This window comes from Panthera pardus, unplaced genomic scaffold (genome assembly GCF_024362965.1).
Source record: "Panthera pardus isolate Hobbes unplaced genomic scaffold, ASM2436296v1 HiC_scaffold_6, whole genome shotgun sequence".
NCBI lineage: Eukaryota > Metazoa > Chordata > Mammalia > Carnivora > Felidae > Panthera > Panthera pardus.
In genome coordinates, this window is record NW_026526991.1 from 119,363,518 (window position 1) to 119,435,606 (window position 72,089).

At 42.2% G+C, this 72,089-nt stretch overlaps 1 long non-coding RNA gene across 2 annotated transcripts; it reads right to left on the reverse strand.

Annotated features, from left to right (window-relative positions):
- Positions 1 to 13,866: 13,866 nt before the first annotated feature.
- Positions 13,867 to 50,165, reverse strand: LOC109256896 (uncharacterized). 2 transcript variants are annotated; one of them, XR_008419590.1, is made up of 3 exons: positions 50,059 to 50,165; positions 48,328 to 48,416; positions 13,867 to 14,826 (listed from the first exon to the last, which is right to left on the reverse strand). It is a non-coding gene; the product is annotated as an uncharacterized LOC109256896 (long non-coding RNA). The 2 variants fall into 2 exon arrangements; XR_008419591.1 differs by lacking the exon at positions 13,867 to 14,826 and adding an exon at positions 44,139 to 44,288.
- Positions 50,166 to 72,089: the final 21,924 nt, after the last annotated feature.

Here is a 72,089-nt window from a genome sequence, read left to right on the forward strand (position 1 = left end):
GCTCTTGATAGCAACCTGTCCTTACTTGTTATGGCATATGCCAGTCACCCCAGTTTTTGCCTTCTGTTGCCAAACGACCCCATAGAAAGCACTGGGCCACAGTCATCATCTCTTGTTATGAAGCATCTCCTGAGTATTTACTATATTCAAGCACGATCTTCAGTTTAGGGAGGTTTAGGACTCGAAGAAGGATACAGTAAATGCTGTGCCACGTGAGAAATCGTCAGTTCCTGTCCCCATAAATCTGCAAAGCATCATATCTTATCACATTGTAACAGTATAGGCTTTGCATTTAAATAGTCACCCTACAATGATACATTCCAAAGCCACGTCTTCATTAAACTGATGTGGACAGTCACTGGTGACATCTGTCACTTGGAATTTTTCCCTTAATAAAATTGATTGTGCACAAGTAACAAAGGGTTATTGCTTCAGGACATCTGGCATATGGAATGGCCCCTTGCGAAGCCCTGAATGTTAAACTGTTTTCATTAAAATGAGACCCTACCTGAGCTAAATACAAGTTTTGCTAGAGTGAAAGACTTTTTCCGCCAGCTAAACAAAGTCGGCTATACACAGCTCATGTGGCACAAATGTTTCATGGGAGAATGAACAAATTATGCCTCTGAAGAGTAGCTGAATATTTATTCTGACACAGCTTCCACGGGACAACCAGCAGCCCCATTTGAAGTAAATTCCTTAGTCTGTTCCAATAAGAAAAATTGTGTTGGAACTCTGTTCCCCGCTCTAAAGAGGGCAAATCCATTTACAGCTGGAGAAAAGTCTCTGGGATGGATCTAATCTATTCGCTTTGTGGGTTTTGATGCTGCTGTGTAAGCCAATGATATTTCAAGTTGGTGCTGGCTTGGACACAGTCGAGAGAGTTCTTTGGAGTGTTTTTTCTTCAACAGCTCAATCATGACTGCAGGAACACGATGAGTATCAGAGATGCAGAGTAGCAACTCATCTTGACAGCAGTGAACTAATGAACATCCATCATTAGATTGTTCGAACATCTTTCGCAATTGAATATCCGACTTTAAAAGAAATTGTCGGACAGTCTTCGGCATCTCCATAGCATTCATCTGGAGCGATCTGTAGTGTTTATCTGTAGTTTAAATGCAACAAGAAAAGAAAAACCACTCTAATGTTTCATGCAAGGCTGCTTCTGGAACAAAATTAATAATGGCTGCAATTTGCAGAATGGACCGCTCATGTTGTGGAGGCTAAATCCAACTAATTCAATTCCTTTGCAGTAACGGCTTAAAATATTGCAGGAGACACAGTCAAAACACTCAAAACGTTCTGAACAACCTACCAGTCTCCTTTAGAGAATGCCCACCAACCTTATTCTTGGCTCAATGGCTTGTTTGCTTTCCCCCATAAATCTAACCCTGTTTTTCCACATACATCCATTTTCATTGTTGGTGCGTTCTAATTGGTTCCCACTGAGGTCTGGCAGCCACGAAACTGATCATACGGCAGCTTAATGGACTCCAGGGATACCAACAAATTGTTCACTATTTCACTGGGCACTGAAGGGTAGCTGTCACTATTCTTTTTTCTTGTCATAACCGTTGCGGCCATTATGACAACCCTGCACACGATTTATTTTGTGGCATAATTTTCTGTGTGGGAAAAATAATAATGCTTCACCACCTCCATCTCCTGTGCCACTGAAAATATGATGAGATTAAAGACAGACTCCTGCTTTTACATGAAAAATAATGATTACTGGCCTGTCAATTTGTAGAGCAAATCATGATTCAATTCCATATAACACTGGACACCTACAAAGATGTATTGAAATGAAATCGTTGTGTGATCATTCATTCCATCCTTCCAAAATGAGCATTCAGTCAACTTTAAAAACACACAACAGACCTATTCATCAGATGTTTAATGAATAAGTTTTAAATAACATGGGATCATAGAAAACACCTTTGAAATATTTGAATCCACGCTTTGTGTCTTTAAAAACAAACCCATTAGAGTGGGAAAAAAATGCACTTCATCATATCGTTTATAGACTACAGAGATTTAACTTCCCAGTAATAATTTATAAGGCAGTGAAATGAAAATATGCAAATTTCCAAGAAGCATTCAACAGAGCAGGCTTTTCCTACTTAGAAAAGTTTACTTTCTTTCACCCTCCCAATTCAGGGCGTCAACGCTGAGCACCGCAGACATCCCGTGTTACGGAGCGCTCTGCGAGTTACAGCTCTGGATGCAGGCAAACGCACAAACTGGAAGGGACAGATGGGGGAGCAGCATGCAAAGACCAGGAGAGCCCCCTCCTAAATGAGACCAGGCTAGAATCAGAGACGGGAAGATCATTCTTCCGCTGACCTATGGTTACCAAGCGCATCGTGACCATTACGTTGTGAAGGAGCCCAAAGGCCAAGTGGCAGACGGCAGGGAGTTGCTATAAATTTTACAACCCGATCTGCTCCGCTTTCCACACATGAGAGTTTAGAGTTCTAAAGCTCCCTTTTCATGTGATGAGCACGAAAGTGCGCTTCCCCAGACCTCCAGAAACCACTCATTCATTTCTTCACTTTTTTTTCCCCTTCAGCTCTTCCTAGCACTGCGTTAGGCACTTACGATGGATTAGGGAACAGACAAGGGTCCTGACGAGTCCCACCCCGGGCCAAAACCCTACGTGTGATCTTTCAGGCCTGACGATAGCTAATTATAAGACAGTAGCCCGGCAGTCTTCCCAGGGGAAAAGCTGCCCTCCCCACACCAGCGTTGGTCCACAGCCCATGCGAGGCTCTCTGGAGGAAGCTGCACTCCAGGACTCACCTCCCCAGCTGGTCACGCTCTTACACATGCCTCTGTGTTCTGGGCCTCGTGCCTCCAGTTGGAGACGCTGTCCAGGCACCTCTGCCGAGACCCCCTTATGGCGGGGAGGGTACTGGAAGAGCTCTTCCTCCATTCTGACTCGTCCTCAGTACTTTTCGACTCCCGGAGCTTCTCCTTCTCCTACTCCCATTTCCCCTTCCACAAAATGGTGGGAGACCATGGCTCCATGCTGCCTCAACAGTGTGCTGATCCACCTGATCTAACCCAGCTCTATTTATGAATAAATGGAATAGTGGGGAGGCCAGCACCTGTTTGCTCTTTGTGGCGTTTTCCTGACGGTATTGCAGTAAGTGACTAAAGGCTTAAGCGTTTGGCTTATTGTCTTCATTGGCCATTTTGACACTGGGCAGCCTTCTACCTAGTCCTTGCACTCATAAAGCTTACATTCTAGATTACTCTCTGATTTGGGTTAAAAACTCAATGGCTTTTGGGATGCCTGGCTGGCTCAGTCAGAGGAGCAGGTGACCCTTGATCTCTGGGTTGTGGGTTCGAGCCCCACGGTGGGTGTAGAGATTATGCAAATAAATAAATAAACAAACAAACAAACAAACAAATAAACTTAAAAACTCAATGACTTTCAAAGGTAAATGTTGGAAGAAAGGCAGCACATTAATTCATTTTCAATAATTAGCAACTTAACTCAAATTTTTACTTTAAGACTAGTTGTTAGGGAAGGTACAAGACATAAAATGCTGCCCAAGGTTATAGGTTTGGGTAAGCATGACCTTGATAGCTGTCTTAGTTGCTTTGGTCCATTGTAACAAAATACCACGGGCTGGGTGGCTTAAACAACAGACATTTATTTCTCACAGCTCCGGAGGCTGGAAGTCCAAGGTCGAGGTGCCAACAGATTGAATTCCTGATAAGGACCTGCTTCCTGGATTGTAGATAGCCACCTTCTTTATGTGACTTCACATGACAGGGAGACAGAGCTCTGGTCTCTCTTTCTCTTCTTATAAGGACATTACTGCCTTCATGAGAGTCCCACCTTCATGCCCTTATCTAAACCAAATTGGCTCCCAAAAGCCAGCCTCAAAATACCATCACACTGAAGTTTAGGGCTTCAACATATGGATTTGGGGGTAATACAAGCATTCAGTCCATTCAGTAACCATGGGACATTGTTATAGGTACCATATTTTGTTGTTATTATTTTAGAGAGAGAAAGAGTGCATGTGCCAGTGGGAGGGAGAGAGAGAGAGAGAGAGAGAGAGAGAGAGAGAGAGAGACAGAGATGATATCTCAAACAGGCTCCACATTCATCACAGAGCAGACACGGGGCTCTGTCCCACAACTCTGGGATCATGACCTGAGCTGAAATCAAGAGTTGGACACTCAACCAACTAAGCCACCAAGGCTCCCCCGTACCATATTTTTGAGAGTGATGGGGCACATTAAAAATGGAGTTAGCTGGGCATTTGTTTTGTTTTGTTTTTTGTCTTATTCCCTTTGGTTTTATTTTGTTTACCCAACATTTTTCCTTTCATTTCTCCATTGTGGGTACCAGAGGTAGACAAATTCAAGGTTAAGGGCACAGGCATCTAGAATGCCAAGTCTACTCAAAACTTCTGACACCAACTGCAATGAGGATGCCAAACTTCAAAGTCTGAGGGAACAGTTCCCACAAAGAAGGGAAGACCACCCTCACTTCAGACCAGCTGGCTACAAATGTAGGGTCTCTCATGACCACCTTCAGTTTACTAGCAGTATGGTTTTATTATAGCAAAATGATACAAATTAGAACCAGAGATGCAGAAGGTGAAGTGTGGGAGGGTTCTAAATATGAAACTTCTATCATGTTCAGGGATGCATTACACTCCAGCATCAAAATGTTACAGCGGATAAAGAATATTGTCAACCGGGGAAACTCACCCTCGCTTTGGTCTCCAGGATTTACAATGGGATTTCATTACTTAGGCATGACTGATTGAATCATTGCTCACATGGTTGAATTCGATTTCCAACCCCCACACATCCCCTGATGTTAAGCTGATATCTCATGATTTAAAGCCACAACTTTCTCATCAAATGGTTGATCTTCCTGGCTTGGCCATGCCCTTGCCTTGAATCACCTCATTACTATAAACCATCGGATGTGGTCCAAGGAGCCCACCATGGGTAACAAAGACATTCCCATCACTTTGGAAATTCTAAGGGTTTAGAGATCACATCGCAAGGGCCACAACAAAGGCCAGATCTCTCTTTGGGTAAAATTAGCTCATTATTCTACAGTGGGATTGCCAACCACCCGACTCACATTGGTCAACTAGAACATCCCATCCTCTGACAACACTCAGTGATTGGTTCAGGGTGGAGCACAGCTCAGGCTGGATTTGTTAGAAATTGCGTATGTGTGTATGAGAGGTAGAGACAGACAGACAGAGACCTGACAATATCACTTGAGTCTCTGAATTTCGCCACATGGGAAATCTTCTAGACTTCAGTTACAAGAGCTGATAGATTTCTTCTTTTTATTTTATTTATTTATGTATGTATGTATTGGCTTAAGCTACTTCAAGTCAGGTTTCTGTCATTTACAGTCGAAAGAGTCTTGTCTAATTCCTGAAGGATTTTTGTGAGTGCTGAAATGGAGACAAAGAATGGATACAGACCACCTGTATCTCTTTTGTGAAGCAGCCCATGATCATTCTTACTGTCTAATTTTCTACAAGTACCACATGGCTTGTTTTCACTTGAAGTTAACCAAGGAATTCAAATTGATCTATACCCCACAAAAAAGTTATGACAATTGACTGATGGACAATTCAGTTATTTTTAAAATAATACAAAGTACTATCTCTAACCACAAAGGAATATTGTGATCAAGTTTAATCCCTCCCACTCCCTACAACCACTCACTATAATCAACAGGAATAATCCTATCACTAAGTTTTATTGATAAGAACATTTAAGAAGCTGAATGAAACGCTATTCTCATTCAGAACCAGCTTTTAGAATTGTAGTTCTAAATCTTAGTGAGGCACCACCCCGTGTTATAAATGAGGGTGATGCATGAGGATATATATGGATATTAAAAACTTTAATGGTGGGGCGCCTGGGTGGTTCAGTCGGTTAAGCATCCGACTTCGGCTCAGGTCACGATCTCGCGGTCCGTGAGTTCGAGCCCCGCGTCGGGCTCTGGGCTGATGGCTCGGAGCCTGGAGCCTGCTTCCGATTCTGTGTCTCCCTCTCTCTCTGCCCCTCCCCCGTTCATGCTCTGTCTCTCTCCGTCTCAAAAATAAATAAACTTAAAAAAAAAAAACAAAAAAAACTTTAGTGGTAAAGTACCCAAATTACAAAGTATTTAATTTTTAAATAAATTATTACCATTTCCTATTTTCTTTATCCTAACACACTCAGACTCACATGCATTCTGGTCAGATTTCTCAAGTGAGAGAGAAGTGCATGTTATCACAGGCGGGGAGCTGGGATTCAGTACAAGCCACAGTCGGTCTTAACCAATGCCTCAGCCCACGGGGTATTTTCTTTATATAAACATCTTCTGTCACAGGTAGTAACTCAGAACAAGAACCATCAGGAACCAGTTATGTAAGGAAAACAAATCTGAATATACTCATAGTCTTGACATGAAATCTTCTTTGTAAATGCCAGAATGGCAGAAACTATCTCCTATTTGTTCTTACTGTGTTTCTGCAAAGATGGGATTTGAGACAAGCACACGAAGCGTGGAAGCAGAGGGAAAGATTTAAAATGTGTTCTTTGATAATCTGATGATCCTCATATTTTTCATTACTTCTGAGCCACACATGCATCGTTATTGTCACTGAACCATACATGAAATTTCTCTACAGCTAAATCTTTCTATCTGGGACGGTTAGATTTCTTAAATAGAATGAATAAAATCTAACAAGTTTTATAATTGCCTAACATTCAATTATTCTTACCGAAAGCAGCACCGTGTATGCGCGAAACCCGCCGTGGTTTTGCATGAACATTATCATGCAAAAGGTTTCAGAGTTAATACATCAAAGCTCTAAGCTTCCGTTGACAGGCTTCTGAAACGTTATGCTTCTTTGCCCAACAAAAAGAAACTTTCAAAGTCTTCTGACTCCGTGTTAAAACATTTTCCATTCAGACTTAAAGGTCCTATTATGTGTAATTTTATCGAAATTTCCCAACAGATAGCTACAGTCTACGAGGCATCTCCCACTGCCCCGGATATACCACCTCCCAGCCCATTCTGCTACTGCGATGACCAACCAACCCTCATTCCACACATGCCAGGTCCGGGCAACGGCCGCTCCAAGTTTCTGGCTCCTCCTAGAACCTCTGCACTTGGACGAAGCTCCACACGCTGCAGAGGCCAGAGGATGCTCCCCAGAATTAATTTCCCACCACGTCCTGTGCTTTCAAGAACTGGCCCCAGAAAGAGGTTTGGAGGAGAAGTCAGTGACAGTCTGGTCTGAAAGCTATGGCCCATGATGGGCCACAGGGAGATTCTAGGGAGTTCCACCAAGTGAAAGAAAGGAAGATGTCATTTTGTAGGTGACACGTGTTGCTGGTTGGGTGACTTACCACAGCATCCGTGCCTGCGATTGTCCCTACTTTCTCAATTCGCCTTCAGTTTTTGTGAATCCTGGTCCGTGCGTATGTGTTGAGCTCGATGACAAAAAGCTTCACGAAGGTCAAAGGAAACAAGAACAGATGGAGGCTTCCGTCCATCCTCATGGGCTTTCAACCTGCTCACGATCGTTTCTTCCAGACCACCTGCCCCATGGACTTCAAGCTCCAGCATCAGATATGGAGATGGCTTTATGGGACTGTCGAACCAGCCCCTACAATGGCATAAGCCAATTCCTGTGACAAATCCATATGTAAAGTCTCCTATTGGTTGTGCCTTCTCTGGTTAACTGTAACTGATATACCCGGGGTAACCCTCAGTAATGGAAAACAGGTGATGGGGGGAAAGCAGGCAAATGATTTCCTCCACTTTCCTCCACTTTTCCCGCAGAAAACTCCAAGGCATAGTGCTTTGCTACAGCCCATCCAGGGAAGTCTGTGTGGACTTCCTAGGAAACGTAGCAAGCATGGATAGTGTCCAGTCTTCTCAGTAGGTCTAATAAGATCCTTCCTGATCTGGTCCCTGCTGAGCTCACCAGCCATTATCATCTTCATGTGATATTATGGCCCTAATGAAATTCTTTCAGTGACTTGAAGGTCTCTAGCATTCTCTACCCTGTGGGCCTTCACACAGGAAGTTTCCTTTACCAAGAGTACGTTCTCGTCTCTGCCCTTCCCAGCCCCATCCTTCAGTTCTCAAATTTGGCATCCCTTTCTCCCAGAAACCCTCTGGAGTCCCCTAGACTAGGGACGACGAGATCCATAACTCCCTGCTCTTTTCCTTCTGTAACACATGTCACACATGACTATAATTGCTTGTTTAGTTATTTCCCCCACCAGACTGTATAACTTGTTTGTCTTCGCTTACTGCCGTATGCCTAATGCAAAATACAAGGCCTGGCACATAGGAGACGCTCCATAAATAATTGAGAGATGAATGACCATCATTTAAAAAAGACAGCATGGCTCCCAGGCAGGGTTAATTTCACCATGATATGATTAAATGTATCGATATGTCTAAATAAAGAATGTATAAATCATTAAAGGAGCGGGTCAGTTAGGAAACATAGAATAAGGTGAGTCACTGAGGTAAGTGCTAGAATGCCTATCCAAGCATATCCAGAGATGGAGGGGAGTAAGCTAATGGACTTCAGATATTGTGGTCCCATTAGTAAGAACATCCCTTTTATGAAATGGATACATTCAACTCTTTTAGCCAGATGCTATTAACTCCCCATTTTCTAGCTTCATACTCATGTAGCAATTTTGTAATTATCATTTGACTTCCCACGTCAGTCTGTCCACTAGGAGAAGGACATGTCGTTTCCGAGAATTTCAGATCTCCGTGACAGTGATTTCTTATCGTGAATTCATGAATTGCCTTCAGGTCATGGTGTTATCTGATTGTGAACGGAGTTAGACGGGGCCCCATCCCCTCTTTTCTCAGTGGACATTTCAACCCCCCTTTCTTCGCTTCTCAGGATTTGGGGGCCAACACTTCTAGAAACGAGGTCCTGGAGGCCCGCAACACGAAGTGAAAGTAGTTACGATCGGGGCAGGGGTCATGCCCTGTAACTGTCAATTCTTTCCAGCCCTCAGGGGACTCCTGGCTAGTTCAAGATTTCTTTGTCAAGGAACCACGGCAAATCAACAGGCAGTTTTTGTAACATTTTGTTTTCTGGCACATGGAGAGAGCTGTCATAAAATTTACTCACCAACCTGCGTGATTTCTAAGTCGCACGGACCAAAAGAACACAAAAGTGAAAGATTTTTTAAAAACAATTTTTTTTAAAGTGACCATGTGAAGGTCACTGGAAATATAGGTTTTTGGATCTGATACTCCAGAACAATGTTTTAGATTCATTTGAAATCACAGAAAATGAGACTTCATATCAAAATAAAATAGATGGTCTTCCCTTGTTGCTGAAATAAAAAAAGGAAGCAGAAAATTCTACGAACCCTGATTCCCATAATCACTATGCATAATAAAAGATAGTTTGACAAGCAAAATACAGTTTATTAGGTTTCTGTATATTTGAGGGAAAGCCCAATGGTTTAAATTTCAATTTTTGTAAAATAAATGAAATTAGCAGCATCAGTTTAGTAAAAGGACGAATGCAAGTAACCCATGTAAAAAGTGTACAATTCACACAGAAACCTCATAGAAATGTATGCATTACACCTCACGTACACTCTTCAGCAGCATGTAAAAATGTCAGCAATTAATGCTCTGTTTCACCCAGAAAGGTACAACTCCTCATTTAGATCTTTGTCCTTTAAAACCAAAAAGGACATGAGATAATTGGAAACCGTCTTGGAACCATGCTACTTATGAATCTGTCTGTGAGTGGCTGTTGGTCTATGGCCTTGTTTCTGTTCTTATATCAGAGAAGGGGGTCCAGTTAAATTAATGCAAAGTACAAGCATGTTTAGCATCAGACTATACTTTTCATTTCTCCAATGACTTGAGCAAAAACATGAGTTTCCTTTAATTAAAGCGTGCACAGGGAATGCTAATGAAAATTCTGCTAAGGTTCCAACACCTTCTGAAAACAAACCTAATCACACACCGAAGAGAACACAGGAAAGAGAGAGAGAAGAAAGAAAAAAAGAAGAAAAAAAATTAAAACTCATCAAAAAGAAAAGCTAAACTAACTTTCATCAATCCCTTGACATTTGGCACCCTGAAAATTATAGCTTAGCATTTCAAGAGGAGGAGAAAATGGGATGAAGATATTTCACTTGCTAATGAAAACATATTCCTGCATTACAGGAATCTGAAAAGGCAAATAAAATGTATCAGCAGTTAATCATTATGTGACGTAGAAGCTCATTCTTTAATGTAAGAGGTGGAAAACACAAGATTGCCAACTCTTACCGTTCGTGTTCCACATTTATTAAGTTGTTGTTGTGTTTTTTTAACCTCCTGATTCTCGGGCTTCCTTAGGTGAAACCCGAGACCACAGCTCCTTTTGTTAGCGGGCTGGAACCGTTCTCTGACAAATACATCTGCACCCACCTGACAACTTTGTTGGCCTGAATGTAGAATGAGTGACCTGGCCCACGGAAGTCTTGGAGGATGTTAATGTTAGAAGGGGCTATATTATAAAAAAAATAGGAGACCAGAGAGAGCACTCAGAGGGTGCCCACTGGCCTCCAGCTGGGGTGAAATTTCAGATCCAGTGTTTCCTCCATTCCTCATGATGGATCACAGAAATGATACTGGGTCAAGGTCAAGATCCCTGGATTTTAGATCGGCCTTTGCTCTTCACCACATGTGTGATTTGAGGCAAATCTAGGTGGCTTTGGTGGGCCAATTTCCAAACCTTTAAAACAGGATAAACGTGAGGTCTCTAGGTTCACTTCCACGTCTATATTAATCTTACCCTGTAGTAATTCTCCAGCTGAAAACAATCATCTATTCCCTCTTTTGGTTATCTCTCTTTTAATGAAAGTAAAATAGGATATGTATAATAAAAGAAGCTTATGGTTTTATTATTCTTCATCAATGACTCATTCTCTTTGGATGGCCCTTGCCACACCTTGAAGAAGATTTCATTTTCAGACTATACATCTGAATCTGATTAGACCTTGGGATACCACCCTCGGGAAGTCCTCCCTAGGAGGTCTACTTAGAATGCTTAGTTCTGGGCTGAGGTAGGGACCCTGGACTCAAGCCTCAAGTTCATACTTGAAGTTCACTTAGACTTGAAATGCCAGGGAAACCCTTGAATGTCACCATTCTCTACAGGTGATTTAGGACTTCTTATCTAAGGTCACCTTTCCCTAAACTGAAATCTCCACACATGCCTGTGCTGTGGCCAGTGAACAAGCTTTCAAAGAAAGGTACATGGGGCCGCCTGGGTGGCTCAGTCAGTTAAGGATCCGACTTCAGCTCAGGTCATGATCTCACAGTTCATGGGTTTGAGGCCCACGTCGGGCTCTGTGCTGACAGCTCAGAGCTTGGAGCCTGCTTCGTATTCAGTGTCTCTCTCTCTCTCTGCCCTTCCCCCAATGCATGCTCTCTCTCTCTCAAAAATAAATAAACATTAAAAAAATTTTTCAAAGAGAAGTACATGTTCTTAGTCTTCCTGAATGGGGTCTCCAAAGGGACTAAAAATGCCCCATTGAAGTCATATGATTTTTGTCTTTCTCTGACTCACTAATTTCATTTAGCATAATACCCTCCAGTTCCATCCACATAGTTGCAAATGGCAATATTTCATTCTTTTTGATTGCCGAGTAATACTCCATTGTGTATGTATATACATGTGTATATATACATATATATATATATATATGTATATATACACACACCATGCCTGAGGACTTTAAGAGACAAAACAGACGAACAAAAAGGAAGGGAAACAAAAATAATATAAAAACAGGGAGGGGGACAAAGCATAAGAGACTCCTAAATATGGAGAACAAACAGAGGGTTACTGGAGGGGGTGTGGGAGGGGGGATGGGCTAAATGGGGAAGGGGCATTAAGGAATCTACTCCTGAAATCATTGTTGCACTATATGCTAACTAATTTGGATGTAAATTTAAAACAATAAAATTAAAAAAAAAAAAGAATTAAAGATCTGGGAAAAACTTTAAAAAAAATGCCCCATGTATATGAAGAGACACATGGTGTCTTTATCATATAGCTCAAAAGAGTAATTGTCAAACAAGAAATATTATCAAATGGTTTCTATTATGAGCTGAATTGTCTCCCCCAACCAGGTTCATATGTTGAAATGCTAACCACAAGTACCACAGAATATGACCGTCTTTGGAGATAAGATCTTTAAAGAGGTAATTAAGTTAAATGAGGTCACTAGAGCAGATCCTAATCCAATCTGACTGGTGTCCTTATAAGAAGAGGAAGTTTGGATCCAATTACAGAGGGAAGGACCAGGTGAAGACACAGGGAGAAGATGGCCACCTGCAAGCCCAGGAAAGAGATCTCAGGTTAAAACCCACCCTGCTAACACCTTGATCTCAGACTTTAAGACTGCAGGACTGCAAGAAAAGTAACTTCTGGGGCACCTGGGTGGCTTCGTCAGTTGAGTGTCTGACTTCAGCTCAGGTCATGATCTCAGGGTTCACAGGTTCAAGCCCCACGTCGGGCTCCGTGCTGACAACTCAGAGTCTGGAGCCTACTTCGGACTCTGTGTCTCCCTCTCCCTCTCTGCCCCTCCCCCACTCATGCTCATTCTATTTCTCTCAAAAATAAATAAACATTAAAAAACTTTTTAAATTAATTTCTGTGTCTAAGCCACCTAAGCTATGGCAACCCTAACAAACAAATATAGTTTCCCCTTTTGTCTTATCATTAGTCCTCTTTGTTATAAAAGTGACACATATCCAGTGGACCAGAAGTTCCGCGAGGGCGCACCGTGTCTGCTTTATTCACTGCCGAATCCATGGTGCCCACCATAGTGCCCAATATGCTGCAGATGCCCAAAAAGTATTTGTTGACTGATTACAGACAAATTTAAAATGGCAAGCAAGTATTAATAAAAAATACAAATAATAGGGAATCCATTAATTGGAAACCATTATTTTCACAGTGTATCATTTCTCTCCACCATCAAGTATTTGCTCTGTATCTCTTGGAGATACCGACTGAAACTTAATTTTTAACTACTTCTTAATTACTCCTTTCTAACTACTACTCATTGTTAACGACCGTTGGGTATTTAAATTGCTTCCATTTTTGTCATAAATACCATGAAGGATATCCTCGTAAACATAGGATTGTGTCCTGTTTCCTCAAAATAGATTTCTAGAAGTGAAGTGCTTAAGTCAGGCGTATACACCCCATTAAGGTTTTAACATAGATGTCAAGTTTTTATTACTTAGGGCTTTACCAGTTTATACTCCCCTATCAGTCTGTTGGGTTTCTAGCTTCCAATAATGATTATAATTTGAATATTAACTGAGCATTTACTATGTGTCAGATGATGCACTAAGCACTTTATAAGCGTGATTTTACATAAATCTCCCAAACCCCCTTGGAGGTGGTTACTAATATTATCTGCATCTTACAGATGAGGACAAGAGTCTTAGAGAACATAAATGACATGCCCAAGTTCCCTTTGCTAGTAAGAGGAAGAGCCTAGAAGCATAAACCAGTCTGTCTGATTCTAGTAACTCCCCGGTACCCTTTGCCAACACAGGGTATTGTTGTTTGTTTTCTCTTTGCAAACCTGATAGATAAACATAGAGGGCTGTCATTTGAATTTCAGGCTTATGAATTCGTTTGAGCCCATTTTTCCATGTTTCTTGGCCATTTTCTTAACATTGCCATGTTCTTCCCGAGTGAATTGTCGTCTCCGTTCCTCGCTTGCTCTGCTACTGAGAGCAACACCATGATTATTAAGCCTGGGAGCTGCCATGAACTCACTGGTACTCATGCAGATCCCCCGAAACCTCATCTGGCACAGATCTGGAACAGGTACTTCAGCTTATAGGCATTGCGGCCAAATTTTCGGGATGTTCTCCTCATCCCGGGAGCCACACGCGTTTGGAGACAACCCACCCGGCCGCTGCTTTTATGAAGCCCTTTTCCTTTGCAACGTTGTCAGGTATTGCAACGGAATGGTGTCCTGATTCTTTTCGTACTAAATCCACCTGCATCGCTCTTGAGCGCGGTCCCGACGCCTTTCCCTCCAATTGTGGAAAGAAAGAAAAAAGGAGGGAGAAAAGGCACAACCACCACTTCCTCGGGCTCACCTGTAGCTTCGTGTGATCGCCGCAGCAGGCAGCCCAGCCCTGAGCCCAGGGCACCCAGCAAGGACTCATCCGTGGGGCTGGCGGTGGTGACAGGGAGGAGACAGAGGAGGACTGTTTTTATCCTGTGAACCAGTGTTCCCCGAGCAGAAACATTTACCTTGGAGATAGGTTCAGTGTGTGGGATGGATAATTATATGTCGAGGAGCTTAATTTAGGACAAGAGAAGGCACTAACGCAGAGTAGTCGTGCAAAGCTCCCCTGGGGCCCTGGGCTGTTGGGTCCCAGCGCTCCTTGCCCATGGGGCCGAGTCAAGGTTCAATTCGTTAAACGGAGATCACGTCTGCAAACCCACTCCTCGATGACACGGCAGCTTGAGTCTGGAGAGGAAGAGGTGCCAGTATTCTCGGTTCCAAATTTAGAGTTAGGAGAGAGGGGCAACCCTTTAGCTCCCCCACCCCCACCCCGGACAACTGCTTCTTGTGTTTGTTTTTGCCAATTTAAAGAGGAGAAGACTTCTCTCCCGGAGCCCCCGGTTCTCTGGCCTCCCCGGTGGATGCGTGCATTAAGACGTGTTGATCCTTTAATAATTAAGAGCAGTCTCCGGATTGTTGACCTCCTGCCTTACGCAGCTTATCAGCAGTCGCAGTCAGCAGCGTCTGTGGGAAAACCAAGCCGAAGGGAGGGAAACTGTTTAGGCAGCAGCATTTTGCTGACGGTGACGAGTCCCCGGGCATGGCTCCTTCACCTGCTGAGGAGCTGCCATTCACGACAGCCAGGTGGCCGATAAAGCCCATGCCTGGGAGTTAGTCTGTGCCCACGTCCCCCCACCCCACCCCCACCCCCCCACCGCCCCAGGGGTGGCCGGAGGAGTTGTGTCCTGCTTAGGACCTCAGTTTAGATCATTCTGTTGCCACTATCAAATCATTCAAGTATCAGAGGTGACGCTGCTTTAAAGTCAGACTCCAAAGACGGTGTTATTAACATGCAGCTGGGAGCCAAAGAATGCGTCGTTAGTCTCTTTGAAAGGCCTTATAACACAGCCAATGGAGCCAATTAGGGTGACCTTAAAGTAGTCAGAGAAAGCGGTTCCCACTCATCATTAGTGCCTCCAAGAGCAAACTTGCAAAAGAACCCGGCTGGCAGAAAGGCAGCGACTTCTCTTCGTCCCTTCGGCCCCAGCAAGACGCCCTGATGCTTCTGCACCTCTCAGCCAGGGCTCCGGGAGCCACACAGCTGCCCACGCGCGCAAAGAAGGATCAGCTAAAGCCCTGCTCAGCCCCACTCTTCTGTTGACCTGGATAAAGCCAGATAACCATTTCATCTTCCCTGCCATCCCTAAGGGGATAAAGGGGGGCTGCTCAGTCACCAGCTGAAGGCCGTGGTCCCTACGCATCTTTTATTGGGGTCTGCGACACAGGTGGACGGGGACACTATCCTCTTTTTTTTCTCTCCAGACGCCAGATATGGCATAATTAGGATTCTAAAAAAAGATTAATCTAATAAATGGATCCCAAAGGCCGACTCACTCACATGCCTCCCCAAAGAAAGGGTTACTAGAGCCTAGACTGATACAAGTTTGATCCAGCAAACACTTTGTTGCAAAACATTACTTTTGATCTTTAAAAAAATGTCTGTTTCTTTTAAGTGAGAAAGAGAGAGCATGAGCGGGGGAGGGGCAGAGAGAGGAGAGAGAGAATTCTAAGCAGGCTCCTCACTGCCAGTGCAGGGCCTACGAAGAGGCCTGATTTCATGAAGCATGAGATCGTGACCTGAGCCCAAATCAAGCGTCAGACCCTCAACCCACTGAGCCACCCAGGCGCCCCAACATTACTTTTAAAACCACAGCCAGGGGCGCCTGGGTGGCTCAGTCGGTTAAGCGTCTGACTTCGGCTCAGGTCATGATCTCGCGGTCCGTGAGTTCGAGCCCCGCGTCGGGCTCTGTGCTGACAGCTCAGAGCCTGGAGCCTGTTTCAGATTCTGTGTCTCCCTCTCTCTCTGCCCCTCCCCTGTTCATGCTCTGTCTCTCTCTGTCTCAAAAATAAATAAACGTTAAAAAAAAAATTTTTTAAATAAATAAATAAAAATAAAAAAATAAAACCACAGCCAGTGTTGTAGGTCATTTCATAAGCAAAAAAAATACTTGATATTTTAAAACAAAATAAAACAGTTCTTCCATCAGAAGAGAGAGGTACTACGGGTTCGGATACATTGTTCTATAATGACCTGGAAATTATAAATCTAGTTGAGCTTAACGAGGATACTCTTTATCCAGAATTACATCAAGTATGAATACTGCGACTAAATTCTAATTACCAGGAAAAGGTAATGACACGCCAAACAAATAAAGCTCATTGAAATCATTAGTAAAACTTGCTAATCAATCACTCAAATCCTATTTGGCCATCCAGAAACCCAAGAGTGTGAAGAGGCAGGGGTGGGGGATGGGACATGAAACAAAAGGGTACTTCTGAGAATCCCAAAGAGTGACAGAAGGATGACAACGTCCATGGATATCTGCAAAAGTGAAATTAGAGATAATGCCATCGGCCGCTAACATGCTAGCTTCTAAAACACCATGAACAAGGCCGGCCACTTCCTGATGGTTCTTCAAGGTGTTTCTAGCAAAGTTTATCTATTTATAGCTTCTGATTGCCACTACCCCCATTCAAGTGGCTAAGACAGGGAAATATGACCTCAAATAGTTTTGCACTATTTCCTTTCCTCGGAGGAAATGGGTTTCAGTCTTCAAAATCAGCTCCTCGGCTAGTCTTTCCTATTGACCCTTCCACAGTCAACTTGAGATGCCCCCCTGCCCCCAGAGGGAGGTGTCTCCAGGCAGGATGCACTGACTTGCACTTCTCAGCACTTGAACTTAACCCCCTCTTTGGTGGTTGTTTATTTTAAAAGTGAAACGCTCCGAAAAGAGCACCTATGATACAGACATTCAAAAGGAGTAAACACTGAGAAGCAAGGCACAAAGGAGGAGCAAGAGAAGCAGAAAACGCTGGGATAAAGATAGGAGAAAACAGTAGCTATATATGAAAATTCACCGTGAGTGAAGAAAGCATCTGGACAGCTGCCAGACCCGAACAGGTAAAGAGACTTACTGAAAAAAAAAAAAAAAAAAAAAAAAAATTAATCAGCAGGGAGATGACAGAAATGGAAAGCTTAGAAGTTCATTAAGGAAACTTACTTTTATTTTTTTTCTAGAGATAACGAATATATATTTTTAAACATACGAATATACCCCACTGGGGTGGGCATCAGAGGCCTAGTGGACAGTCAGAAATATCACCGTGGCCCGAGGGTACTGAAGCCAGCCCCACTGCAGTATCCGTGCAGTCCACACGGGGGAGCCAGAGCTCCCATCCCTGTACAGGTATAACAAGGAGCCTCCCTGTTCTGGAGAGGCCCAACAGGAATCCGAGCTGTTACCTCCAGCTTAGTAGTAATATGGTAGTGCTCCCTTTCTCCTTCCAGAGAAAGGTCAGAACTGCCAATTAAAACCAGATTTAAGATCCAGAGACTCTTTACACAAATGAAAGTGTCCACATTTCAATAAAAAAAAAAATCACCCATAATACCAAGAACCAAGATGGCAAACCAAGTGCAAAGAGACAATCAAAGATAGCCACCACCAAGTGACAGAGACGTTGGAATTATTTAACACATATTTTGAAGCAACCATGATAAAAATGCTTCAAAAAGCAACAATGAAAACACCGAAATGAAAAAACAGAAAACTCCAATGAGAAAAATAGAAAGTCTCAGAAAAGAATTAGAAGATAATAAAGAAGAGCCAAATGGAAATTTTAGAACTGAAATTTATACAATAATTAAATAGCAAGCCCAGTGGATGGACTCAACAACAGAACAGAGAAGACAGAGGAAAGAATTAGTGAACTGAAAGATGGAACAGTAGAAATTATCCAATCTGAACAACAGAGAAAAAAAATGAAGAGAGACTCAGACCTGTAGGGCTATAAGAAATATCCAAGATTTGGGGCGCCTGGGTGGCTCAGTTGGTTAAGAATCTGACTTCGGCTCAGGTCATGATCTCATGGTCCGTGAGTTCAAGCCCCACATCGGGCTGTGTGTTGACAGCTCAGAGCCTGGAGCCTGCTTCGGATTCTGTGTTTCCCTCTCTCTCTGACCCTCCCCCATTCATGCTCTGTCTCTCTCTGCCTCAAAACTAAATAAACATTTAAAAAAATTTTAAAGAAATATCCAAGATTCATATCATTGAATCTCAGAAGGAAATGAGAAAGTTTGGGCTAAAAATGTCCTTGCAGAAATAATGGCTGAAAACTTCCCAAATCTGCCAGGAAACATAAAGCTACAAATTCAAGAAGCTGAGTCAACCTCAAAAGAGATAAACTTAAAGAAATTCATGCCAAGACATTTCATAATTACACTTCCAAAAACTAAGGCAAAGAAAAATCTTGCAAAGAGCCAAAGAAAAATAGCATATTCTTTGCCTATAAAGAAAAAAACCTATTTGAACGACAGCAAGTTTCTTATCAGACCCCATGGAACTCTGAAGGAAGTGACACAATTTTCAAGTAGTGGGAGAAGAGACTGACAACCTCAAATCTAACACCCAGCAAAAATATCCCTGAAGCATGAAGAGGAAATCAAGACATTCTCAGATTAAAGAAAACAAAAAGAATTTGTCACTAGCTGAACTACCCTCAAAGGATGGAGAGAAAAAAATTCTCTAAATAAGAAAGAAATGATAAAAGAAGGAAATCTGGAACATCAGTAAAGAAAAAAGGAACAAAGTAAGCAAACATATAACGTAATGCAATGTTTTTCTTATCTCCTTGAGTTTCCAAATTGTTTTATGATTTTAGCAAAAATCATAACACTGTCTGATATGGTTCTAAATGTTTGTAGAAAAACATTTAAGACATTTATAGTCTATCATCATTGTTTACAGATTCTATATTTGCCAATTCATCAGCTCATTAAAATGTATTTGTAACACTCAAATTAATACTCGTGCCATTTTTACAAGTGCAGACTGGCAAAAAATTTGAGTCACTGACATACATGTTCTAAGATGAGGTCAAATAAGGTGACATTCTGTCCTCTTAATTCTCATACTGTAAGCAAATGCTCTTTGTCTACCTAGTGTGACATATTTTTTTGTGCTTTTTATCAATTTGCTGTTTAAAATGGCCTCCAAGTGTAATGCTGAAGTTTTGTCTCATGTTCTAAAGTGCAAGAAGGTTGTGATGTGCTTTATGGAGAAAATACATGTGTTGGATAAGCTTCATTTAGGCATAAATTATAGTGCTGTCGGCCATGAGTTCAATGTTGCTGAATCAACAATATATATTAAATAAGGTATCTTTAAACAGAAACATGCATAAAACAGGTTATGTATTGATGAAAATGAAACCTGAGGCTCAAAGGAATTTAACTCTGTATTTCCCTTGCGAGCAGGGATTTAGTATTTGCTAATTCAGTGTTCACAGAGACCTTATAGAATGTAACTACCGTGAATAATGAAAATGAACCGTACATTTTAAGCAAGGGAAGGTGAAGGAATGTAAAGAGAGGTGAAGTTTCTGTACTTCACTTGGACTGGTGAGACAATGACACCTCATTATTAAATGCAATACTTAAAGAAACAAGCAAACAAATGACCAAAGAGGATATACTCAAAAACGCTAAACAGAAAAATCAAAATGAAAAAATTTTCAAGTAACCCACATAGGGAAAAATTGAGAAATCAAAATCAGAGAGCAAATGAAAAACAAAAAAAATAAAATAGTGGTAATAATCCCCAACATAGAAATAGTTATATTAAATGTAAATGATCTTTTAAAGGCAATTAAAAGACAGAGATTGGCAGAGTGAATTAACATTTGCTGGCTATATGAAACTCACTTCAAATATAACAGTATAGGTAAGTTGAAAGTAAAAGGATGGAAAAAATATGTCACATACACATTAATATCAAAGTAGATTTAACAACAAAAAAAATTACCAAAGACAGAGAGGAACATTATATGATGATAAAAGGGTCGTTCCACCAAAAGGACACAGTGATCCTAAATATGCATGCATCAAACAACAAAGCTGCAAAATGTGAAGCAAAAACGGACAAATCTGAAAAGAGAAAGATAAATTCAATTTATAGTCAGAAATGTCAACACCTCACTCTCAACAATCATTAGAACAACTACACAGAAAATCAGCAAGGATACTGGAGAACTTAACACCATCAACCAACAGGATCTAATAGACATTTATAGAACATTCCATTCAACACAGCCAAATGTACATTCTTTTCAAGCGCCTATGAAAGATATGAAAATAGACCAAATTCTGGGTCATAAAACAAGCCTCAAAAAAACTTAAAAGAATTGAAGTTTTGTAGTGTTTTCTCCAACCACAATGAAGTTAAACTGAAAATCAATAGCAGAAAGATAATAGGAAAATCTCTAACACTTCAAAACTGAGCAATGCATTTGTAAGTAATCTATGGGTCAAAAAGAAAGTTTCAAGGTACATTTAAAAATACATTGCACTATAAGAGACTGTTAAAAACTGAGAACAAACTGAGGGTTGATGGGGGGTGGGAGGGAGGGCAGGGTGGGAGGGAGGGCAGGGTGGGTGATGGGTATTGAGGAGGGCACCTTTTGGGATGAGCACTGGGTGTTGTATGGAAACCAATTTGACAGTAAATTTCATATATTAAAAAATAAAAAAAATAAATAAATAAATAAATAAAATAAAAAAATAAAAATACATTGCACTAAATAAAAATGAAAATGCAATGTATCAAAATTTGTAGGACATAGCTAAAGCAATGTGAAGGGGAAAACTTAGGGGTGCCTGGGTGGCTCAGTCAGTTAAGTGGACGGCTCTTGTTTTCGGCTCAGGTCAACATCTCATGGTTTGTGTGTTCGAGCCCCAGGTTGGGCTATGCACTGACAGTGCAGAGCCTGCTTGGGATTCTCTCTCTGCCCCTCCCTTGTTCTCTCTCTCTCTCTCTCTCTTTCTCTCTCTGAAAATATAAATAAACTTTAAAAATGTGAAGGAAGAAATCTATAGTACTAAACACAGACATCAGAAAAAAAGAAGTCTCAAATTAATGATCTAGGCTTCTAACTCAAAAACATAGACAAAGAAAAGCAAAAATAAATCCAAAACAAGCAGAAGGAAAAGAATATAAGGATAGCAGAAATCAATGAATTGAAAACGGAGAGAGAAAGAGAGAGGGGAGTAAAACAAAAACGCATTGAAAAAAATCGACAAACTTGTAGCAAAACTGAAAAAAAAACACAAAATACCAATATATGTAGGAATGGAACATGGAATATCACTAGAGAGCCTGCGGACAGCCAAGTAGCAGCAGGTGGATGCCATCAACTCTACACACATACATCTGACAGCTTAGATGACCTGAATCCCTTCCTTGAAAAACACAAACTATCAGAACCCATCCAACGAGATATAGATCATTTGGACAGCCCTCTAACAATGAAAGAAATTGAATTCGCAATTTTAAATCTCCAAAAAGGAAATTCCCAGGCCTAGGCACCTCCCTGAAGTATTCTACCAAACTTTTAAAGAAGAATTAACACCAATTATACACAATCTCTTTCAGATAATAGAAAAGGGGAGAACACTTCCCAATTTATTTATGAAGGTAGTAGTACCTTACTGCCATAATCAGACAAAGACAGTACGAATAAAGATACAGAATACAGTACATTAATATAGATGCAAAATATTAGTAAATAGTAATATATAAAAAGAATTAGACACCAGAAACAAGTGGGGCTTATTCTAGAAAGGTAGGGCTGGTTCAACATTTCTATTAGCAGGCTAAAGAAAAAGTTACATGATTATATCAACTGGTAAAAAAGACATTGATAAAATTTAAGACACGTTCATAGTAAAAGCCCTCAGAAAACTAAGAATAGAGAGAAACTTCTTCTACTTGATAAAGTGCACCTAAAAATAATCCAGAGCCAGCCTGTACTTCATGGTAAAAGACTGACTGTTTTCCTAAAATTGGGAAAAAAGGAAGGATATTCAGTCTCACGAGTCTTACTCAACATAGTGCTAGAAGTTCTAACCAGGGTATTCAGACAAGAAAAATGAAGAAAAAAAAAAAAAAGATTACAGACAAGAAAGGAAGAAACAAAACTGTCCATATTTGCAGACGACATGATTTTTACATATAAATGTCAAAAAAAATCTACAAGAGACTCTCAGAGCTAATCAGGATACAAGATAAACACATAGAAATTCATTTTAAAAAACCAACAAATCTAATTTATAGAAAAAGAGATCAGACTTACGGTTTAGCAGAGGCAGCAAGTGGCAAGAGGGGAAATCAGAGGAAGGTGATGAAAAGTACAAACTGCCAGTTATAAGATGAGTAAGCAGTAAGTATGTAATTACAACATGAAGACTACAGCTAACACTGCTGTATGATATATAAGAACGTTATTAAGAAGGTATATCATATGAGTTCTCATCCCAAGAAGAAATGTTTTCCTTTTTTCTTTCTTTCTTTTTTTTAATTGCACCTATAGGAGAAGATGGACATTAGCAGAGCCTATTATGCAGTCATTTCACAACGTATGTAAATTGAACCATCATGCCACACACCTTAACCTTAAAACAGTGATGTATCTCAATTATTTCTCAATAGAGGTGGGAAAACATCAGGTGTATTTGTACATACCAGCAATGAACACGTAGATACCCAATACAAAAATGCGATATCGTTTACCACCTCTCAAAAAATTCAACATTGAGTGTAAACCGAACGAAACATGTGTGGGACTGTATAACAACTGCATAACCCTGATGAAAGAAATCAGAGAAGATCTACATAAAGGAAGAGATATACAGTGTTCATGAATTGAAAGGCTCAACAGAGTAAAGGTGCCAGTTCTCCCCAAATTGATGTAATATAATTTCTATCCAAATCCCAGCAAGATTTTTTTGCAAACATTACACAAGATTATACAAAAAGCTATCTGTAAAGGCAAAGGAACTAGAATAGCTAACATCATTTTGAAAAAGAAGAAGAAAGTAAGAGGGATCCATCTACCTGATTTCAGGACATACTGTACAGATACTGTATTCAAAACAGGATGGTGCTGGTGAAGGAATATATACATAGATCAATGTAACGGAGTAGCGAACCCAGAAATAGACTCACACAAATATGCCCAACTGATTTCTGACAAAGGTGCAAAAGCGATTCAATGGAGAAAAGATAGCCTTTTAAACCAATGGTGCTGGGGCAATTGGACATCCACAGGCAAAAAAATAAACTTCAATCTGTCTCACACTTTACCGAAAAATTAACTAAAAGCGTACCACAAAATTAAAAGTAAAATGTAGTGCTGTAAAATTTTTAGAAAAAAAAGTAGGAAAAAAATCTTCAGGATCTAAGCAAAGATTTCTTAGATGTGACACCAAAAGCATAATCCATAAGGTAAAAATTGATAAATGAGCCTTCATAAAATTTAAAAACTTCTGCTCAATGAAAGACTCTGCTAAGAAAATAAAAAGACAAGCTACAGACCAGGAAAAAAAAATATTTGCGAATAACATGTGACAAGGGACTAATATCTAGACTATATTAAGTACTCTCAAAACTCAACAGTTAAAAAAAAAATTAAAAATCCAATTAAATCATGAGCGAAAGACATAAAGAGACACTTCACCAAAGAAGATATAAAAATGGCAAATAAGCATATGAAAAGATGTTCAACATCATTAGCCATTAGGGAAATGCAAATTAAAACCATAATGAGATAGCCCTACACACATATCAGAATGGCCAAAATAAAAAATAATGACAACACCAAATGCTGCCACAAAAGCTAAGAAATTGGATCATTCACACATTGTTAGTGGGAACGTAATATGGCCCAGCCATTTTGGACAATGGTTTGGTACTTTCTTTAAAACAAAACAAAACAAAACAAAACAAAACAATCCTAAACGTGTAACTACCATACCGGCCAGCAATCAATATTCCTGGTTATTTGTCCCAGAGAAATAAAGACGTAGGTTCACAGCAAAACCTACACAGAAATATTTACAGTTGATTTATGTCTAGTAGCCCGAAATTAGAAATGGATGGATGGTGAAACAAATCGCAATACGTCCACACCAGAGCACTAAAAAGGAATGAGCTACACAGCAACCTGGATGAATCTCTGGAGACTTATGTTGAGTGAAAAAAGCCAATCCCCAAAGGTGACAGACTATATGATTCCGTGTATATAACCATCTTGAAATGGACAAAATTACAGAACCGGAGAGCAGATTAGTTGTTGCCAGGGATTAAAAGGGGGGTGGGGCGCCTGGGTGGCTCAGTCAGTTTAGCGACCCATTTCGGCTCAGGTCGTGATCTCACAGCTTGTGAGTTCTAGCCTTTCTAGCCCTTCGTTCGGGCTCTGCCTGACAGCTCAGAGCCTGGAGCCTGCTTCCGATTCTGTGTCTCCCTCTCTCTCTCTGCCCCTCCACTGCTCATGCTCTGTCTCTGTCTCTCAAAAATAAATAAACATTAAAAAAAAAATTTTTTTAAGAGGGTGAACTGGGGAGAAACTGGGGGTGGCTATAAAAGAACAATATGAAGGACCTTGTTGGGGATGGAAATGTTCCGCATCTTGACTGTATCAATGTCAATACCCTGTTGTGATACTGTAGTGTAGTTTTAATTTTTTTAATGTTTTTATTTTTTTTTAAGAATGGGGAAGGGGCAGAGAGAGAGAGAGAGAGAGAGAGAGACAGACTCCGAAGCAGGCTTCAGGCTCTGAGCTGTCAGCCCAGAGCCTGACACGGGGCTCGAACCGTGAACGGTGGGATCATGACCTGAGCCGAAGTCAGATGCTCAATGGACTGAGCCACCCAGGTGCCCCTGCATTGTGGTTTTACAAAAATGTTACCACTGGGGGAAACTGCATAAAGAGTACACGGGTCTCTCTGTATCATTTGTTAAAAACTGCATGCGAGGGGCGCCTGGGTGGCGCAGTCGGTTAAGCGTCCGACTTCAGCCAGGTCACGATCTTGCGGTCCGTGAGTCCGTGAGTTCGAGCCCCGCGTCAGGCTCTGGGCTGATGGCTCGGAGCCTGGAGCCTGTTTCCGATTCTGTGTCTCCCTCTCTCTCTGCCCCTCCCCCGCTCATGCTGTGTCTCTCTCTGTCCCAAAAATAAATAAAAAACGTTGAAAAAAAAAAAAAATTAAAAAAAAAAAACTGCATGCGAATATACCATTACCTCAAGACAAAAGTTTCAATTACAAAAAATATCTGAATACAGCGTCCTCCATTGGAAGAAAAGGGGGAAAGAACCCACACAATGCATCTCAACAAAAGAAACACTGAAATGAATTTTTCTGTAATAGAAAACCATTCCAGTATTCCGGGACAAATTTTAGAAATTGTTCAGGGCAACAAAATTTTCATTCGCCCAAAAGCTTTCAGTGGGCCCCTGCAGCACATATCTTGTATAACTCCATTTCCAGTCTTGCCATATAGTGGGCGTGTTCAACATTTGTTTGCCTCTATTAGCGACGTGATTTTCCCGCTGTAATTTGAATTTAAGACTAGAGCACCTCGTAAGCATGAGGATCCCCGATTTCTTTCTTGCTCAGGTGATACTAGTCAGATGACAGATTTCTTCTTGGTCACTCTGAACACCGTCAGAGTGGATGCCAGGATTTCAATAAAAACAGAGAAGCAGAGACAGCCGTAGAGTTCACATGCGAGGTGAGCCTGCTCAGACATACTGGAGGTGGTGTGCAGGAAGATGGAAAGGAAGGGGTGGAGAGACCCAAATCTGGGCAGAAAACAGAAAAGACTTCACAGGAGGGTAGTTTACCTGAAGCAACAAATGAACACAGAATTACGAAATCCAGACCTAGGTTAAAAACAACAACAACAACAGCAAAACACCAGATACTGTTCAATGCCTCCTCGTTTCACTTTGAATATCCCCTTTACCTCCACTGACTTACTTATTCATTCAACAGGCATTTATTGAATGCCTCCTAGACACGAGGAAGGCACTCGGAGGGAAAGTGAGAGATATGAAAGGGAAGCTCCTCTCCCTTGAAGATTTTATAGCCTAGTGGGGATGACAGAAATATGAAAACAGTAATGTCAGAACGAGGCATAATTGACCCAAATACCAGCTGAAACTCAGTGTTCTGGAAGCTTGGGGTAATAAATAACCCCTCACCAGCACTTGCTGAGCCCCTGTACCCCACCCACTTTTTCCCAAGGGTTCTGCCTCTCCTACTCTGACTTGTTCTTCCCCCAAACTACTTACCCCAGGACTGTACTTTCTGCCAGGGTTAATCAGATGAATCACTGCCGATTAAGGTATTAATGCCTGAGTCTGGCTTCATCTGTGATTCTCGCAGATGACTTAAGTCATGGAAAATAGGTAGGTGAAAGCTTCAATCACCTCGTTGCATCCCAAGGGGAAAGAAACAGAGCAGGGTGTTTGAGAATTGGAGGGCTTCTCGCCAGCCCTGAAACTGCACCCTCGAGGGCTCTGTCCCCAAAGTGGCCAGTCAGATGATAAGAATGACCTCACCTCTGAGAGGAAAGCTCTGGGTAAAGGCCAATTTGCTAGAACAGACTTTGAATATAATGCTGTTATTGCACAAATATTATTAAATCAACTCTAGCTAAAAACCAGAACATTTTCATTTGTCATTAGCTTGAGCTGATTCTATAATGTGACTCATTAATCTTTTTCACTGAACTAATCTTAGGTTGCAAAATAATTCCATCTCCTGGAGTCCAATCTTCAGGCTGTAACTCGATTTCTAAAGACTTCCTTAATTGTAATGAACTCTTTCCTTGCTGACGTCACCTGCTACACAAGCAACAGAATCAATGCAAATTAATTACTTAGACATAGGGCATATCTGAAAATAACACACAGGTCGAGGGCATTTGTTGAACGCATAACGCACCCCAGTCACGGTCACATCTGTCCTTTCATCTAACTTACGTAACTACCCGCTGCGCTCGGCATTCGATCTCCACTTTGAGCTACGAAGAGCGGGATCCAGAGAGGTTAAATGACTTGCCCTAGGTCACACAGCTGGTAAGTGGTGAAGCCAGGATTCAAACTCAGGTCTATCTGACATCAGAGCTTATACCCTTTCCTTTACACATCATTCCACATGCAATTTGGGACTGGGAGGACTCAACGACTGTTTGTCATTTTTACTACAGACGGAACAGCAATAAATGACTTAGGTTTAAAACGTTGGAAAACTTCTTCTAAATAAGATGCCTGTGAGGCATGGGGATATGCGACCACAGGACCTCTTTGAGACATGCATGAGATTGGAATGAACAGCCAACTGGAAGACCTAGCTAAAGAGCAGAGGTTGAATTAGAGCAGCATGCTTCTCAAGCTTATGTCTGAGACTCATCTTTCCAGCTCCTTCTACTATTGCGTGACTTTAAAATTGTTGTTAATGTTTATTCATTTTTGAGAGAGAGACACACAGAGAGAACGGGGGAGGGGCAGAGAAAGAGGGAGACACAGAAACCAAAGCAGGCTCCAGGCTCTGAGCTGTCAGCCAGAGCCCGGTGTGGGGCTTGAACCCACAAACCGTGAGATCATGACCCGAGCGGAGGTCGATACTGTGCGACTCCCAATCATTAAGGTGGTACTCTCTAAAATTACATCTTACGTTCTCAGTGGCTCAGATCAATCCAAACCAGAGAAGTCATAATGAGTGTCATCTACCATAAGCCCTAAGGGGTTGGGCAACTGAAGGCAACAAACCTCTTCATCTTTTTGAAGTCAAGAGAAAGGCAAATACAGGGGAGGTTGGGGTGCTTGGGTGGCTCAGTTGATGAAGCGTCTGACTCTTGGTTTTGGCTCAGGTCATGATCTTGCGGATCGTGAGATCAAGCCCCATGCTGGGCTCTGCACTGACAGCACAGAGCCTGCCTGGGATTCTCTCTCTCTCTCTCTCTGCTCCTCCCTCCCCCAAAATAAATAAGTAAGCTTTTTTTTAAAAATACAGGGGAGGTAGTTACCAAAAGGCTCACTACTGGCTGAGAGGAGGAATGACCATCCAAGCATCCTCTCCAACAACTTCCTGCCACTCCTGAAAAAAAAAAAAAAAAAAAAAAAAAAAAGCCAAGAAATAATCTGGTCCGTGGCCACAATTTTCCCCCGTGCCTTCACACTTATTCCATTAGTTTGAACATCAAATTATCAATATACCTTCTATAACGTTTCATTGTACATTTAGTCACATGCGATAATGATTCCTTAGTTTTAAACAATGTGTCATTTCCACCATTAAGAGAAGACGATAAGGTTTAGTAGCAAAAGCCATATGCCAAAACCACAATTTGTCTCTTTCCTTGCAAGTATGAGCAGATGGCCACAGGCCGACTGGGATGATTCAAACTTAATGCATGATTCTGAATCATTTCCTTAGTTGAGCAGAAGGGCTTCCAGCTTGAACCTAAACCATAGTCATCCTAGGATTCAGACCTTCTGGTGGTATTTGGAAGGCCCCGGTGGTGGGACACCAGAGTTCTGTGTATGCATGGGACCAAGGCTGAAGACACTGATAGCAAGCTTGGCTCAAGGTCAAGGCCCCACGCACGGTTGGACAACTGGAGAGGAAGGAGATGTTGGACACAGTGCGGTCACTTGGGACATCCAGCTACCCAACCCCACGCGGACAGGTGTTTGCTGAGAGCCCCGGACGGCCCTCCTCTGACCAGGTGTCGACGTTACATGATGGTAGAGAAAGAGGAAGAGTCTCCCCACTTTGGTAGAGAATCCAGCAGGGCATTTGTGCTCCTGCTGCAGCATCTTTTTTTTTTTTTTTTTAATTTTTTCAATGTTTATTTTTGAGAGAAAGAGATAGACGGGGCCAGCAGGGGAAGGGCAGAGAGAGAGAGAGGGAGACACAGATCCGAAGCAGGCTCCAGGCTCTGAGCTGTCAGCACGGAGCCCCACGCAGGGCTCGAACCCATGAACCTGTGAGATCATGACCTGAGGTGCAGTCGACGCTCAACCGACTGAGCCACCCAGGTGCCCCATGCTGCAGCATCTTTGACTCAGCACGTTGAAAGTCAGTGTGGCTCAACTGAAAGGCAGCGTGACCCTGTCCTGCTCACAAAATGGGAAGTGGCCATGAGTCACCAAAGATCTCCAGTGGGCATCGGAGAACACCGCATCAGATCAGCATGGCAGAGACTCAGCAGGAGAGGGAGAGATGTCAGGCTCTGCGATGCCGTCCTTGGAAATACACCACGATGCCCCTGGGGGTTTCCTGAAGTATTGGGGGACCTCATACTGAGAACGTAGGTGTTTTATAAGAGTTCGTGTGTACAGAGAGAGTGGCCCCTGTTATCCTCCCTTCACTTTAACCACTTAGGCTGCCTAGGAAATTCAGGTTACCACGGGCCGTGCTGAAACCTGAGACAATGGGAGGATACAATTGCAATCAGACCTTGGAGAAAGGAAGGCTCTAGAGAGCATGGCCAGCCATGACTTCAAGAATTATTTATCCCGGGAGCCTCTCAACACGAGCAAAGACAGTTAATTGTGCTTTGTTTCCCCTTTATTAAAAAAGAAATTTGTGGGGCACCTGGGTGGCTCAGTCGGTTAAGCATCCGACTTTAGCTCAGGTCATGATCTCACGGTCCGTGAGTTCGAGCCCCGCGTCGGGCTCTGTGCGACAGCTGGGAGCCTGGGGCCTGCTTCAGATTCTGTGTCTCCCTCTCTCTCTGCCCCTCCCCTGTGCATGCTCTGTCTCTCTCTGTCTCAAAAATAAATAAAAACATTTAAAAATTTTTTGAAAACAAATTGCCACTATAGGTTAGAAGCTCTGCCCTTTTCAAGTCTAATCGTTTCAGACATTTTTGGTCCAAACACCATATTCTCCTTCAGAAGACATCATGTATCACCTGCCTTCCTATTGCCTTTCTTAAAAAGTCACCAAAACGAATGGCACAACATTCGGCATGTGCGTCATTTCTCACCAACATTTCCAGGCAGAATGCATCGAAGCCGATCTCATTACCTTTTCATCAAACCCTATGCCTCCCTCTGCAGCTCCTACCACAGCAAGTGACCTTCCTATACATCAGTTTAAAATGCTGATTCCAGGTGGAACATCTACAGTCCATCTAGCGAATAAAAAAAATATGGCTGTGAACTGGATAAAAATATGGGAAAACCCAGTCTTATAAAGATGAAATTTCTTCAAAAATTGGTCTACTATCTCAATGAAATTCTAATCACAGTTTCAGCAGTATTTTGATGAAATGCAACAGGCTGATACCAGAATTTCAAGGGAAGGGAAAGTGCGGAAGAATAGCCAAGAAAATTTTAGGAAAAGGAAAATGAGGGAAGACTTCCTTACAAGGTAGCAAAACTATACTGTAAAGCTACAGTCCTTAACGCCTTCAGGTCCTTAAAACAGAGTTCAGAAATTGGTCCATACTTATGGATGGGGAGACTTATTTTATTTTATTTTATTTTATTTGAGAAAGTGTGAGTGGGGGAGGAGCAGAGAGAGAAAGAGAATCTTAAGCCAGTTCTGTGCTCAGCACAGAGCCCCACACAAGGCTTGATCCAATGACCCTGGGATCATGACCTGAGCCAAAATCAAGGGTCAGACACTTGACCAGCTGAGCCACCCAGGCATCCCAAGGCATTTTAATTAGTAAGACGCTCTAATTGGTGAGAAAAGGATGGAAGGTGCCTGCGTGGCTCAGTCGGTTAAACATCCGACTTGAGCTCAGGTCGTGATCTCACGGTTCGTGGGTTCCAGCCCTGCATCGGGCTCTCTGCTGAAACCTCATGGCCTGGAGCCTGCTTCAGGTGCTCTGTGTTTCCCTCTTTCCCTGCTCCTCCCCTGCTTGCCCTCTGTCTCTTTCTGTCTCTCAAAAATAATAAATGAATATTTTAAAAAGTTTTTTAAAAAGAAGAAGAAAAGGATGGACCAAATCTTAAATAATATTATTACAACTGGCTATGATTTTTAAAAAGATTAATAACTTATATATGATTATTTACCCAATTTATACAAATCAATACATTCCAGATGGGTTTAAGATCTACTTCTAAAAACATAAAGTTACAACGTGGAGAGAACTTGAGAACATTATGTTAAATGAAAGAAGCAAGTCACGAAAGACCACATATAACATGACTGCATTTATATATGCTCAGAATAGGTAACGCTACAGAAACAAAAAACAAACTAGGGCTTACCTAGGGTGGGGGGGAAAATGGCGTGTTGAAGGAAAATGAAGAGTGACTACAAATGGCTACAGTGTTTCTTTTTGGGCTGATGAAAATGTTCTAAACCTGGTTATGGTAATGGACACACCATTCTGCGAGTATACTGAGAACCAGTGAATGGTATACTGTGTATAGGAGAATTGCATGATATGCGATTTACATCTCAATAAAGCTATTAAAAATACATCAAGCTAAAAAAATTCAAGGAAAATGTGCTTATTATCTTGCACTAGACAATGCATTCATACACACACACACACACACACGCACACTCACTCACACATTTTTAAATAAATTGTACTACATAAAACTTTTGAAACCACACAAGAGAAGACCACATAAACAAAGTTAAAAATCACACAATAAACTAGGAAAAAAAATTTGCAACATATAGAAAAGAATAGGAATTGCTTATATGGATGCACTCATCTTCATACCCATACAAAAATACGTATAAAATAAGCTACAGTCTATAAGGACCCCAATAGAAAATTAGTAATAGCTATGGATGGGATGTTGAAGTTAGAAAATCATTCAATTTCATTATTAATTTAAAATATGATTTAGGGGCACTTGGGTGGCTCAGTCTGTTAAGCATCTGACTTTAGCTCAGGTCATGATCTCACAGTTCATGGGTTTGAGCTCTGCGTTGGGCTCTGTGCCGTGCAAAGCCTGCTTGGGATTCTCTGTCTCCCTCTCTCTCTCTCTCTGCTCCTCCCTGACTCATGCTTTCTCTCTCAAAAATAAATAAACTTAAAAAAATGTTTTAAATATATATGATTTAAAATGGCATTTTTCACCCATCAAATTGGCAAAAATTATTTTAGGCTGATACCAATATTAGCAAAGGTGTGAGGAGATGACTATTTTCATATATTATTGTAGGAGTAGGGATTTGTAAAACTCCTTGGAAGGTTACTGTGCAGCATTTTATTATAGCTTTACTTGTGCATACGATTTGGCCCTGCAACTCCACTCTTTTTACCTGTTTTAGAGACATAGTCATACATGTACATAACAAACATGTGTAAGGATTTTAACTGGCATCTTACCTGCAAAGTGAAAAATTTTAAAGTGTTTTGTATGTCCATAATTTGAAAGATGGTTAAATTGTGGTAGGTCTATATCCGGTAGTTTCATTTACTGTTGTAAAAACCAGTGGAGCTTGTTTGTTTTTAAGGGGACTGGTGTTGTCAGTAGTTTTGCTGTATCTGTATAGATTTTTACAAAAAAACTATGTATTACTTATATAATTAAAAATAAATGAAAACAAGAATGTGTGATACGTTAGGGAGAAACATTTTGAGACAATTGTCAAAACTACAATTTGTATTGGTCTCGAGTATAGATGACCAATTTTTTCAAAGTAGACCAATTTAATTAAAATAAGAGTGTTTTAAGGATCCTGGTCATCTCACTTTTTCATTTTACCTTGTATAGAAAAATGAATATATATATATATATATATATATATATATATATAGCACCCTCCTGAGGATATCCATTCCAGAATTTTTAATTTTTAAAAAAATGGACACAGGGGCACCTGAGTGGCTCAGTCAATTAAGAGTCCAACTCTCAATTTTGGCTCAGGTCATGATCTCACAGTTCGTGAGGCTGGGGGGGACAGAGAGAAAGGGAGATACAGAATCTGAAGCAGCCTCATAGCCCCTAGCTGTCAGCATAGTACCTGACACAGGGCTTGAACCCACGAACTGTGAGATCATGACCTGACCTGAAGTCAAACACTTAACCAACTGAGCTACCCAGGTGCCCCAAGATTCACAGTGTCTTAGTTAAGAACAAAAGTTATTCAAAGGCACAGCATTATAATAAGATACTGCAGTGCAAGCTGCTATGTAGAGCTAGAAATTTCAGCAGAAAAATCATTATGACTAGCAACATAGTACATAAGAAAAGGAGAAAACTTTTAAAATGAGAGCTCCCCTACAAATGACCCAAGAGAAGATGATCCCACAGTGGTGCTCAAAGTTGACAAGCCCCAAACACATTTGCAGAGATTCCAATCAGAGTTTTAGTTCCCGCATCTTGATCACAAGCACATAAACAAGGGCAGACATACGAGAAAACCCTCGAATGTGGAAGATAAAGATCAGAGCAAACAGAAAAGAGCAACTGTAACCATCCAAGAACCAAAAGTGCAACTCGTATCCTCAGAAACACAAGAAAAGATGATGAGTTCCTGAAGCAAGAACAGAATCCTGTGGAAAGGGGCATTGGGAGAACAACAAGCATTCTTGAGAACTAAAAACATAAAAACAGAAAGAAAAAAAAAGCTAAACGAGTTAGAAAACAGGGGGAAAGATAAAGAGGAGGACACCTAGAGACACAAGACAATTAGAAAACAATTCCAGGAACTCCAACATCAGAACAATCAGATGAACAAAAAGAACAGAGAAAACAGAGGAGAGGACATTAGAAGCAAAATTTTCTAGAACTAAAGACATCAGTTTCCAGACTGAGGGGCCCACTAAGTACCCAGCATAGGGGCAGAAACAGACTGCAAGGCATATCAGTTCAGAACACTGTGGACTAAGAAAAGCCACTGCATGACTCTGTTCTTCCCAATACCAACATTGAATTCCAGAAGACCATGGAGCAAGGCCTTCAAACTTCTGAAGGAAAATAACTTCCAACTTAGAATTCCATACTCAGACATAAATTATAGATGAGGTAAAATTAGAACAGTTTTAGAAATCTAAGATTTCAAAAAATTTGAAATACACACTTGCTCAGGAAACAATTGAAGATGCCCTCACCCATGTGAAGGAGTACACAGAGGAAGAATATATATGATAGGAGAGTCAATTCAAAACAGGAGAGGGCATCTGGGTGGCTCAGTCGGTGAAGCATCTAACTTTGGCTCAGGTCATGATCTCACAGTTCATGAGTCCAAGTCCCAAATCAGGTGAGCTCTAGCCCCGCTTCAGGTGAGCCTTGCTTCTCTCTCTCTCTCTCTCTCTCTCTCTCTCTCTCTCTTCCTCTCTTTCTCTGCCTCTCACTCACTTGTGCCCTCTCTCTCAAAAACAAAAACAAAACAGGAGAAAGAAAAAGGACAAATTTCAAGATGATGGTAGAGAGATTTCTTTTCTCTTTTCTTTTCTTTTCTCTTCTCTTCTCTCTCTTCTCTTCTCTTCTCTTCTCTTCTCTTCTCTTCTCTTCTCTTCTTTTCTTTTCTTTTCTTTTCTTTTTTTAAAGGTTCTTTACTTTTGAGAAGGCCATAGCGACAGGGAGACAGAATCCCAAGCAGGTTCCTCAACGTCAGCATGGAGCTCGACACAGGGCTCGAACTCCCGAACCATGAGATCATGGCCTGAGCCGAAACCAAGAGTCGGACGCTTAACCAAATAAGCCGCCCAGGTGCCCCGATGGTAGAGAGATTTCTAATGATAACTGGGCACAAGTGTAAAGTATGAATGAAGCAGAGAGAGGCAGAGACTGGCATGGCCAAGACTGCTATCCTGATTCCCTTTGCTGCTATAACATCTACTAGATGAAACTCCTGGAGAATGTTCTTTAATAAAAAAGAAAAGGGAGGGGAGGAAGAGCAAGATATGAGATCAGAAAGGCCACCCAGGCCTGGAATGGGAGTAAAAGTAATCCAAAGGTGACCACAGTCCAGCCAGATTGCAGGAGCGAAGGAGCAGTGTCTCAGAAAATACATACAGGAACTGAGAGGTTAGCTGTTGTGATTGACCTTAGTGGAGAGTTTTACTAAAAGGCCATTAGAAGAAATGGAAATAATTTAAAACATACAAAGAAAACTCAGTGAATGAAAAGACCAGCATTTTTAACTCTTATGAAAAATATAAACAAAGGAAGGAAGAATAATCATGGTATGTGACAATGCTCAGTTATAAAGAATATTAGGATAATCCTAATACTAATTTAACCCAAATTGTAATAGGATTATACTGCGAAGGTGAGAAAGGAAGCAAAATGACATCCAAATAGTTAGCTCCATCTTCCATGCTAAAATTGACAATTAAAGAGATAGCAATATATGCATCGTTCTTAGAACTTGGGAAAGTTGTAAAGGTCAGGAGGAGCTTTTAAAAGGGTTGAAAGCTGTTGCCTTTGAGGAAGGGGACAAGGGAAGTGAGAAGGGGAAAGTCAGGAAACTAAATTTCGTAATGGCTCTTTTATTACTATTCAACTTTGGGGTTTGTTTTGTTTTGTTTTGTTGCTTTTTTGTTTTTTATTTTATTTTATTTTAATCTTAATTTTATTTTTAATGTAATTTGTTGTCAATTTGGCTAACATACAGTGTATACAGTGTGCTCTTGGTTTGGGGGGTAGATTCCCGTGACTCATCGTTTACATGCAACACCCAGTGCTCATCCTAACAAGTGCCTTCCTCAACGTCCATCACCTATTTTCCCCTCTCCCCCGCCCCTGTCATGAACCCTCAGTTTGTTCTGTGTATTTAAGAGTCTCAAAAAAAAAAAAAAAGTTACAAACAGAGAGGGAGGGAAGCAAACCATAAAACTATTCAACTGTTTAAACTATATGCCTATAAATTACTGATTTTTAATTCAAAAATAAAAATAAAAATAAAAATAAATTCTGGATTTCTAACATAAACAGGTAGCCTTTCAGGCGACTAATTTTGAATATTAAAAAGAAGCTAAGGGGTGCCTGGGTGGCTCAGTCGGTTGAGTGTCCGACTTCAGCTCAGGTCATGATCTAGCGGTTCGTGAGTTCCAGCCCCACGTCAGGTCTCTCTGCTGTCAGCACAGAGCCCACTTCGGATCCTCTGTCTCCCTTTTTCTCTGTCCCTCTCCCCACCTCAAAAATAAATAAAACATTAAAAGATGTATGTAAAAAATGAAAGAAAAAGAAAGAAATACTATATATTATATTATATTATATTATATTATATTATATTATATATTGTAATATTATAATATTATTTGAATATCTCTCCTGGCTGGAGAGAGGTATAATATAGATTACATCCAGAATAGCTCATCTGTTTTCACCTTAATATTTTCATGTGACTTCGGAAGCACTTTTATCCTTTTTTAATTGTTTCAGTAGTCAGGGATCAGATCTTCTCCAGAAAGGTCAGCCACAGGCATAACAGGATCTACTACATGCTCACATAATTTCTCTAAAACACGATGGTACAGGCAATGGTTACCCTTTCTTGGGGAATAAGAAGATACTCCTCACTGCCTTGAATAATCAAAGTCCCTCAGAATTGTGTAGTACTCTGGACTTTTCAAACCACTTTCTCATGTCTGTATTCAGCCCTGCCACAGTCCTGAAAGGTAGGAAGGACAGAAGCTCAGAGAGTTTGAGTGACTTCCCTAAGGTCACTCAGCTGGCAACAGCAGAGCCATGAGTAGAACCATGAACTCGTGACTCTCTCCACCTACCACGCTGTGCAGCAGTCTTGTTTTCAAATTTCATAAAGTCTCCATTTGTTTAATAGCTCCAGTCGCTGGCAGCCAAAAGACCAGATGGTGGGAAAAAGAAAGAGGGTGTATGTGAATTTCCTTCTCTAAAGCCCAGCCACTCTGCCGAGAGCCAGCCTTAGAACAATCTGCCCTCTGCCCAGAAGATTAACCCCAGATCCTGGCTTGCAAACAACACAAATTTGGGGTCTTGGGATTCTTCCACATTCGAGGGTCTCTTTTAAAATTGGAAATGCCCCGGAGAAGTAGAGCAATCCTCAGACAGGGGTGGTTGGCAACCAGCTAAAAATAAGCCTGAGATACTGTAAGGCAGTTAAGGGAGGAAGAAAGAGGCACCAATTTATCCTAATTCCAAATTGTTCCCAGGACTAACCTTGCCCATCCGAGCCAGAATTATTAGAAAAGATTCCCTGAGCAGAAACGCCATGAGGTGCCCACCCTCCTTTTGTCTACCGGTGAATATATAGTGATTGGAAAGCCAACGACCGAAACACAAAAATCTCCACTAAACCCAGTTCACTAAGAAAGATTTAAGCTAAACTGGCATTTAGAAACCTAACAGTTATTTGTGCGTCGATTCTAAAGCAGTTGGACGTTTCATCTTGTTTGTCAGGGACAAGATTTTCTCTCTATTTTTAGCAAACATTGCAAGCTGGGCACGTGCAGCCTTTGCTAAACAGAATGCGAAACGGGGTTTCTTCTGGGTCCTCAATGTGCGGGAGTCTGACAAGGCCCAGAGCAGGGCAGAATCAAACACAGGCTGCGACTATCACTTGGAGATAAGATAACCAAACAACGGGTCAAACTCAACTCTGGCATCCGAGGTGGACTCTACTTTTTTTATAGCATGAATGACCACAACACATCCATTTAGATTTGCATGCAGCCTATTAGAATCCATTTGTGCGAGCTCTGTGTGCAATGGGTAGCAAACTCTATGCAGATTTAAATATAGAGCAAAGGATAATTGTAAGATATCTCAATCAGGGTTTCTGCTAGACTTCACATATTTTAAAGGCATAACACACAGAGGTTACATAACTGCCTTTACGGAAAACCCTGCATTCAGAGTTGTTTTTGAAGCCTGTTTGCAGCTGAGTGTTTACTAAATCAAGCACTAAAAACTAGATTTACACTGGTTTTTGGAAGCTGAATGCCAGCTGCAGCTGCCATTAGAGCAATTCAATTTCTTTTTTATAAAGCACAAGTAAGGCTCAATTTACTAAAGTTTTATTTCCTTTTTATGCATCCCATATGCTAGGGGAAAAAATTAAGTTTATGAGATTAAAAATGAGTTTTATGCTAAATGTTTACAAAGTTTCAGCTGGTTGCATTTGCGAGCCCTCAAACCCACCAAGTTCAGCTTCTGGGTTTTTTCTAGCAAAAGAAGGTCTTTGTGTTTACCAAAGGAAATGGCCCAGACCTCCTCCTCTGTTCCCATCTAGCTCTGGCTTCCCTTTCACATCGCGTGATTTTATAAGAGGTGAGGTAGACAGAGAAGTTCCTCAGTGATGTCAAAATCTTCAGAAGGAATGTCCTGTATGGACACAATTGCTTTTTTAAATGATTCTCCACCCCACCCCTTCCCTCTGTCTTGATTTAGCTAGTCTGGTGATGTTTTTCATTTCTGTGATCATCTCTAAAAAAGCAATATAGCTTTTACTTGATAGAAAGAAACATCTAGATAGCTAACAGCTGCTGAATCTGGAGAAGACTGCTTTTCATCACCTAATTACAAACCACAGTAGATTAGAAAAGTTGCATTTCTTTGCTCCAAAAGTAATGGGCACAACGAATTTTTTTTTTCTTCTTTTTTTTTTTTTAATTTTTTTTTCAACGTTTTTTATTTATTTTTGGGACAGAGAAAGACAGAGCATGAACGGGGGAGGGGCAGAGAGAGAGGGAGACACAGAATCGGAAACAGGCTCCAGGCTCCGAGCCATCAGCCCAGAGCCTGACGCGGGGCTCGAACTCACAGACCGCGAGATCGTGACCTGGCTGAAGTCGGACGCTTAACCGACTGCGCCACCCAGGCGCCCCGAATTTTTTTTTTTTTAACTGTACATATGTCACTCGGAAGAACCCAATATATCCCTTGTGAAAATATTTCACTACACAAATTCTTCCTCCCTCTGAAATACTTTGGCTTTTCTTAGGATTGTTTTTTTAAATTACTCTAGTTCTGATTAAGCTATCAAAGAACCTATCATCTTGGGGATTCATTCATTGAAAGAGGATAGAAAAAAAATTTAAGATAAGAAAACCTCCTAGAGATAAGGTCAGAGAATCCATCCAAATGACCAATGGAAGAAGTCCATTTATATTCACTAACTTATGCTGTTTCTACTTAACTATTAAAAGGTCGAGTTTTAAGCTTTCCTAGAAGTGGTAAAGGAAATCCTAGAGCCTTACAGTATGAGATTGGAAAAGCAAAGAGAAAAAAATCAATATTGTAGATATCACAGTAGATGACAGATGGATGTTAAGGTCCTTTGAGAATAAATTGTTAATGGTCATTAAGGGAACTCATGTCCTAGCATGTCACAGTGTTCCAAGGAGGGCTCTTGTCTGAGAAGAGCTCACAGAAAACTCCAGCACTGAGATTTCCTGAGCAAATGATGGAAAAGTTGATACGGACCAATTTTGGTCAGAAATACTAGCTAGGGGTCAGTATATTGGAGTTCTCTCGGTGTATGAACCAAATAATCCTATCCCAACAGGCAACTGCTGGCAAACAGGATGGTTTATACCAAAAGGATAAAGAAGAATGACAACCGTGTGAAATGAACGGTCTCCAGAAGGAAAGCTGAAGGATGCATACAGAGCACGGATCGATTTTATTGGTCTGTAGGCCTGCAGCCTCCAAAAGCAAAGAGTGGACACAGCAGAGATACCCCCGGGCACTTAATCTCAAGTGCTTCTAGCAGCAAAGGGGATCACTGGGGACCCTGCCGGGAGAGGGAGGGACTTAAAAGCCGGGGTCACCCTGATTGTACAGCAAGGGGCTTAGAGCATAAATTACTTTTTGTTGGCATGTTAACCATCCCCACACTGTTTTAACTGTACCCCTTCAAACTATTATAGCGTAGAAAATAAGAGTCACACTGATGAACCATTGGCCATATTCTTGATTTGGGGATCTTTACCCATCAGTTAGGAGAGACAAGGCACATGTTTACAAAACATCTAGAAAAGACTTAACTGGGAAGGTGTTTTCCACAATTCAGCGGAAACTTGGAAAGATAGAAGGACCCATGTATATAGGAGCGGTCTGAGAAATGTTTACAGAGAGATGAGTCTTGAAGGATATATAGCATTTGGATAGAAGACCGAAGAAGGCATTTCAGGCCTAAGGAAGGATATGAGCCACAGCACGGGATGCAGGTATAAGAGGGGTATGTTTATAGAAAGGGGGGCAGCAATGAGGAAGCCAATTGGAGCGAAGTGCTAGGAGAGTAACAGAACACAACATTTGAAAGAAGGATTAGACTCAGGATTTGGAGCACTGTCCATAATAGACTGGCAAGCAATGACAAGCCTTTGAAGGTTGTGAGAAGAAAAATCACACAGTGAATGTGGCACCTTAGAGAGACGGGTCTAGTGATAGGGCAGCACGATAAAGTGGAGAGAAACGAAGTTAGATCACTGAGGAGGGAGCAACAATGATCCAGGTGTGAGGTAATGAAGCACAAGTAGAAGCCATGAGGAGAGAGAGTTGGGGTATTTGTTCTCTCCACTCCCCTCCCTGCCACCTCCCCATACCTTACTGGTAGGTGGTCCTACTTCCATAGACCCAGCTTTCTCTGGACTCCCATAGCATTGTTTACCAATGTGTGAGCCCCAGGGAGGTCCCCCAGCCCTTGCTGGCTTCCTTAACCATACCACTGGGTTTTGTCTGTTTGGTTTTGAATGGGCCATTTGTGCCTTTGCAGAGCCTGACTTATACAGACCACAAGAACATCTTGAAAGAAAAGTAAAGAGCTGTAAATTCGACTGGAAGAAAAGGAACATTGATGAATACAATTTTGACTGTGGGAAATCAGAAAACATGGCATAGAAATATCAAGGGCTGGCTGGGAGTAAAGATTCTCAGAACTGCCTAGGGTGAACCTTGGCTTCTCCACTTGGTAGCTGCGCCATGTCAACTGGGGGCACAATGCTTTGCATCCCTAGGCTGAGCTCCTTCATCTTGTGAAATAAAGAGGATAACTGGAATGGTTCCAGGCTTACTGTACATGCTGCATAAGTGTGTTCTGTTTACTGTTCTCAGGAGAACTCACGTGGGAAATATTGATTATGAACCAAATCTTGTTCACTTTGAGCCAAATGGTGGCGGTAGAATCCTTAGGTGGAAATTTCCCGGAAGCGCTTGGAAGTGAGTACATTTGGGCAAGAGGAAATTACTAAGACAAAGATAGATACAGAGTAACCTGTGTGAAAGGGAAAGGGGAAACTTTGAAAATGGATGACCTTTTCAAAGGGAAGGATGCATCAAAAGAGTAGCAATGTTCTCAGAAATACATCCTGGACAAGCCCACAGTGAGTGGGTAGGAGGAAGATGAGAGGCGAAAAAAAGAAAAAGAGAAGCGGAAGAGCTGGATCTCGCGGTAACACAGAAGCTAAAAGAGCCAGAAGCAATGAAAATGACAGATGCCTTTGAACTTCGAAAAGAGATTACCTGGAGCTTGGGGAGACAAATCTTGAAGCAGTGGAATTTGAAGGAAGAAATAAGTCTTTCTAAAAAGCTATTGGAGGGGGGCCTGGGTGGCTCAGTCGGTTGAGCCACCAACTCTTGATTTGGGCTCAGGTCATGATCCCAAGGTTATGGGGTCAAGCCCCTAGTCTGCTCCATGCTGAGCATGGAGCCTGCTTGGGATTCTCTCTCTCCCTTCTTCTACTCTTCTCCCCCACTCACATGCTGTCTCTCCCTCTCTCTCTCTCTCTCGGAAATAAAAAATAAAAATTTTTTTTTAAATAAAATAAAAACCTTGAGGAAGCAGGTGCAGCCAAAGGTAGTTCACTCTGATTTTCCCCCATGATGCAGTAGTCATGGGCATACCCAAATTTTGGAAAGAAGAAAAAATGAAGAGAGAAAAACTGAAATTTTTAAGGAAAGAAAAAACAAGTAAAGTTGCAAAATGCTTCTGTGAAGACAGAAGAGGCTAGGTTGAAAAATCAAATCGGGGGACACCTGGGTGGCTCAGTCCTCAGATCATGATCTTGCGGTTGACGAGTTCGAGCCCCGCATTGGGCTCTGTGCTGATGGCTCGGAGCCTGGAGCCTGGTTCGGATTCTGTGTGTGTGTGTGTGTGTCTGTGTGTGTGTGTGTGTGTGTGTCTCTTGCTCTCTGCCCCTCCCCCGCTCATGCTCTGTCTCTCTCTGTCTCAAAAATAAAATAAATATTTAAAAATCAAATTGGAATTTTTTTGGAAATGAGAAATCAAACTTCCAAGTGTCTGCAGGGTTTTCCTACCCCAATGGCACTCTTCTCATTTATAACAAAGCTAGCTACTCAGATTTTAGTTATTACCGTCCAGCTTTGAAGTTGGGTTAAGCTGTGAATCTGAGCTAGTTTTACAGCAACCCCCTCCCCATCACCAAACAAAAGACAACCTATACTTCTTCACTTCAAAATAACATTGTGGTTAAAAACATGGCATCCAGAGTAAGACTGGCTGAGTTTCCGCCTCCAACTTTGCCACTGAGTAGCTACGTGCTCTTGGGCAAATTACTTTACCTTTCTATACCCAAATCTCCACATCCTAAAGTGGAGATAATAATAGGGCAGTCTTCCCTGGGCCACTGTGAGGAATAAATGAGATAACACAAATAAATAATTGAAAACGACGCCTGGCATATAGTAAAGAATCAATGATCCTTGGGTATTATTATCCTCATACATCCACCTTATACAATAATTATATATCAATTCTTTCTCCTCAGGGCAGTACTCTGATTTCTTTCAACTCAAAGAGAATATTATTATAGAAAATTCCCTTGATAATCATGCCCCAGGATAATGTAAATTCAGATATAATGCAATTGAAAATTGGCAAGTGTCTTCATCTGTGCCCAATCTCAGGTCTCAAACAGAGCAAAACAAGCAAAGCTCTCATTTTCTGAGAGGAAAACACATGAGATGAGGAGGTAAGACTGGTTGGAGAGACTGTAAAACCCTGTTTCAGGAAATAGGGATGTGACGGGAGGGTGTCCATATCCCCAGTAATCTCTCAGCCCAGTTTCCCCACACTGGGCTGAAGAAAGGGGCATTCAGTGACCCAGAGATTTCTGGAATCCCCACTGCTGCCCTGAAAGCCCAGCCATGCCCACAACCCAGAATCATCCCTACTGATGTTTAACCACAGAGCAGACACAATGACCACCAAGTGATATCAAATGGCACCTGGGACCAGGAAGGATTAATGGTGTCGGCAAGACCAGAACTCCTGGTCAATCAGTTGCACAGACTGGTCTCCAGAAAACTGTTTTGGGTTAATTAATAGTGTCTTTTTATTTTTAATTTTTTTTCTTAGTTATTTTTTTTTTTTAAGTAGGCTCCATACCCAACATGGAGCTTGAACTCACAACTCGGAGATCAGAGTCGCATGCTCTCCGGATTGAGCCAGCCAGGCACCCCTGATTTAATAGTCTCTTAAAGCTGTTAGTTTTTCTGTCTCTCCCGGCTGGACTCCAATTTCCTTCAGGGCAGGGTTCATTTTAATCAAGTGGTTTGCTTTGTTTGTTGTTCTAATTTCCCACAATGTCCAGCACGATTTAGTGAGAGAACCATTACCATAGTAACACAAACAGGGGGCTCTGGAGGGATTTAGCTTGACCCTACCAATCCATAATCTCCATGTCTCCTTCAACCCCTTTCCACTCCCCTTTACTAACAAATTGTGCCCCCAATCCCCTTTCTTATGGAGATTCTGAAGCAACTTCTGAGTTGGTATTAAACAAATGTTCCCGGAATTTTCTGTTTGATGGTAGGATAGATCCCTTGTTTTATGTCCCTCAAACGTGTCTCTAGCTCCCCTTTGTGGAGGGTAAAGACCATGGGATCTCCGACAGGTAGTGCAGCTGGCTTGGGGTCCCAGGAGAAAAGGAGCAAAAATCCCACAACCACTTTAGTTGACCTACAAAGAAAGGCAAATGCTCTTTTGCGAAATGTTACCAAGACAGAAAAATCCTCAACAGAGCCAACAACAGGAAACAGACTGAAAACAACTACCTGGCCAACTCCTTTGAGTTGGACGCTGGTATCTACGCTTCTGTTTGAGCCTTCATAGGATCCCACATAGCTCCTCTTCTCTCTTGCTTCTAGAAAGGCCTTTTCCAGTCTCTTGTTGGGCAATCAAAAGCTCTCAAGGTTGTTCATTCAGATACCTGCCAATGTTCATTAGAGCCGTTTAAAAAGCTAACAGTGGAGGGGCACCTGGGTGGCCCAGGTCATGATCTCATGGTTCATGGGTTTGAGCCCTGTATCAGGCTCTGTGCTGACAGCATGGAGCCCGGAGCCTGCTTCAGATTCTTCTCTCTCTCTCTCTCTACCCCTCCCCCACTTACCCTCTGTCTCTGTCTCTCCCAAAAACAAATAAACATCAAAAAAAAATTTTTTTTTAAAGTTAACAGTGGAGCAGAGTCTCTATGTAGGTTTTCCTCTATCAGAATGAAATGACTGCCTTTCTCCCACCCTCGCTTATGCCAGTTCAAGTTACCATATTTCATATTCTCACCCACCAATCTGTTCTGCTAGAAGTGGGCAGATAATGGCAGGAGGCTCCTCCTTTGCAGGCTTTTAACAATACTAACATACCACTGCCACCTTCATTTTTCTTATTTATTGCTGCAGAAGTGATGCCGCCCAGAGTGTAAACTCCGAGCAGAGTAATTGGTAAATGGTTCATGGCTGTGTTCACCTTTGAATTCATCGGTTGGATAAAAGACTCTATTTGTTTACTCATTAGATATCCAGGTGCTTGTTTTAGCTTCAAGGAGTTTCACAGCACATTTGGGAAGACAGGGGAGTAAGCAGATGATAGCAAGAGGCTGTGATAAGTGTTGTAGCAGAACTATCCACAGAGTAGAAAGGTTAAGAAAGCCTTTCTGAAGAGGGGAGTGGCTGGGCTGAATGGGGAAGCCATGCGGACAGAAGCTGTGCAATCAGTCTCTACAGAAGGAGCAGTCTACTCACTGAGACAAGCAAGGGCACAGCCCATTTGGGGAGAAACGCACATGGCTGGGAAGTACAATCGCAGGAAGGGACTGGCTAAAGATCATGTTGGAGGAAGAGGAAAAACCATATGGAAGAACTTACAGATCTTTGGCTGGCATGGGGTGGGGGGGGAGCGGCGGGGGGGGGAGGGATGTCATGAAAGATTTTTTTAAATGACGCTACGAGATCTTCAGTTGAGAAAGTTAACTCCAGAAAGAAGAATGATATCAAGTGGTGAATAACTCAAGGCTGGGACAAAAGGGAAGAGGCTATTAAAATAAGCCACACAAGCAATACTAAGGCTCTTGACTAAGGACCTAATGGTGAGGGTGGAGAGAAAGAGATGCATGTGAGGAATAATAATGAGATTTGTGGAAAAATCATACTGACCGATAAGATGTAGGGGTCAAAAATGATTCATTCATATGTTTCCAGCTTAAGCACCCAGGTAGATAGTGATACCACTCTCTGTCCCAAGGAATACGAAGAATTCAGGAAGAGTTTATTTGTTAGATGCACTGACTTGGAGGTTTCCATAGAACTAAGAGGAAACGCCCAATACACAATTAGATAGACAGCTCTTGAGTTCAAGAACGAATTCAAGAATAGAGTTACAAATTCAAGAGCCATTCATTGAGGAGGCCGCCTGTTGGGATGAGCACTAGATGTTGTATGGAAACCAACTTGACAATAAATTATATTTAATATAAAAAAATTCAGGAGCCATTAGCAAGCACATGGGTGAGAGCTAAAATCATGAGAGAAAAGAAGTTCATTCAAGGAGCCAATGAAGAATGAGAACAGGGCGGGGAATCAAGACCAGACTGAACACCAGCAGACCATAGCTTTAGCTAATGTCCACCCTTCTACATGAAAAATGCAGAACAAAGGAAAGTCTTATTCCTCCATATTCTCTGGATGGCTTTATTTACTGTTCTAAAGTTCATTTTGGGACTTGTGTTATTTCACGAACACTACATCTTCCAATCTGAATTGGTCTAAGGAGCTAAGAAAGAGTGGGGATCAAATTAATTGATGCAAAAGGAGAAGTGCATTCCAAGAAGCTTGGTTCAGACTCTCTCCCTGTCCTGTATGTCTGCATCTTGGCTTCTATCTCTCCTCTCTGAGGCTGATTTTCTCCACAGAGCAGCAAGCAGTACCACACAACTCCCGAGTCTCACCCCAGAGAACAAGTCAGACTCATTCTCACTGGTCCCAAGTTCAAAATGCCTGAGGAAATTCTCTGGCTGGCCCAGCCTAGGCAACATGTCTACTCCCCAAGCACACATTCTGCCCAGAAAGATGGTATCCCCTGAAGGGAAGGCAAAAGAATAGGCCTTCACCCCCTCGCTTAGAGCACAATCCTCCCTTTGTTACCTCGTTCCCCCCACCAGATCTGCCTGGATGCCTTATACATCAGGGAAGCTTCTCCTCTTTTAGAGCCTATTTCATGTTCATTCTGCTCAATCATCCCTTAAAGATCTTATCGGCTCTCAGGCTGACACTCTTCACTCCTCTACCCTTCCATAGACACCTTTGCTTCCAGGACCCCTCGTGAAATCAACCTGTCTTCTGCTCACCTAATGCAAACCAGATGAGATGGGGGGTGGTCAGAGTTTACGTAACACTGGATCAGCCAAAAGAGAGAACATTTGCCCTGCTGGTTTCACACTATGGCTTTGCAATCCTACCAAGCAGGAAGCTTGGTGAATTCGAAGAAAACAAATTTATCACTCCTTTGTGCTAATTCTGATTTTTAAAAACACATAAACACATACAAATGTCTTTAGAGACATATGGCAATTTAAGACAGCAGGAAACCAAAGAACCTGACATTCTTGGAACAACAAATAAAAAGCTCCTTAAAAGTTAACAAGGCAAAGACGAATGTGGATTCTAACACGTGAAGTTAGTAAGTATTTTGTGATTTGGCTTTGCTGGAGGTTATTACACCAGAACAGAGCCAACATGGAAACTTAGTTTGAGCCACAATTCCCAGTGAAAGAAATCTCAAATTAGTCACCGTGTAACCTGGGTGTGGAATATTTCTAATGGACCGCTAAGCAGATTGGTAATTAATTTTTGTTTGAATGTAAGAATGTAAGAAGAATGTAAGAAGAAATGAGACTGATGATGTGTCGGAAGACAGATTTGGAAAATATGGCTCTACCCAGGACCATTTATTAAAGGTTCCATGTGAATACAACAAGTTCTAAAATGTATTAGTCATTTTTAGTTCACTAAATATTTGATAGCTATTTCTTTGTTATACATATTGAAAATTTCCCTTCCATCAATTACTATTTCCTATAATTTTTATTTTCTTGGCTATGTGGACTTTACGAGAGGAAACAAGATAAGCAAAGAGTTATGGTTTTATACTTTATTTTTTATTTATAAATTAATAATAAATGAATTCATTAATAAATATTAATGTTAAATTGGTAGAAGATTGAATATTATAAAACAAATTATAAAAACATAATGCTTTGCTTACTTTGTTAATTAATTGTAATTTATTTATTAATAAACACTAATTTGGAAATCTGAATGTATACAATGGTTACAATTCATTTTCCTTACTTCAGTCCTGTTAAGTTGGAAACAGCTAAAAGGTTTTTTTTTCAGTCCATACGACCACTTTTATTTCTTTTTTTAATTAATTTTTTAAAATTCAAGTTAGTTAACATACAGTGTAGTATTGGTTAAAGGAGTAGAATCTGGTGATTCATTACTTACATATAACACCCAGTGCTCATCCCAACAAGTTAAAAGCTTTTATATTCCTTTTCAGTGTAAGAAATCATATTTCACAGATATTACCACTAGGTGGCTCAAGTGGCTAAAATAACAGATGTGCAGGGGAAAGAAACCCAAATATTTAAAGATTTATATCTCTTTCTGCAGTTATATGCTTTATAGTTTAATTTTCTACCAATTTTCATACTATTTGTAGATGATCTCTGTAACACTGCACACAGTGGGCAATAACTTTAACATAGGTCATTATCATGTATGCCATTTTTATGAAGGAGAGAGAGGATTAGTGGACAAAATGAATGAGTTATGTTACATTTTGTCACAAAAAAATGTAATAAAATAAATTAAAATCTTATCAGCTGACTGAGAGCACAGCATTCAATGGGTATGAAGGGCTGACGTCTTGGGCTATCTTTCATTTTAATTTATCAAGGCATTTCTAGAGATTACCTTATTTTCTGGCAGTTGTGGTTCTCATTTATGTCTCTTCAAGGCAAACGATTTGCAGCCAGGGCTTGAGCTCTCTCCAGTCCAGGGACCTTGAAAATCAAACCATTTTTCCTTAATAATTAGTTATTAAAATACAGGGCTCCAAATACTGCATCCATTATAATCAGATACCTTGGGACCCCCTGCTCTTTCTGATACACAAAAAAGAGCAGAAAACGGTTACTTTTTCCCCAACTTTAATAAACATCTTATAATTCTGTTTGTTCAAGATACAGTGCCAGGAGGTCAAGAAAGAGGAGGTGGTCTACCAAGCTGGAAAAGAAAGTATTAAGCCTGTAGATTCTGCCAAAGAAGGGAAAACAGAACAGGGACCTTAGAATAGGAGGCCCTTATAAATTTCTTAACCAAGAAGAACCGGTATTTATTCTTAAAGATAGTTCTCTAGGCTAGCTTAGTACCAACAGAAGCCCTTCCCTTCTAGTTTAAAATTTAGAACCACTGAGAGGTGCCTGGGTGGCTCAGTCAGTTAAGTGTCTGACTTCAGCTCAGGTCATGATCTCACGGTTCGTGAGGTCAAGCCTCACGTCAGGCTCCTTGCTGACAGCTCAGAGTCTGGAGCCTGCTTCGGATTCTGTGTCTCCCTCTCTCTCTGCCCTTACCCCACTCATGGTCTGCCTCTCTCTCTCTCTCTCTCTCTCTCTCTCACACACACACACACACACACACACACACAAATAAATAAACATTAAAAAATACTTTAAAATTTAGAACCACTGAAATCTTAAAGAAACGTTCTTTCAAGATACTGGTTTTATCTTTAGATTATTTGTCTTTTTCCTTGAATTACTCGTCCTTATATTCACCAACAATCAAAACTTCCATTCCAGAAGTTATTTAGTGGACTCTACTTTAGGGGAGAAGTAAAATCCTCTGTATGAGAGGAGTTGAGGGAGGATTTTCCTAATTCTCATAAGAGGCAAGTAGCATTTTTTCATAATTTTTAACCTCTGTAGAGGTATTTTTAAAAAATATTTTCCTTGGCCATTTATTACTTGTCATTGGGAAGTACATGTGGGAATCTGAGCTTGGCTTAAAAGAGAAGTATTGATTTTCCCTAAGGGAGATAATTTAGGTTCAGCTGCAGTAACAGCAGGTTCTGATATTTTTATATTCGTACTCAGGCACCTGACATTTAGGTTTTATTCGAATATAGAGTTGTAAATATAACACGAACTAGTTATCACACAGCTCTTAAATACTGAGATCTAATTACTTCTTTCCAAGTTTAACAACTCTACTTGGTCAAGGTTCTAACCAGTTAGCTTCTCGAGAAAGGCACGAAATCTTACCTTCCCAAATTATGGCCATGAATAGTTTCCACTGAGTGATTAAAAAAAAAAATTTGTGTTTGGATGCCTGGGTGGCTCAGTCAGTGGAGCATCAGACCCTTGACTTTGGCTCAGGTCATGATCTCACGGTTCGTGGGTTCGAGCCCCACATCTGGCTCCATGCTGTCAGCTTGGGATTCTTTTCTCTCTCCCTCTCTCTCTGCCACCCCCCCCCCCCCCGTGCTTGCTCTCTCTCTCTCTTTCTCTCTCTCTGTCAAAAAAAACCAAAAACAAGCAAAAAAAAACCTCAAAGTAGCTGAAACAGTAAGAGACTGAATGGCTAACATGACTGACTGCTTAGAGGTAGGGTTGGCTTCAAGGGTGGTTTGACTCAGTTACTCACCAATGTCATCCAAACCCAGGTTTCCTTCTGCACCTGTCTGCCCTTGTCAATGCCAGCTTTACTTCCAGTGGCCCTGCTTTGGCCATCCACAGCTGCCTGCTCCCATTCATATCGAAGGAAAGAGAAAGAAAATGGTCATCCAAAATTCTTCCAGAAGACAGAGGACACTTCCCTCCCAGAAATGCCTCAGCAGACATGGTCTGCAGGCTTACTGCCCATCCCTGATGCAGTAAGTCAGGCCACAGAAGGGGACCCCAATTGTCACTTTAGGCCCAAGCTACATGCCCCATCTCAGTAACCGGAAGTGAAATCAACTGCCCCCTAGTAAATGAGCTGCATGCAGGAGGTATGGACACCCGTGTAAAACCCAGGGCTCTTGAAGGAAAGGAAGACAGTATCAGCTGCAGCAGGAGGGCGGAAGGGATATACACTATTTCATATACCTGACTGTATATGGGGAACTCTGGAACCAAATTGCTTAAGTTTGAATCCAGGCCCTCCTGCTTGTTAGCTGCATGACCGTGGGCAAGTCACTTGTCCTCTCTTGTCAGGTAACAAATGGGTCAGTGATGTGTTTCATTGCTCATATCGGCGTTTTTCTAAAATCCATGACATTAGGGAGCCCGGGTGGCTCAGTCGATAAGCATCTGACTTCGGCTCAAGTTATGATCTCACAGTGGTGAGTTCAAGTCCCACATCGGGTGAGCACCAGCCCAGCTTTGGGTAAAAACACGAGCCCTGGGTGAGCCCCACTTCTCTCTCTCTGTTTTTCTCTCTCCCTCTCCCTCTCCCTCCCTCTCTCTCTCTGCCCCTCACTCACTTGTGCCCTCTCTCTCTCTCTTTAAAAGAAGTAAATAAATAATAAAATCCACGACATTTCACCAAGATTCATCATATTCTTCCTTTGTGATAGGCATTTAGAATTAGAAAGAACACAAAAGTGAACCAAATGATGTTCTACTTCAAAGAGCTAACAACTCAGGAGAGGAAATAAGAGGTTAGAAATGGTAGTAAAAGAAGGGATAAATTACACTAAAAAGATGTGTTTCCTAAAATGCATTCTTCTCTTCTTTTTTAATTTTTTTAAAGTTTATTTATTTGCTTTGAGAGAGAGAGAGCACAAGCAGGAAAGGAACAGAGAGAGAGAGAGAGAGAGAGAATCCTAAGCAGGCTCCATACTGTCAGCACAGAGCCAGATTCGGGGCTTGAACCCACAAATCCCTAAGATCACGACCTGAGCCGAAATCAAGAGTCAGAGGCTTAACCAACTGAGCCACCCAGGCACCCCATAATGCATTGTTTTTTCTAATTAAATAGTCTTTAAGAACAAGCATGTTTTTTAGTGTTTTACAAATCCTATACGAAACTGATATAATTTTTTTCTGGATAGCCATTCATTAATGAGAAATGTCAACAATAATTAATAATCAGACAATAAACCTACGAAAAATCAACAAGGAGTAACCAAATTTCAGCTATAAAGAGTATAAAATGTAATGTTCTCCATTCCCTAATATTAAAGAAAATGGAGAGGAGCAGAGGTGAGGACCGTTCAAAACTCACTGGACTTTTTCCTTGGAAGTATAATCGTGCTTACAGGAAGTATGTGACAATTGGAGACTCTGTGGCTGTGACGTCACAAAACGACCCTCACCGTGGAAACTTAGGAAGTTGCCATTTCCGGGCCCCGAGTCTGGCCCAGCTCTTGCCGAGGGTGGGAATGGACAGATTCCCTTGGTCCTAAAGAGTTTATTCTCTTGGAGCAAAACTGGAGCTAAGAGTTTGCTTTTTAAACACCCTTAATGGGCAAACAGTATGTCAGCAAAGCAACTCAGTAACATCACTCTTAGGGGGAGCTACTGCGCCTCTCGCTCGGCTCGCGGGGGTGACCTCCCTCCCTCACCACCGGGCGGGCCCCAGGGCTCCACACAGCTCGCAGCCACTGCTTTCCTTTCAACCCCAAGTCCTCAGAATTGTGAACACTGTCCTCTTTCCTGAATGTTTTCCCTTTGCTAAAAACTAGAGTCATAGTAAGGTGACAGTCCTGCGGAGCGGAATAGTCCAGCTAAATTAACACCAGGTGGAAGGTGCATATTGTCTTTGCTCCAAAAAAGCAGAGAAAAACGTTCACCGCCATTTGCATTCACTGATACTTCCGGTAACTTCTTGATAGCCTTTTGGCAATTCATGAATAAAATTTGCAGGGCGGGGGAGACAGGTAATGTTCGTGAGCACCTAAGATCTTTAAAATGGAACCCACAGCACAGAAGCTAACTGGCATTATTTCTGCCAAGCTGTGAGAGCCCGGGGGGGGGGGGGGGGGGGGGGACAGAGCTTTTCCTGTTCTGGGTCCCCGGCGCGTAGCTCGGATTAATACCTCAATAAGCGTATGCCGAGTGGAGTTCAATTTTGCCAGAAGGTTTGCAAACCAACCCAGAGTAGATGTGACCGAGAAAACAATGACGTGAGAGATACAAACGGTAGGACTGAAGTGGAGCCTGGAGAAGATTTACAACTGAAACGTTATCTCGAGAAGGGAGTGTCTAGGCAGAGCTCCCTCAAGGGCCAACAACCACGACCGGTGTGGGGGGAAAAGAAAAAGTCCACAGCATTCCAGAAGTGAGAACTGCAAAAGACCATCCCGGTCCTCTTGAGTCAACCCTTGATCTTACAGGTGAGAAGAGAGAACGAGGTCCCCAGAGGGAAGCCACTTGCCAGAGTCTCTTAGCTGACTACAGGCAAAGGCGAGACCATGAACGATTTCATCCCGGGGTGAATTCCCACTCCATGTAACAGAGGCCACCTCACCCATCCAGGGCATGGAGGACAGGCCTGGCTTGTCAGCAGAGAGACTTCGGGAAAAACCAAGCGCCAGCTCAGAGTTCACGTCGGAGTTTCACTGATCATTTCCGGGGCTAGGGCAAATGGCTCAGCGTCCAGTTAGAAATGCAATTAAATTGGGGCCCCTGGGTGGCTCTGTCGGTTGACCGTCCAACTGCATTCAGCTCAGGGTGTGATCTCAGGGTTCGTGCGCTCCAGCCCCGAATGGGGCTCACTGCTGTCAGCATGCAACCCCATTTGGATCCTCTGTCCCACTCTCTCTTTCCATTTCCCCCACTCATGCACTCTCAATCTCCCCCTCTCTCTCTCAAAAGTAAACATTTAAAAAAAAAAAAAAAAGAAATACGATACAATAAAAAAAAATAACACTTTATCCGTTAGAAATAAGGAAACAGTGAGTCTCCCCCCATTCCCCTTGTGCCCTGACTCACCAAAGTCCATTGCAGGAGACCATGGCCAGAGCCCCCTACAGAGAAAGAAAAGGCCAAGAGAGAGCCTAGGTTCTCAAAACTCTTCCTTTAGGTCTTTTGAGGATTCTGGGCTCCAGAGTTTCTAAAAGACCTAGATTATTAGAAATGCTTTGATGGGGTAACACAAGTTGAAATCAGAAGGCGTGTGAACGAGCAAGGAAGATATTGCCAGGTTCATCAAATCCCAGAGTGAGATTCATCAAAATCCCAGAGTGAAAAAGGGATGCCATTTAGCAAAAGCCAACCACCCTCTCAGCCTCGTCATGTGATTCCTCACATTCTCGTTCCAATGTATACTTTTTTGTAAATGCTTATTTATTTATTTATTGAGAGAGAGAGAGAGAATAGGAGCAGGGGAGGGGCAGAGAGAGAGAGAGAGAGAGAGAGAGAGAGAGAATCTCAAGCAGGCTCCATGCTGTCAGCACAGAGCCTGACGTGGGGCTTGAACTCACAAACTGTGAGACCATGACCTGAGCCACAATCCAGAGTTGGACACTCAACCGACTGAGCCACCCAGGTGCCCCCCGATGTATACTTTAAATATCTACAACAAACTCCTAAGCTGTACGGTGAACAACAACCTGTCAGATGGTCATTTTTTAACAGACACTGAAGCAAATAAATGCATGGCTCCTGCTTCCATTCATACACTCAATCTATCATTCAATCCTGAATTGATGAGCCATTTATCAAGTGGTCAGTGTATCAGGCACTGCGATTCTAAGCTTTTAAGATAACAAACAATCCTTCCCTCCCGGACTTCCAATTCCAGACAGGGTGATAGAGAAGAAACCAAATTACGACTTTGCGATGAGAAAGTGCTTTAACAGCAGGATGATGGCAAGGTCAAGGGAGGACAGAGGAGTGAGGGAATCCTCTCTGATAATACGTGGGGATGTTCACTCAATTAGATTTCTGGGGCCGAAGACTCCCTGTTGACTCATTTCATAAACTAACAGTCATGCAATTTTCTCTCTAATGGTAAAACCTCCAACAACGTTAATTCCAAATTCGCCGGGTTGGTACTTAATAAACACTTGTAGAATTGAATTTTGTCTCCCCCTCCCTCCCTGACCTTCTACCTCTTTCAACCTAACAAGACCCTTGTTTAACTTGCTAGCTATAAGAAAATGCCCTTGCAAATTAGCAAGATCATACATTACAACCTGAAGTAAATAGATTTCCTTATATGGTCGGAAAGCTGGAAATACAGGTCAGCTGTTCTCCAGTTAACAGAAGAGTCTTCCAAGATGGTTACATACATTTTTGAAATCTGTTGTTGAATCCTAGAACAGGGGGAATTTGGAGATGACATAGACCGACTTTCCTATTTTTGCACAAGTATACTGAGACCTATACTGATTGAATGAAATAGCCAAGCTCATAAAATTAGCATTAGAAGGTACCTGGCAACCTTTCATTATTGTTGTCACAGAACTCACAGTCACTGCCTTCCATTTACTCAAGGTTTTAGAGCCGTCAACAAGAGCATTCTTGGGGATTCTTGGGGATTCTTGGGGATACTCCATATGGAAGTTACATTTAACTCGTCAGCCTACCAAGCTTTGACTCGTCACCAGCAAGGATCTGGTTCCAGCTCACCTCGGCCACAACCCTCTCCGTGCTCGGCCCCTAGTCCCAATCACTACCAACAAGGGCATCTCATCTAAAACCCCATTTTCAGACACCCCACCTACCTCCCACCGGCTCGTTCTCCCACACCCCAACTCCAGCAGTGTTTGACAATATTGGCACATCATTTCCATTGTTCGTTCCCCCTCTCACAGCCTCACTTTTCTTCACACTCGGCTCAAATTCCGTGATCGACATGGTAAGCGCCCCTTGCCAAACACCCCCAACGCCATATTCATTACTCCTTCACTCATGACTACCTGAAAAACTCCATCCTTGACCACATCTGACTCTCTTTCTCTCCACTCCTCACCTGCACCTGTGCAACTAAGGAAGACACAGTCATGCCGACTGCTCTTTCTGCAAAATCACGACCACAAGCGACAGGCTGACCCTCAACACTGCCTGCCAGTTGTGCGCTTTAGCAAGCGTGCTGTCCTAAACAAATATTCCACACTTTCTGTCTTCTCAAACCTCCCAAACCCCTTACCCTCTGCAAGATCAGCTGAGTGCTTCTTATTTCAATGAGACAAAATACGATCCCTGTCCACAAATCTACTAACTTTTTGTAGCTGTAGCCATATTCCTTGTCTTTGCTTTTGAAACAATGAACTTGGTCCTTGTGCATTAGATCTCACCCCCTCTTTCCTACTCAACAATTTCAGTTCTGCAAATATCTCCTTTCTCCAGCGCTGTCAACTTTTCTTTCTCTACAGAATCTTCTCCATCAGCATTTACACATGCTTCCATCTTAAAATGTCTCTGTGGTCCCCACATTTCTGTCTAGGTACTATACCACTTCTCTGCTTTCATCAAAGTCACCCATGACCTCTAAATGATCAAATCCAGTCATCAGTTTTTATTCTTTCTCTTCATTATCAGCAGGATTTGACACATATAACCTCATTTCCTCCTTGAAATATTTCTTCTCTCGGTTTCTGGACAACACACCCTTGCTCTCCTTCTTCATCCTTGGCCCCTTAGTCTCAGCCTCTTTGAGGGATCCTCTTCTTGCCAACTTACAAATGCTACAATGTCCTAGGGCTTTCTTCTTGAACCTCTTCTCTACCTACCACTTTTTTTTAATGTTTATTTATTCTTGAGAGAGGGAGAGAGAGAGAGAAAGAGAGAGCAGGGGAGGGGCAGAGAGAGGAGACACATAATCTGAAGCAGGGTTCAGGCTCTGAGCCATCAGCACAGAGCCTGATGCGGGACTCGAACCCATGAGCCGTGAGATCATGACCTGAGCCGAAGTTGGATGCCCATATGACTGAGCCACCCAGGTGTACCACCCCTTTTTCTTTTTTTAATGTTTATTTATTTATTTTGAGAGAAAGAGAGCATGGGCAGGGGAGGGGCAGAGAGAGAGGGAGAGAGAAAATCCCAAGCAGGCTTCATGCTGTCAGCACAGAGCCCAACACAGGGCTCCGTCTCACAAATGGTGAGATCATGACCTGAGCTGAAATTAAGAGTCTCACGTTTAGCTGACTGACCCACCCAGATACCCCTCTACCTATCACTCCCGCGATGATCTCAGCCTGCTGGCTCTAAATACCATCTAAATGTTCATGGCTCATCGATTTATACATCTAGTCAAACTCTGAACCCCAGACATACCTATCTAACCTATATTTCCCTTTGGAAATTAACTTAAGCTTTCCAAACAGAACACTAGCCCTCCCCGCCAAACAAGCCACGAATCCTCCTCCTTCTCCTCCCCATCTTAGTAAATACCAACTTGGCTCATTTCGTTGTTTGGGCCAAGCCTTACAAATCGTTCTCAGTGTATTTTTTTTCTGTCATTGCAGCTCATATCCAATCTATAAGTAGATCTTGGTGACTGTAGTTTCAATCCATTTCTAGAATTCTATCAGTCTCTATCACCCCCAGTTTATCCCCTGGACTATATAAAAGCAATCTCTTCACTGCTCTTTTTCTTCCACTCTTGCCTCCCTACAGTTTTTTTTTTTTCTCCACAGAACAGCCAGACTGAGACATTTCAAATATAAGTCTAATAAATTATGTCATTCCAATGGTTAGATAAGTCCTTTCAATGACTTCTCAAAGTAAGTCTCAAAGAAAAGTGGAAACTTTCTTGGGTTTGTTTGTTTGTTTGTTTGAAGTAGGCCTCATGCCCAGCATGGAGCCCAACATGGGGCTTGAACTCACAACCTTGAGAGCAAGACCTGAGTTGAGATCAAGAGTCAGATGCCTCACCGACTAAGCCACCCAGGTGCCCCAAATTGGAAGTTGTTATGATTATTTCTAAACCCCAACATTATCTGGCCCCACCTCTCTGCCTTCATCACCGACATTGCCCTGGCTCTCTTCCTTCGATTCATCACCACCCACCTTGCTATTCTTCCAATTCGCCAAGCATGCTCCTATTTTGGGGCCTCTCAATTATTTATTTTCTGTTGCCTGGACACTCCTTCCCTCACATGGCCAACCCCCTGGTGGAATGTTATCTTTTCAGAGTATCTGTCCCTGACTTCCCATCATCTGCTGTGGGAACTGTCCCCAAATTGGTGATTTACACACTTACTATTATCCCTTATAATTCTGGAGATGAAATGAGCATGAAGGAGAGTGAGAGACCATGCAGCCCTGTGGTAGCCAGCCTCTGTGATGGCTGTCTGTGAGCCTCGCCTCCTAGTACTAATACCCTTGTGTGGTCCCCTCTCACACTGAACCTGACTGACCTGTGTGACCAACAGAATATTGTGGAAACTACTTGCATGATTTGGACACCAGCTTATAAAAAACATTGAGCTGATACTTTGATGTGTTTGGGATCGTCTCCAAGGGAAGGAAACTGCCATGCACTGAGGCCATGAAGCACCTCGATGGAAAGGTCCGCACGGCGAGGAACTGAAGCCTCCTGCCAAAGGCCAGAACCAGCTTACCAGCCTGTGATGGAACCAACTCCGGACCTACTCACACTTTCAGATGGCTGAAGCCTCAGCCAACATCTTGACTGCCCACTTATAAGAGTCTCTGAGCCAGAACCACCAGGCTCAGAACCACCAGTGCTCTGAAATTCCTTACCCACAGAAACCGTGTGAGAGAAGAGTATATTACTGTTTCAAGTCTAGGAGAGGTTTGTTAAATGGAAATAGCAAAATTTACTAATACACAGTGCTGTCTTAAAGAGCCTCCCCTACCAAACCCGAGCACTCTTAATCTCTCTCCTCTACCTTATTTTTTTCCATTGCATTTATCACCGTCTGACATAGTATGTATGTTTATTCGTCTATTTGTCTCCTTCCCCTTTCACCCTCTAGATTGTAAACTTCAAAAGAAAAAGAATTTTGTCTGTATTTTTCCCTGTTATAGTCTCAGTGCCTATAACTGTGTCTGGTACATAATAGACACTAAAATAAACCATATTACTCATTCTCTTTATCATCAACATATACTTATTATTGCTGACTCCTTAAGACAGCATATTATTACCCTGGTGATTTACTGTAATATTTATTTATTTAACAAATATTTACTGAATACCTATTCCATGTAATTATAATAATAGGTAAAAATCCAAATGCAGTATATGTATTGTTTCACTTGATTTTCAAAACAGCCACATGCCAGCTATTATCAAGAGTCTGATGTTGGACGTACTAAGTTTGAGCTGCCTGTGAGACATCCAAATGGAAACCTCAAGTGGACAACTGGATTATAAGTCTGGAAAACAAGGCAGAGGTCCAGGGTGTGGACATAATTGGGGCATTTAAACTCATGGGACTGAATAGTCTCCCTCAGGAAGAAGCATAGTTAGTTAGAGAAGAGAAAATGAATGATGGAGAATCGCGGAAGTACTGTAATAGCAACCCAGAGGAAGGGGAGGGACAAGCGAAGGAGACTGAGAAGCACCAGCCAGCAAGGTAGAAAGAAAACAAGGAACCTACAGTGTCTTGGAAGGTGAAATAATATACTTTAAGGAGAAAGAGATCGGCTTATCACATGCTGCTGGGAGGTAAAGTCAGATGAAGACACACAACAGGCCATTGGAATACAATGTGAAAGCCTTGTTAGTGAGTTGGTGGGGGAGAGGCATGGAAGCCAAATTGCAGAGGGGTGAAGGACAGGAAAAGGAGGGAATGACTAGAGACAACTCTTCTGAGAGGTGCAGAGGAATGTGGCAGTACCCGGAGGGATACGTGGGGTCAAGAGAGGCACTTTAAGATGGAAAAAACGACAGCATGTTTGTTTGCCGATAGTATTAATATATTAAACAAGAATCCAGACAGATATTGGAAGAGAGCCCTTGATTAGGTAGGAAGGAAAGGATCTACTACACCAGAGGGGGGCGTGAGATATGACTTGAGATAGAAACAACGTCAGTTCTTCCCCAGGACCAAGAGGACTACAAGGGATCAGATGGAAGGGGGAACGTGTGGAAAGAATCTTCTCTTTGCTTCCATTTCCTCAGTAAACTGCTATGTCATCCAGCTGAGAGGGAGAAGATGTTGAGAGTTTGAAGGGAAAGGAGGAAGTGTGGAAGATTTATCTAGAACAGCTGGAAAGGAAACAGACTACATAATTATGGTAGTCATGACCTATAGCTCTAGGACCTCACTTAAGATTCATGCCATGTATAAAAGTCCCCAAAATTCATAGGTTGAAATCCCAGTGTCTGATGTGATAGTATTAGGATGTGGGGCTTTGGAGAAGTGCTTAGGAAATGGGGGTGGAGCCCTCACGGGCTTAGCAGTCTTATAAAAGAGACCCCAGAGAGCTCCTGGTCTCCTTCTACCATGTGAGGATACAGCCAGAAGGCACCAGGTATGAGCCAGGGAGAGGGCTCTCACCAGAATGACCATGTTGGTGCCTTGATCTCAGACCCTCCAGCCTCTAGAACTGTAAAAAATAAATTTCTGTTGTTTATATGCCACCCCATCTGTGGTATTTTGTTTTAGCAGCTAGAATGGATTAAAACAGTCCATGAATTTAACAAGCATGTTTTTCTCAAGCCCTGTCCAGCTGCAATGGGTGAAGAGTTGAACTTTTCACCAGGGGGAACAATGCAATGGATGTTGTGTGCATGATGGGCCACGGATCCTCAGCCGGGCAGAGTGGGACAGAGCAAAAGTGGTATTGGAGGTCCCAACGGGGTTCAACCATTATTGGAGTTAGAATCCCAAAACATTGGGGTGCCTGGGTGGCTCATTCAATTAAGCGTCTGACTTCAGCTCAGGTCATCACCTTGCGGTTTGTGGGTTCAAGAGTCCCACGTCAGGCTCTGGACTGACAGCTCAGGACTGGAGCCCTACTTTGGATTCTCTCTCTCTCTCTGCCCCTCCCCTGCTCACGTTCTGTCTCTCAAAAATAAACATTAAAAAAAAAAAAGAATCCCAGAGGAAATGAGTTAGACAGAGACAAGATGATGGTTAGAGAGTGGGGCTGCTTACAATGGGAACTTTGGAATGTTATCACTGGTAACAAGAAGATCAAGACAATGAACAAGGGGAACGTGATGAGGAAGGGTAGGACCCAAGGCCATTCCACGAAGGGAGGTAACAAACTGGGAGATCAAGGAGTTAAAAGCACAGACATTTATGTCACAAGAATGATGACAGGACTGTCCTTAAAGGAGTTAGTGTGTCAGGAGCTAATGTCCTCAAGGAATGAGCAGGAATGACCCATGGTCTGCAACAAGGAGCAGCAGTGGGTGACAATGTCTGTCTTTTCTTTTTTTTTGATAATTTTTTTTAAGTTTGTTTATTTTTGAGAGAGAGAGAGAGAGAGAGAGAGTGAGGGAAGGGCAGAGAAAGGGGGATAGAGGATCTGAAGCCAGCTCTGTGCTGACAGTACAGAGCCCTACGTGGGGCTCAAACTCAACAACCGCGAGATCATGACCCGAGCCAAAGTCAGATGGTTAACCTACTGAGCCACCCAAGCCCCCTGGCAATGTCTCTTGATAGGAGATTCGGGGCTGAAAGTATTAAGGCGGAGGGGAGGAGAAAGGCCTGGAAGTAGCAGTGTGGGGAAAAGGAGGATATCCTTCCACCCGCTGTGTCCAAGGGGAGCCAGGGTGTAGGCAAGAAAAGCACGTCCTTTGAAAGATCTGCTGAGACAGCAGTGGCCTCAGGGAAGAGCTAGGTTTCATTCAGAGCAAGAAGATGAACGGGATGGTTTAGAGAAGAATTTGCAGAGATAGAGAAGTGAACAGAGTGCATTTCGAAGAGCACAGCTGGAGTGTCAGGGATTGGGGAGAGGTAGGTGATTGTGAAATCGTGCCCCACAGGGTTGATGAGGTTAAAGCTGTCCACCAGCAAGACCATCACTGACCTGCCTTCTTCACGGGAATGTTAACCTTAACTTTTAAAAAAATTTTTTTTATGTTTACTTATTTTTGAGGGAGAGTGAGCGAGCGAGTGGGGGAGGGGCAGAGAGCGAGGGAGATGGAGAATTCCAAGCAGGCCTGCAAGGACAGTAGAGAGCCCCATGCGGGGCTTGAACTCACAACCTACAAGATCGTGACCTGAGCCCAAGTTGGACGCTTAACCGACTGAGCCACCCGGGTACCCTGAACCTTATCTTTTAGATGTGAACAGGAAGAGCTCTGGAGTTGCTACACCAGGTTGAGCTCAACCACTGACTCATACCTGCCACATGGACCACAGGTTGTCGGACAGCGACCTCTACCTCATTATAGTGTTACAATCTCCGCCCACGCAGGAGCACAAGCTTCTCTGACATAACATATGATATGAGTAGAGGCATGTTTTTTGTTTTTTTTTTAATTTTTTTTTCAACGTTTTTTATTTATTTTTGGGACAGAGAGAGACAGAGCATGAACGGGGGAGGGGCAGAGAGAGAGGGAGACACAGAATCGGAAGCAGGCTCCAGGCTCCGAGCCGTCAGCCCAGAGCCTGACGCGGGGCTCGAACTCACAGACCGCGAGATCGTGACCTGGCTGAAGTCGGACGCTTAACCGACTGTGCCACCCAGGCGCCCCGAGGCATGTTTTTTAAGTACACCTGTGCAACCTTATGCCCGCCTTCGTATGTGATGTCAAAACTCCCCTTCCTGAATATTCCTCCTAACCCGAAATGAAAGAAACCCAGTCACACCCACTCTAGGAGTCATGGCTTTGGAAGTTATTCCCCGTGACCTCCTTATCTTCTACAGATAAAGTTTCCTTTGTGTGACAACCCCACCTGGAGCAATCTCTGTAACTCACCAGGGAGGGAACTCATGTTTAGTTCCGTTAGAGCTGGGACAAAAGAGGGCATGTTCAGAACTGAATGGAGATGAGAACCCAGGGGTCGAGGAAAGCCTGGACACCCTGAGTCATGTCCCTTTTGAGGGTGTTTGAAGTAGGAGCGCCTGGGTGGCTCAGTCGGTTAAGCCTCCAACTCTCGATTTCAGCTCAGGTCACGATCTCATGAGTTCATGAGTTCCAGCCCCGAGTCTGGCTCTGCGCAGACAGCATGGAGCCTGTTTGGGATTCTCTCTCTCCCTCTCTCTCTGTCCCTTCCCTGCTTGTGCATTTGGGCCTTAATGTACGTCCTCCTTGTAAAAAAAAAAAGGCCAAGGAGTTAATGATTTCTTTGGAGTCTTCCAGCAGGATAGATAACATCTAGGTAGTGATTATGCAGGGTCTCCATAAACGTTCTCCAAGACCACTGACCGCAAACACCTTGACATCAAAACCTCCCCCCGGCTTCAGGTGTTGAGTGAGCTCTGAAGGACACCTGTCCCCTGTCCATGTTCGGATCAGTTCTTGGATGCCTGAGTGGACAGGTGCACCAGACCACAGTCACCAATAAAAACCCGAGACCCCAAGCAAAGATGAGATTCATGCTCCTTTTCCTTTCTGAGTCTCCTGGATGGTCCATCTGAATCTGTACTCTCTATACATCCGCAATAAACTCTGCTCTCACCTCCCGCTGGCTCACATTTGATCTCTATCCTGTGTAGAGCCAAGGACCTTCTTGGTGGGTCCCATAGGATCCTCTCTGGGTCCTCAGACCCAGGCTACGGCATCAGTTTTAGGAGCTATCATGATTCCACACCTTCTTTCTGTTCCCTTTTTCCTAAGTCAAGACTATTCCATACGGGAGCTGCTCCTTCAGCCCAAATCCTGGAGTGAAACATCAAAGCTCACCTTCAAAGATTGCATCATGTGAGTAAAAACTAGCCCTTTGTTGTAAACCACTGAAATTTGTGTGTTTTTTTAAAGTTTTTTTCAATGTTTATTTTACTTGAGAGAGAGAGAGAGAGAAAGAGAATGAGGGAGGGGCAGAGAGGGAGACACAGAATCCGAAGCAGGCTCCAGGCTTTGAGCTGTCAGCACAGAGCCGGATGTGGGACTCGAACTCACAGACTGCGAGATCGTGACCTGAGCCGAAATCGGAGGCTTAACCAGCTGAACCACCCAGGTGCCCCTGTAAGCCATAGAGGTTTCCAACCCTCTGCCACTGCTGCATAATTTAGCCTCAGTGAATTAATACAGTCACCTAGAGCAGGGTCTACAAACTGTAAACACCAGAAAGTACATATTTTAGGTTCTGCAGGACCTACAGTCCGTCAGGGCCACTAAACTTTGCTGTTGCCGTGCAAAAGCGTTCATAGATTCTAGGTAAACAAATGAGCATGGCAATGTTCCAATAAAACTTTCTTTACAAAAACAAGTAGCAAAATAGGTTTGACCCTCAGGGACACGTGGATGCATACTCCTGAGAACGTGCTTTAAGTAATTTAACCAATGGCTAGAAGTTCTATAGGCAATTGCTTAAAATCACATTTGTTAATTTTACACAGCCAGTATTAGTTTTGTAAGTTTTGTATTAAAGACGATACAGAACATACTTTATTGCAATAGGTCTGTTGAAAAACAAAATTCAACTGCGTAAATCTGAAGACCTAATTGGTTCCATTAAATAATTCATGAATAGGGCAGCATCCCTTATATCAAATCAGAGGGGAGCCCTGAGAAGCTGTACAACATGGAAGGTTTGGGTGGCTCATCAGTTAAGTGACCGACTCTTGATTTCAGCTCAGGTCATGATCTCACAGTTCGTGAGTTCAAGCCCCATATTGGGTTCCATGCTGACAGTGCAGAGCCTGCTTGGGATTCTCTCTCTCTCCCTCTCTCTCTTCCCCTTAAACACACATGCTTGTGCTCTCTCTCTCTCTGCTCTCAAAACTAAATAAATAAACTTTTAAAAAAAATGGAAGGTTTTTATAGGCAAGAGGGTCAGGCAAGAGAGTTATTAGCTGAAGACAAGAAAGAATTGTTTCTGGCAAGATCACTTCCCTTAGGAGGAAGGGCAGAGGGTCTTAGTATGCAAATAATCTCCTCTTCCTCTGGGGGACAGAGAAGGCCTACAGACAGAAACCTCTCTGGTGAGTATCAGAAAATTCCTGCCTGACCCGTTAAGACTTACATTTCTGGGATAGGTTGAAACTGCAATTAGGTTAAGCCTTAAGCCCTGGGTTACTGACTTAAGCCTTAACCTGAGTGATGCCATTTGGGGCCCTTTGTTTTTGCTTTTTAACACTCCCTAGAGCCCATTTATTTCGTAAGATTTAAAATGGATAAAAAAAAAAAGGCAAAGGATGGCAAATGTAATATTTCGGGATGGATAGGGAAAAAAAAACCCAACTAGAATTTATCTCTCTGCTTGCACAAAGCCTTCATAAGCAATTGGGAAGGCTCAAAAAGGAAATGAGAAGGAGAGAGAAACAGATGAATTAGGGATAAAAGGGGGAGAAATGAAAACATGAAGAAAAATAGCACAAAGGTGAGAGAAAATTGGATGAAGCTGGGATTCCTGTATTGGTTTTTCTTCCAGCACCAGAACCAGAAAGCATGCTTGTTCCTCTACTGCCCCCTTCAGTTCTTCCAGGGTCCTCGCTTGATTTTTTGCAATTGGCCACTAATGGGTTACACCGTGGGGCGCCTGGGTGGCTCAGTGGGTTGAGCATCCGACTTTGGCTCAGGTCATGATCTCACAGCTTGTGAGTTCCAGCCCCGCGTCGGGCTCTGTGCTGACGGCTCGGAGCCTGGAGCCTGCTTTGGATTCTGTGCCTCCCCCTCTCTCTGCCCCTAACCCACTCGCATTCTGTCTCTGTCTCTCTCAAAAATAAATAAACATCCAAAAAAAAAAAAAAGAATTTAATGGGTTACACCCCCCCAGGATGCAACTCTTATGAGTGATTTTCCATTTTTTTTTTATTTTAGCTCCATCTTGCTGAAGTCCACAGGGGTTCAAAAATGGCAGGATATATGTAAGTCATTTGAGTAAATGAGATTTTGGATGGGCAGGGTGTGGTAGGGGATGAGGACAAGACCAAAGACTGAGGATAAATAGGGGCCAAGGTTAACATGGGGAAGGGGAGAGATACTGAGCAGGAGTGAGGGTTCAGGGACGGAGGTAGTTTAGAGACTGAGCCTGATTCTACAAATTAAAGAACTGGGGTTGCATGTAGCTGGGCAATTCCACAAACGTGGCAAGGTAAATTGATAAAATATTAATTACGACTGGGATCTGGGGGTAGGAAATGCAAGGAAAATGATGGCATGACAGATAGTTCCGGGTAGATCTGGGATGGAAAATCAGAGCCTGCACTTTATCAGCCTGGTCGGGGAATCAGTGGGAATAAGATCATGGGCATATAATCTTGTCATAAATTAGCCAAATCCATGCTATCATCGCATCATGGTCAACTGTCTAAGAGTCTGTCTACATTGCGAGCAACCTGAGGTAGAAACAAGTCTTTTTCCACCATTGTAAACCCACCACTCATTGCAGTAGCTGTCCACAAGCTAGCACTCAATGAATTTGTGTTGAATTACATTATTTCCTTTCGATAATAAAGAATTTCCGGGGCACCTGGACGGCCCGGTCAGTAAAGCGACCGATTCTTGATTTCAGCTCAGGTCGTGATCTCACCATTGGTGCGATTGAGCCCCGTGTGGGGCTCTGCAATGAGAGCACGGAGCCTGCTTGGGATTCTCTCTCCCTCCCTCTCTGCCCCTCCCCTGCTCACCTGTGCGTGCACGCTCTCTCTTTCTCTCCAAATAAATAAAAAATCAATAAACATTTTAAAAATTTCCTGATTTTTTTTATAGGAAATTGTCAGTTCATTGGAATGGGGAGGGAGAATGCTTTGTCCTGGGAATCTCTGAGAGTTTGCCACCATTTTCCATGACTTCACCCTAAAGCTACCCTCCTCCCTGTCAATCGACTGTCGGCCGTCTACTATTTACCAGCGCGGGAGTCCAAAACAAATGGTAAAAGCTTCGCTCTCATCACCGCAGCCGTAATGTACATTTGGTTTCATGCTGACTCCACGCTGAATTTCAGGGCTATGGCCACTCCGAGTCTCCCAGCTGATGTGCTTCCTGAGCACAGGAAGTGTCCATTGTCACCCTGTGAGAAGTAAGGGAGATGATTCTTTTTCAGAAATACCGAATAAAAGCTGTGCTATCTAATTAATAGGTTTACAACCTTTTGAAAATATGTGAGAACCCCCTTCCCCCCCCCCCCCCACCACCACAACGAAGTCCCAAACCCTTAGACACTTCGCTTCCTATTTCTTCTTCCCCTCTCCGATTTGTGGCCTTATTTTTGCAGGCTTTGCAATAAGCAGGCACCAAAGAACACAGAACACTGAAAGTCTCTGCCTCACCTCCGGAAACGTACACTTGTTCCAATCAGACTACTTTTTGCCTTACATGGGCGCAGGGGACATCCAGGTAAGGCTGCATGTAACCTCTGTAGCGTTCAGCCAATGAGGGACCAGGGGAGGGACTTACCTCTGTAGTGCCCAGCCAATGAGGGACCAGGGGAGGGACTTGCACACTAGGAGATAAATGGTCTGCTGTAACTGCCCCCAGTGTGCCTGTCCATCAGACACCCACTCTTGCAAGAACATTGATTAAAGCCCCGCCTCGCTGTGCTCCAAGTCTCTGCATCCTTCCTTTGATTGGGTCAGTGGGTTTATTTCTCATAACTCCCCCCCCCCCCCCCATGGCATCTCTTCCTGGCAAGTCAGGCCCAGTCCAGGAGTGGATGACGGAGCAAGCACTTACTAGGTGCACATTATGACCTACAACATCTAAGCTATTCACATGGTGAGATGCTTTTGCTTCTAAAAACAACACTGTACATAATAGTAGAGGCTATGTTGTCAAGGTAAGAAAAATTAAACAGGGGCACCTGGCTGGCTCAGTCCATGGAGGGTGAGACTCTTGATCTTGGGGTTGTGGGTTCGTGCCCCACACTGAGTGTAGACACTACTGGAAAAATAAAATCTTAACAAAAATTAAACAAAACCTAGGATAATCAAATGGAACAGTTCACTACAAAAAACAGCCATGCCTGCTGTATTCCTAAGTTTTGCTTTTCTCTGATGATTGAGAATACTTCACTTGACTAACACACGGGCAATTCCCTTCTTTTTTTAATTGAGATAAAAATGACATGTAACGTCGTGTCGGTTTAAGGTATACAATGTGTTGATGTGATACACTTAAATATTGCAACATCATTACCATCGTAGCCTTAGCTGCACATTGCAATTCCCTTTTGATTCAAGTCAGAGGTCCCTCACCCAAGGTCCCTCCCTGAGCCTCTCCTCCACGTTCCCACAATTGGACCTGTGCCCCTGCTTCATTCACATGATAGCCATCTATTGCATTGACCTCCTGCACCACCCTGTGAATTCCTTCCGGGCAAGAACGCGTTCTTAACGGACTCTGTCGCTTCCACCCAAACACCTGGTAGACTCTCACTAAGTGTGTTTTAAATCACTCATTCATTCATTGATGATTTATGGAGTCAAAGAAATCGCAAATTCAATTTTAGGCAGCCTTGGAGTCCTGCTAGTCACATCAACTCTGAGAGAAACAAAGTAGCCCCGCAGACTTTTCTATCACCCTTAGCTGTTGGGATCCCGGGGATTGGGATCCCGTGGACCTGTCAGGCATCGATGAGAGAAATGTCAAAGAAGTCATAACGATGCAGTAATGGATATTGTTTCCTTCTGGCTTCGTACTCAAGGGATGTCATTTGTGGTTTCTGAGCTTAGGGTCATGGAAAGAGCAATGTGGAGATTGCTTGTGCTCCGGCTTGCTTTAAGGTCACAGTGACCTTGGAACAGACTTCCTAGGATCTCTTTTGCCCAAGAAGTAGTTATTGTTACTTGATCCTTATACCCTCGGCCGTGGCAAGGCGGAGAAACTTTCTGGAGTAGCCGTAAGATAAAATAATAATTTAAAATTTTTTCTTAATAAGGTAATAAAAATAGTAAAATTAGTTTTTAATTTTGATTCTTTTCTTCTCAAGAGAACACTTTGTTTCAAGATCCCCTGCAGCAACCTTTCAGGAGAGGCAAACGTAAATGAACCGCATGACCGTACTCTTTATGTGTCCACCAAATCGGTAGAGGTACGTGGGTGCTTTTATGCATTCTCTTGCCAACTAAACCAAGCTTGCCCAACTGGAAAAGTTCATTTTTGAGAAAATTGGTACAAATTACAGGATACTGTTTCTCAGGGAAAAATATGGACATACACATACGTATACTTGTAGATACATCTATTGAGTCTTCCCTTGAGTCATAATTACTCGTAAAAAGAGATCAAATCAGATTCAGACCATGAACCCTTGGAGCCCCATTAATCGGCATGTTCAGTTAATAAAGAACAATGAGCTAATTGCTTTTAATTGGCAGCGGTTCATGACAACATTGTCAAAATTCCAGCACCACTTAATCTCGCTTCTGTTTTGTTCTAAGGAGACCTTTTTTTTTTTTTTAATTTTTTTTTCAACGTTTTTTATTTATTTTTGGGACAGAGAGAGACAGAGCATGAACGGGGGAGGGGCAGAGAGAGAGGGAGACACAGAATCGGAAACAGGCTCCAGGCTCCGAGCCGTCAGCCCAGAGCCTGACGCGGGGCTCGAACTCACGGACCGCGAGATCGTGACCTGGCTGAAGTCGGACGCTTAACCGACTGCGCCACCCAGGCGCCCCCCTTTTTTTTTTTTTTTAATTTTTTTTTTGAGACCTTTTCCACATAGAAGATCTGCGCTACGTTGATTGTCATGTTTCCAATGCACACATGGGCTTGTGTAACTCTCGGCCAAGCGAGAAATAGGTCAGTAGTCACTGCACTGAAATCTGAAGTACATTCCCCGCTGTCAGGCAGATCATAGACATGTAGCACTCACCTGTTGAAAGAAGAAAAACATTTTTAGTCAAGAGCAACTCATTCTCCTGAAGATACAGTCTAATGCAGGCAAAAAGCACGATACCAATTTTTAAAGTACACATTTAAAAAAAATAAAAAATAAAAAAATAAACACATTTATATTAGACTCTGTGATCGTTTGGCTCTGTTACTGGTTAAATCATTTTCTTCTGACCCCAAGACTGTTATTTGAATAGCTTAAGCTGCAAGAGTTAAACACACAGACTTTGCTTTCTGGGGTCTGGGAGTTGAAAATGCCCCTGCTATAAAACCAAAGGTAATTAATTACACAAGAGAAATTTACAGTGGCCAAAAATGACTGAAACACTTAAACTGGAAAGAATAAACTGGTAACACTAAACAGTTCTACAGGGTTTTGCATGTCTTTGGAACCAAAACTTTAGGTTCTCGATCACCACATGAGTAACAGATAATGCCTGGAGACTTTCTGAGGGAAGGGAGGTAGAACTAAAAAACTTGAATCAAAAGAGTTTCCAGAAGGTTTTACCCCCTCTGTAAAAGGTAGACTGGAAAAAATAAAAATTAAAAATTAAAAAAATTTTAAAAAGCCACCCAAGAAAAGAAGACTGTTTATCTTGGCTTCAGTTGGAGAAAATAATTATCTCCCCCCAAAATATGTAGTCATGCACCTATTCCATTGTCTAGAGATGTCTGAGGCAAAAAGATACTAAACAAACAAACAAACAAAAGTCCTACCAATCTAGAAATATCCTTGGCAGCAGGAGATTAGAAGTCACTCTGGAAGTTGTGCCAGATTCCCACCAAGAAGTCCCACTTGAGATGATTTCACAATCCAAAATTTACAAATAGTCAAAGAAACCATACTGAAAATCATCATAACATCAACACATAGTGGAAGAACTTCAGATAACAAAATTATCAGAGACATAAAACAAGTATGCCAAAATTAAAGGCAAAAGAGAACTTGGACATGAGAAAAGAATAACACTGTTTAAAAAGGTAAGATAGATTTGAAAAAAATAAAATACAAGTCATACATATGAAAAATATAATCATTGAAATTAAAAACTTAGAAATATGAAGCACCATATTAGACACTGCTGAAGAAAAGATTACTAAGAAAGAAGTTAACTGTGAGGAAATTGCACAGAAAGCAAGACAGGGCATCAAGGATGTGAAAAACAGGAAAAAGAGGTCAAGAAACATGGAAGATAGAAGTTCAAATATAGTTCTAACATGAGTTCCAGAAAATGAAAATAAAGAGAATGCAGGAAAGAAAATATTCAAAGAGATAATGTCTTATGTTTTACCAGAATTGATAATAATCTGATCCCTTAGTTTCTAGAAGAAAAACAAACTCAAATGGGATTAATAAAAATGCACCTTTTCCTAGTATAGAAAATTCCATTCAGTGAAAAAGTAAAATAAAATTAGATCCTTATCCTACACCATTTATAAATTCAAGTATAGATAAATTAAGAGCTAAATGGGGGTGGGGAGAAATACTTTAAAGCATTTAGGAGACAAAATTGGGGGAAATAGCTTTATGACCCCAAGATATGAAAAGCTTTATTAAAGAAAAAATTAGGGGCACCTGGGTGGCTCAGTTGGTTAAGCCTCTGACTTCAGCTCAGGTCATGATCTCATGGGTTGTGGGTTCAAGCCCCGAGTTGGGCTCTGCACTGACAGCTTGGACACTGCTTGGGATTCTCTCCCTCTGTCTCTGACCCTCCCTCCCTCCCCTCTGTCAAAATACAAAAAAGTAAAAATTTTTAAAAAGAGAGAAATTCAGCACAGAGCCCACTTCAGATCCTCTGTCCCCCACCCCCCCCGCCCTTCTCCAGCTCATGCTCTCTCAAAACAAATAAACATTTAAAAAAATAAAAATAAAGAGAAAACTTTTAAAAGAGTTACCAGATTATTTGCTAACTAAAAGATAACATTTAAAAAACAAGAAACCACAGCCTGGGGGAAAAAATATTAGTGGCAAAATATTATAAAGAACTCCTATAAACCACTAAGAAGATAAACAATTTTTAAAAATAAGCAAAATGTGGGAAGCCTGGGTGGCTCAGTCGGTTAAGCAGCCGACTTCGGCTCAGGTCATGATCTCACGGTCCGTGAGTTCAAGCCCCGAGTCGGGCTCTGTGCTGACAGCTCAGAGCCTGGAGCCTGCTTCAGAGTCTGTGTCTCCCTCCCCCTCTCTGCCCCTCCCCCACTCACGCTCTGGCTCTGTCTCTTTCTCTCTCAAAAATAAATAAACATTTTAAAAAATAATAATAAAATAAAAATAAGCAAAATGATATAATAATGTAATTCTCAGAACAGGAAACCTGAATGGCCAATAAACATACACAAAGGTTTTTAACTTCAGTACCGATCAGGGAAATATCTATTAAACAATAAGGTATATTATTTCACACTCATCAGATTGGTCAAAATAAAAAGGTCTGGTAACTGTCAGTGAGAATGCAGACCAGTAGGGATGCAGTTCCAGAAGACTGTGGAAAATGGGCACAACCACGTTAAGGAACAATTTGGTCATAGCTGGTCTTAGTAAAGATGTGCCTACCTTATGTAGGAGCAATTCCACTCCTACATATTTATCCCGAAGAGATTCTTGCATAAGAGATTTGGAGAAATGTCGGAGAATGTTTAACCTGATGGCTTTTGAAACTGAGAAAAATTTGAAACAACTGAACAGGAGAACAGCTGAAAAAGAAAATGTTTGGTCTGTTCACCTAATAAAATGCCAAACATCAGTGAAAGTGAGCAAAATAGAGCTTACCTCTGCCAACATGGTTAAATGTCACAAATATATGATTAAACAAACAAACAAACAAAATTGTTTTAATGTTTGTATTTGAGAGAGAGAGAGGGAGGGAGAGAGAGAATGA